Source organism: Pseudophryne corroboree, chromosome 5, assembly GCF_028390025.1.
Source record: "Pseudophryne corroboree isolate aPseCor3 chromosome 5, aPseCor3.hap2, whole genome shotgun sequence".
In the NCBI taxonomy this organism is placed as follows: domain Eukaryota; kingdom Metazoa; phylum Chordata; class Amphibia; order Anura; family Myobatrachidae; genus Pseudophryne; species Pseudophryne corroboree.
The window spans coordinates 273,947,171-274,019,259 of record NC_086448.1 but is presented as its reverse complement, the minus strand read 5'-3'; the positions used below and the strand labels follow the sequence as shown (position 1 = coordinate 274,019,259).

General features: G+C 43.3%; 1 protein-coding gene across 4 annotated transcripts; it reads left to right on the top strand.

Annotated features, from left to right (window-relative positions):
• Positions 1-20,400: 20,400 nt before the first annotated feature.
• On the top strand, positions 20,401-57,640 carry LOC134927617 (collagen alpha-1(VI) chain-like). Of its 4 annotated transcripts, none has more exons than XM_063922352.1 (6): positions 20,401-20,417; positions 29,362-29,413; positions 37,104-37,287; positions 50,028-50,199; positions 50,286-50,315; positions 56,841-57,640. In XM_063922352.1, the coding sequence occupies exons 3-6, from the start codon at positions 37,117-37,119 to the stop codon at positions 57,443-57,445; spliced, it is 978 nt and encodes a 325-aa protein (XP_063778422.1). In that variant the 5' UTR covers positions 20,401-20,417; positions 29,362-29,413; positions 37,104-37,116; the 3' UTR covers positions 57,446-57,640. The 4 variants fall into 4 exon arrangements, with proteins under 4 accessions (XP_063778422.1, XP_063778421.1, XP_063778420.1 ...); XM_063922351.1 differs by having other exon boundaries at positions 20,412-20,428; XM_063922350.1 differs by lacking the exon at positions 20,401-20,417 and adding an exon at positions 28,823-28,915.
• The last annotated feature ends 14,449 nt before the right edge of the window (positions 57,641-72,089 follow it).

Below are 72,089 nucleotides of genomic sequence, written 5' to 3'. Positions count from 1 at the left end.
AGTGCCTCAAAATAATCCCTAGCTATTAGCTAGTTAGGTATACAGATATAAAACATATATGTATATGAAAAACACTCCAGAATATTCAGTGGCAGCTGCCAGATTTCAAAGATGAAAAGAAATCTCTTATAAGCACAGAATCACATGCATCTGGTACGCATATTTGATAATTATTTGAGGATACTGTGTTGAGTCACCTTTGAAAACACTGAAGGCGCGGCTGATTTACCCTTGAACAATATATATATCTTTTGCTGTTTACTATATATATATATATGTATATATATAGTGTGTGTGTGTGTGTGTGTGTATATATATGTGTATATATATATATATATATATATATATATATATATATATATATATATATATATATATATATATATATATATATATATATATATATAATATATATACACATACACACAGGTTGAGTATCCCTTATCCAAAATGTTTGGGACCAGAAGTATTTTGGATATTGGATTTTTACATATTTTGGAATAATTGCATACCATAATGAGATATCATGGCGATGGGACCTAAGTCTAAGCACAGAATGCATTTATGTTTCTTATACACCTAATACACACAGCCTGAAGCTAATTTTAGCCAATATTTTTAATAACTTTGTGCATTAAACAAACTGTGTGTACATTCACAGAAATCATTTATCAATGACTTCATTAATTGCAAGACTGTAGGGGTTATATATTGCCTAACTTGTGGATGCGGAAAGAAGAAATATGTAGGATTGACAAGCCAACAGCTGAGAATGAGACTGATGGTGCACATAAGAAATTGGAAGAATGCTGAACAAGACCAATTAAGATTCAAAAATTTGACAAGTGTGGTCAGACACTTTCTTAAAAAACACGATGGGAATCCAGAAAAGTTTAAGAATAAAAGGAGTGGAAAAAGTACAATTAGGAATTCAAGGAGGAGATATCATGAGGGAGCTCCTAAAAAAAAAGAAACCAAGTGGATATTCCTAATGAATAGTTTGGACCCAGAAGGGCTAAATGAATATAATAAATTTTCCTCTTTTTTAGAGTAATTGGAGATCTGGTCAAATTTAATTGGTTATCTTGAATTACTTGAGATGTATTGGTACCCTGTAATATTTTGTTTATTTTATATATGTTTCCAAAAGTTCTTCAAACAGCTTACTTTTTTGAGGTCAGAGGATAGACCAACATGATATCCATTATGTGGAATATGAAGAGGTAGAATAAAGGAGAAATAATTGAAACATGTTTTTCCTATTGGTTCCTCCTGTTTATATCCAGGGTCATAAGGAATAGAATAGTCACCTTATGCTCACCTTGAAATACAGTATAGACACATGAGGATTGAGACTGGTAGAACCTCATTGACTCATGAGGATAGAGATTGGTAGAACATCAGGAAGGAAAGTCAAAGTAAAAAATGTAGTAGGACCTTCTAATATTTATGTTTTTTTTTCTACTAGGTCCTCCTGTTTATATCCAGGTCCATGATTGATTGCTTAGTTACCTTGAAATATAGACATATGAGAATAGAGATTGGTTTAATATCAGTAAGGATTATTAAAGTAATAATTTAAGTAGGATCCTCTAATATTCATGCTAACATCATACCTGATACTTTACAAGGACATTGAACCTTATACTTACCTTAAAACATAGACACATGAGGATAGAGACTGTTGGAACCTCATGGATACAATAATTTAAGCAGGACTCTCTAATAATTATGTTATCATACCTGATATTCTATAAGGCTATTCAAGCTGGTGCTCATTATAAATGATTGCACAATTAAAATAATGTAATACCTGTAGAAATTAAGTACACAAAAGGAGGTGAATATCCAGATGGGACTATAATATCACTGTTACCAATATGAATATAGTTCAAAATGAAATACATTTATAGATATATATCCCTTATATTTATAAATAGGGATTATGTTCAGGTATGACATGTTTTGAGGAATTAATACTAATGGACATAAATAAGATAAGTAAGGGGAATTTTCTTATTTAGAAGGACTATTCTAGAGGGCCTAATAGATAACTGAATTTTGAGTTCAAGACTACAGAAAGAAGAAATCTCTACCAAAAAGGTGGTCTAATTGTTAATTTCTTCTATCTTCTTAAAATCTTCCTTGTGTAAAAATTATAGAACATAATGCATGATCATATTTGAAATAATAAATGAATAATGAGAGATCCAAGTATAATTAAATGGGAGTGAGACACTGTCAAAGTGTGTTAGTGGGATGTTTCATATAAGTTCAGCACATATGGTCACTTATATATTTTAATAGGATTAAATATCATGATTTAGGTAATATGGGCATTAATAATATAAACACAATTATATTATCATTACAATTAAAATTACATTTATAATATAAACACGATTATATTATCATAATTACACTTTTTTATATAGAATATGTCTCATAAAGGACATATAATATTATCAATCACACATGTATCATAGTAATTAGGGTATTATTATATCATATTATACTGTATGTAACACACATTAATCATATTATATTTAACAATAAAATATAGATAGATTTATTTTTCTGTACACAAAATTTTGATAAACATTTAGTTGTACAATTTATAATATAATTGGAAGCATTGGATAGAATTAAAATGGACATGTCCTTATTGACGTTTATTTGTTTCAATAATGGAAAAATGTACTCAGGTCTCAGATAGTGTCAGATAAAATGTAATGTATTCAAGTGAAGAATATGAAATAAATAAAAAAACTAAAAATACCCCCCCCCCCCCCAATGTGATGGGGGATAATTTTACAAGGGAAGAGAAGGCAACCAATGAAATCGGAGGGAGGGGTATATAAACCCGTCAATGATGACATTTGGGTTGACGCCCTGATGAAGCAGCCTCTTGTGAAACGTACATAGGCGTTTCAGAGACTGCAATGTTCTAATAACCACTGCTAGGTCACATTTAAAGTGGTCATGCTATATCGGGCATGGACACTGCTCCAGTCACTATGGCCCTCATTCCGAGTTGTTCGCTCGGTATTTTTCATCGCATCGCAGTGAAAATCCGCTTAGTACGCATGCGCAATGTTCGCACTGCGACTGCGCCAAGTAACTTTACTATGAAGAAAGTATTTTTACTCACGGCTTTTTCTTCGCTCCGGCGATCGTAATGTGATTGACAGGAAATGGGTGTTAGTGGGCGGAAACACGGCGTTTCAGGGGCGTGTGGCTGAAAACGCTACCGTTTCCGGAAAAAACGCAGGAGTGGCCGGAGAAACGGTGGGAGTGCCTGGGCGAACGCTGGGTGTGTTTGTGACGTCAACCAGGAACGACAAGCACTGAACTGATCGCACAGGCAGAGTAAGTCTGGAGCTACTCTGAAACTGCTAAGTAGTTAGTAATCGCAATATTGCGAATACATCGTTCGCAATTTTAAGAAGCTAAGATTCACTCCCAGTAGGCGGTGGCTTAGCGTGTGTAACTCTGCTAAATTCGCCTTGCGACCGATCAACTCGGAATGAGGGCCTATATTGTGACTGTATTGCTACATGAAGGCCACAGTGGTGCGAGTGCCAGAGAAACGGCTAGCCGCACTTAGCAATCTGTCTTGGAGTGGCTGCATGTGGTCCGGCTTACATCAGAGGGCTGTGAGCAGCTGGAGCGCTGGCAGACAAGAAGCCGGTGCCTGTAACAAGGCTCTGCATGCTGTACATATGGAATGTTGAAAAGTGCAAGATAACATCACCTACAATGTATAATAAAATATAAGATCATTATGAGATAACCATCAGAGGGGCAATAAGCATCATACTTACCGATAAGTCGGTTATAATAAAATTGAATGATTACATTGCTTATATAATAAAGTGATTGGATACACAGGTTATTGTGAGCAAGTGTGATCTGCAAATAAATTCACTAGGTGCAGTGTCACAGATGGACCCGCAGGATACCATCATGGTGAATTAAGTATGAAAAAATATTTACATACCATTACACAAATTTAAGTGTATCCTTAGTAGTATAAGGGGTAAATGTACCCATTCCATTTATATACTATGAGACCACTATAAATACAGTAAGAAGAAATATCTGAAGCACTTAGAAATACTGTTTATTGTAACAGATAAAGAGCAACATTGTATTTAAGTGTGATATCTATAGCTCTTTATAATGAGCACTGTGATTTCCTGAAGAGATAAAACAGAATTTGACTAAGAAATTAGCAGGATCACACATATATTAATTTATACTAATTAGCGGGGCTATAATGCCTTGATTGGAAGATAACTCTTCATAATAAAATTGAGCTGTCTCTGTTAATAAGATATGATTTTAATCTAATCACACTTTTTCATCTCTTTATTCACTCTGTTAATTTTAATATATTTCATTATGGCTGAAGGAAAATAACTATATTTTAAATTATATTAATAAAGGATATATTTTAGAAATTAATTGTTAGGTTCTCTGTACACCCATACAATTGCTTCTGTTTTCTGTGTGTATATGCTATAGTCTTTAAGCAATGGGTAGCACTCTCGACTAATAATAAATGAAGGTATAATTACATACCATACTATATAACTAATAAAACGGAGAGAGGACATTTGTGTTAATTTATCTTTTACCGGTGCGGGAGTATTTTTGTTTGAATAAAAGATCTCTCTTGCCATGTCTGTCTCTCTCATGATGTCTGTCTCGTCATCTGTCTCTTGCTCTCGCCATGTCTCTTCCACGCCATGTCTCTCCCTCTTCCCATGCCTCTCTCTGTCTCGCTATGTCTCTCTCATCATGTCTTTCTCTCTTGTCATGTCCCTTTCTCTCTCTTGCCATGTCTCTCTGCCTCTCTCCCACCCTTCATAGTTGCACATACTGTATCTGGGACCCCCTCACCCTAAAATTCCTGCGTTTGCCCCTGACAGGGGGGCATGTAAGGGAAATGTAAGTAAGCGACTGCTAAATTGTGCTAATGCCACAGGTGGTGTGTTATTTAGATAGGTGCTTCCTGATGGCTTCTGTGATCTGCAGCTGCGCACGAAGATGCAGCATCTGCTTGCTTGTGACAATATTGACCATCCAAGTAACCCTCAGGCTACTCAGATGGCCATCTCAGATGCTTAGCCGAGGCCAGTAAATCTGCATTGTGCGATGCAGACACTGGCCTCTGCACTCTCAAGAAACGGGGTCCATACATTCGGGGATGCTGCCTGGCATCACCCACTCTAGCAAAGAGCAGATGATTGTTTTTATTTGCAAATATCCAATTTATAAGTGCAAAGTGTAATTATTCAGAGAATATGGAGGGGGAGGAGGCACCAGTCCCTTACTTTGCCAGGGACATTCAGACCCCTATATACACCCCTGCCACTTGGCCCATCTAGTCTGCCCTTTATTCATTTATCCATTTGGCAACTTCAACCCTGTGTGGCATGATAGGAAAGCACCGTGTGGCATAATAGGAGGTACTTTGTGGCAAAATAGAAGGCGCACACAAATGAGTTGCCCTGGGGTACTCACAATCCTCAATCTGGCCATGCCCATAATTGAATATGCTTGTGCCTGAAGCATGGGCAGTGGGAGAGATGCACTCCCCATACAAGCGTACATTCAGCTCTACATTGGCCGCAGGGCTTGCTAAATTCATATAAATTCCATGTTTCTATGTTCATTTGGTTGCAGATGGGAAAATAGTTACAGGGTGTCAGACTGAGCAAGAGTTCCTTCTGAAATATATAAACAATTTATAAATTGGTTTACTTAAGTTCTAAACAACTGATGATGTTAATCTTCTGTGTAAATTGTTAATATACACTCTGTATTACAGGGTCCCGCCGGTATGCCTGGACTCCCAGGACCAAATGTATGTGCTTAACTGTAAATCATTTAGTCATCAAAATATTTCTTAAATGTGCATGCTTGTGGTTAGAAACTGCCTATGTACTTATGGCCCATCAGTATATTAACTTTAACAGTCTTTTCAACAGCTGCTAATCATTTATATGCATTAATAGAGCTACAGTGTAGTACACCAAACCATCTTACAGTCATATCTAATAATAAATTGACACAGCCACACAGCTGGGTAGCCCAATATGGTACACGAGAAATGTTCTGCCTGTGCCAATGTGTTTTGGGGTCATTTGTATAGATATGAGTGAGCTGAAATATACACTTGAATTAATGTACAGTAAGTGTTAATGTTTAGCTAACTCTAGGGCTACACATGGGATTCTCAATCTCTGGGAATAAATCTCATCAGATTATTTGTTTGCAATTAATCTCTTAAAGAAAAACAAAATATTTACTTTGTTCCTTAGTGCACAGAATGACCTAATTTATCATGACTGACAGATTAATTGTAGTGATTGCATCATTCAAATACAGTACATTGTATGGTGGAATTCAATCATTTTACGTCATGTGAGACAATTAAACCATTGAAAATCATTATACTACAAACTGGTTAAACATTGCTTGTGTAATCTTGAGACTATGGCCAGGATGTAATGGGAGCAGATAACGGAAAAATGTCCAATGTTTCCGGCTGTTTCCGGATGCACTGTATACTGTATATCAATCCATTTAATCCTGATGATGGGGTCACGTGCCCTGAAACATTGAGCACTTTAAAGCTCTTTATGCTGTAATATTGGGCCTAATTCAGACTTGATCAGTGCTGTGCGATTTAGCACAGCAGCCGATCAGGTTTGAACTGGGCATGCGCTGGCACCGCAGTGCGCCGGCGCATGCCAGACAGCTGACGACTGTCTCAGCCCTGCGATCGCCTCTGCCTGATTGACAGGCAGAGGCGGTCGCTGGGTGGGATGGGGGCGGGCCGGTGGAATTTGGCCGCTGTTTAGGGCGCATGTTCTGGGCAACGCAGGCGTGCCCAGACCATTGGGGTGGCGAGCCGCTGTGGCTGCATCACCCCAATGCGGCCGCGGTGGCTGCGTCACCCCAATCACACACAGCCGCTGCGACCCTCACAGCAACGAGTAGCTCTCTACCAGTGCGCAGAAGCTGTGCTGGTGGGGAGCTACTCTTCAAGTACAAAATGCTTTTGTACTTGTGCGACGGGGCAGGGACTAGCCCTGTGCTGGGCGTCCCCCCACATGTCAGGGAAGCTGATAGTAGAAATTTAAATTTAAGCTTAGCACATCAACGATCAGGTCTGAATTAGGCCCATTAAGTCTTGGAGTGCCGCCTTCTTCTATATATATATATATATATATATATATATATATATATATATATATATATATATATATATATATATATATATATATTTAGAGAGAGAGCACTGCAAAGTTATTCGTACTGTTTTGAATCTGTATTAAAATCTGATGCATGCATATCTGGTACCTAGTCCTATCTGGGTCTTGACTGAAGAGGTTTAGAACCCTGGGGCAGATTTATTAAGCCTGGTGAAGTGATAAAGTGGAAGGTGATAACGCACCAGCCAATCAGCTCCTAACTTCCATGTTACAGGAGCTGACTGGCTGGTGCGTTATCACCTTCAACTTTATCACTTCACCAGGCTTAATAAATCTGCCCCCCTGTTCCCAGGAGCAGGGCTTGCTAAGAAGGTATCCCTAATCCCAAACAAAAAGTATTTACAGAGCAAATATTGACTATAAAATTCAAGTTTGAAAAGTTACATGTTTATAAATAATTTTCTGCAGGCGATGAATGTGGTTTCATAATCTATTCTCTGTTTTTGGTGGGAATTTTACTTAGCTTAAAATTCTGTATTGATGAATGGATTGTTTTTCAGGAGTGTGAAATTCTTGACATCATCCAAAAACTGAGCTGTAAGTGGATTCAGCTTTTATCATTTTGAGAAAGAAAACTAAAAATTGGGTATACTGTTTGAAGTTAAGTTCATAGTTGTTCTTTTACATCAAAGTATCTACATCAATGTGATAGGATCCTCACATCAATACTCTGAGCTCTTGGGGACCTCGCTAGTCACATGCAACCTTGTCATGACTAGTATAATCACTGTATACCAATAGGGAACCAGGGAAATTGTTTGTGTTGCTGGTAGTGGGTCATAGAGGAAAATGTAATGAAGAGCAATATGTCATTAGCTATCATTTTTGCTGGAGGATTTAAAGCAGTGATTGTTTTTTAAAAGGCAAATTACAGTGTTTGGGATTGGAAGAATATATTTTTAAAACATTGCCACTTTAATTTCCACTACAAGAAATGTCGAAAATCACTGACCTTCAGAAGTTGATCATGTTACATTTCCCCCATAATACAAGTTAATTACCAGGTGCACAGCTCAATTAGAAAATAACAATCTTGATCACACCCTCAAGCGCCAAACCAGTAGCCTGGATGACGTGGTATAAAGTGTCACCAACACTTAAAAATACAAAGCAAACAAGAAAAGTTACCACACCAATTCACAGGCGCTTCTTGGAAACTTGTCAAGATTTCTGACTCACGTCATAAATACAGTGATGGCTTAACCTTAAATAATAAGAAACACATATATAGTGTAACACTGTATAAACGTATGTACGAAGAACCTTAATAAAACAGCAATAAGGTCCATGAGAATGGTAAAATTCACTGTCTAAGGCGCGAGTGCCCATCAGCGCTGGAGCGCAGCGGTGCTGAAGTCTTCATGGCCAGTCACTTTGACAGGCATTACTGTGGAAAGTGCTGTCTGATATACTGCTTCAACAAGCCTGAGGACAAGTAACTGTACATGTGTTAATAAAAAGTCCACCCAGAAAAAAAAAGGTGAATGGTATCCTGGGGACACGTGGAGGACTTACCTGCCGTTAATGATTACTCCTGGGGACGCCTGGTTGTTATTTATTAACATGTGCATTTGTCTACTTTTATTTGTAGACCATCGCAATTGGTGAGAGTCCACCTGTCCTATTCTTTTTATTGCTGTTTTATTAAAACATTTTTAATGGTATTGCACTATTGAGATCTGCTTCATTTACATATTCCTCGTGCACAAGCTGATCAGGAGAGGGACTGTACTCTATAAGGATTGGAGTTAAACATCGTGTGAGTCGGTGATCCGCCCCTCATATAGCGATTATTGTCTACCTTGTGTAGACCACCATATTTGGTATGAGTCCATATTTGGGAAATTAATTGGTTCTTCGTACATATGTTTATACAGTGTTACACTATATATATGTGTTTCTTATTATTTAAGGTTAAGACATCACTGTATTTATGACGTGAGTCAGAAATCTTGACAAGTTTCTAAGAAGCGCCCATGAATTGGTGTGGTAACTTTTCTTGTTTGCACAGCTCAATTAATTGGAACAATTAAAAAGGCAGCCTTCAGCAAATATAGAGATTGCAATCTCCCAAGGTTAGACAGACAAGAGAAAAGACTTTGCTATTGCACTTGATTAATAAACTATACAATTAATCAAAAATAAATATGACACCAATAGTAATATTAAAAGTAAAAATTATTTTACTAGTAAAACATCAAACATACATTAATAAGACATTTTGCATAACAGTAACTATAACAAATGAAACGCATTAGCTAAACAATCCATAGCCTGTTCATATCAGGAAACTGCTCAAGGACATTATCAAATTGACTCGACAGCTATTCAATTCAGCAGCAAATTTGTTAGCTAATGGGCAAAACCATGTGCACTGAAGGGGGGGGGGGTGCAGATATAAAATGTTCAGAGAGAGTTAGATTTGGGTGGGTTATATTGTTTTTGTGCAAGGTAAATACTGGCTGCTTTATTTTTACACTGCAATTTAGATTTCGGTTTGAACGTACCCCACCCAAATCTAACTCTCTCAGCACATGTTATATCTGCCCCCCCCCCTCCCCCCTGCAGTGCACATGGTTTTGCCCATTAGCTAACAGATTTGCTGCTGCAATCAGGTCTGAATTAGACCCCAAGTCTCTTCTTTGAACTGGAGATACAACTTCATTTGCTGTACTGGAGGACAAGAAGCTGCTATCATCACTATGGAGCTTCCTCAATAGGCTCGATGGAGTCGCAGGACAAGTCATTGTCGGTCTCTGGACAGTCCACAAGTTGTGCTGTCTCCTTTCGCTGAAGTGCTTGTAATCCTTCATGAGCCTGTTAAGAGCGTGTCATTGCTGTGCCTCAGACAGTACACAGGATGAACTTACATCTTGCGCTGGAGTGCTGGCACTCTAAACATGGGTACACCCTGGAGCGATCTTGACCCAAAATATTGTTTCCGAACAAATCTGAGTGACATATCGGCCGGATCGTTCGGTGTGTATGGCCAGTCGTTAACGATATCTTCCGGTCAATATTGTTTGCGGTGTAATGTAGGATGGAACAAGGGATCATTCCATCATTTATTTCATCATTCTGATATGTGCGCATGGTATATCATGTCGACTGGCATATTGCCATGGTACAAATCGCTCCAGTGTGTATCCAGCATTATTACAGGAGCCAGCTAAGAGCGGGTCACCGAGCCTGGTGAGGAGCACCTTACTGACCCGTTTGATCACAACAGTGTGATCTCCCATTATATTGGTGGACATACTGATTACCCCATTTAGGGCCTGATTCTCATGCAGCTGCTTCCATGTCTACATCTTTTGCCAGTCACATGTATGCAACTTTATGTAAATGTCAGACAAAGCCCTTCCTTGGTGTAAAGCCATATATCCGAATGTGCAAGAACTCAAGAAGCCCACTTTCAGCATTCATATATGTTGAAATACTGCTTGGTGGGCAAATACTTTTTAGAGGTGTACACAGAAGCATCCAGAGGAGCGTCTGTTGGTAGTCGCCCATCTGCGACTTTAAGCAAATTCTGATACAAACTCCTTCCCTTGTATACATCAGTGTGGCCGAATATACAAGGATTGTACCGCCATACCATTTGGCACATCCTTAGACGCACCATCAAAACATCCACCAGCCCTATGGCAAGTGCAGCTTCTCCATCTGTGTATGGCCTCCCACATATGTGGCTGTGCGTCTGTGTAAGTAGCCACTTTCACTGACAAATTTGCAACGCTCCAATAACACACCCATTGAATGAAGCATTGCGTGCATTTCTAGCCACCTCCCATTTACAGCCCTCATACACCCACTACATCTTCAGTACATTTCTCCCTGCATGCTCCTGACATAATAACTGCGGCTCTGCTTGGACACAGGGATGCACCATCGATTGCCCCATGGAAACTTCACAAGCCCTCTATGGTAAGTGCAGATTATCTGTATAAATATGTCCACCTACGTGAGTCAGTCTGTGTCTCCATAAACAACCATCACAAACACGCCCATGACACTCTCATGAAATGCCCATAAGATGGGGCATCTCCCTGCATCCACTTTGCCACCTTCTTGTTACCACCTAGGAACACCCAATACATTTTCAAAACATTTCTGAGACAGCGCATCTCCTGGACGCCTCAATCGCAACTGCAACTCAGGATACATGCGCAGTGCGACTTAGACACATGCACAGAGGAGAAAAAAATTGGTCCACTGAGTCTGATATCGCAGCTCCCGCTCCGTCCGGCTCAGAACCAGGCCCTAGTCTGATTTACTGTACATGAGATATATATACCATTAATAAAGGATTCCAGGAACTAACGTATTCAGCTAATTGAGGATTTATGTGGTAATTAGTCACTGGGCAAATAACTGAGTTTTAGTTTATATACTTGCTGTTTTGTAAAATGTCTTATTAATGCATGCTTGATGTTTTACTATTAAAATAATTGTTACTTTTAATATTACTATTGATCTCATTTTAATTTTTAATTAAATTTATATTTTATATTTTATTAATCAAGCGCCATAGCAAAATTATTTCCCCCATAGTCCAACTTGACCATTAGTACCACTAAAGGATCTTGCAGAGGGGTCCACACCAAAGTTGGCAAGTAAGCTAGAAATGTGCTTTTCTACCAAACTGCAATAGTAAGGTGTGAAATGAAAACCTAAGGCGGGAGTTCTACAATGGCTGCCATCTCCAAGGGTAAACATTTGCGCCCACAAGAGCAGCTATTTACATGGAGAATTGGGCTAATGGAATTGGAGAAAGGAATCTGTAAATATGTAGCTATTTAACAATAGAAAAATTGTGAATGATAGTGTAACTATGTTAATGATCACAAATAAATTGTTAACCTACTATGTAATGTTCCAAAAATATACACAGTACATGCATACATACAGTTCTGTATTAATTGTGCATAACTATGATTAAAATACTGTATGATTTTATTCTTTTTCAGCTTGCTGTGGTGAGTAAAACCAAACATGAATGATATAAACTGATAATTAAATGTTAAATAAATGCTATATTCATTAACAATCAGCAAGATAACCGTAGATCCATTTATATTTTGAATTTAACTACATTTGTTTTATCCGAGAGATTATCTGATGTAAGCCCTCATAATTAGTTGTATACCTCCAGGGCTGTTTCTAGACAATTTGGCTACCAGTGTGAGCATTAAAAAAAATTCCCCCCTTCCGGACATAAAAAAATTATTTTGCGTGTACGCTCCTGTTGAGAGAGCGCGGCATCACTAAAATAGGTGTGGCCTCACAGGAAAAGACCACCTTACACCCCAGTTTTTGACCCTGCAACAACAGACCTCAGCCACCACTGGAAAAAATAAACATTCCACCATATTAAGCTCCACACAGTCATGCCCCTTCCACCATATTATGCCATACACCGCAATGCCCGTGATACATTATACCCTACAGTAAAGCTTCTAATTACTGTAAAATGACCCGCTCATTGCCAGGGGTTTCATGCGATCGATGTAATGCTCGTTTCCAGAGGTTTCATGTGCTGAGTGTCACGCTCATTGCCAGGGGTTTCATGCGTTGGGTGTCATGCTCGTTGCAGGGGTTTCATGCATTGGGTGTCATGGTCGTTGCCAGGGGTTTCATGCGTTGGGTGTCATGCTCGTTGCAGGGGTTTCATGCATTGGGTGTCACACTCATTGCCAGGGGTTTCATGCGTTGGGTGTCATGCTCGTTGCATGGGTTTCATGCGTTGGGTGTCACACTCATTGCCAGGGGTTTCATGCGTTGGGTGTCATGCTCATTGCCAGGGCTCTCATGCATTGGGTGTCATGCTCATTGCCAGGGGTTTCATGCATTAGTTGTCATGCTCATTGCAAGGGGCTTCATGCGTTCAGTGTCATGCTCATTGCAGGGGTTTCATTCGCTGGGTGTCAAGATCATTGCCAGGGGTTTCATGCGTTGGGTGTCAAGCTTGTTGCAGGGGTTTCATGAACTGGGTGTCATGCTCATTGCCATGGGTTTCATGCTCATTGCTAGGGGTTTCATGCACTGGGTGCCATGCTCATTGCCAGGGGTTTCATGCTCTGGGATCCATGCTCGTTGCCAAGGGTAATGCTCATTGCCAAGGAGGTGTATATTTGCTGGTGGGTGCCACAGCACAGATATCCTGCTACCCTTCCTCCCTCTTCCCTAGTACTCAGCTCGGGGGGGGACACAGTTTCATGGAATGACGTGGTTGCAACCGCATTATTCTGCAAATCCCTTTGCTCCCAATCGGAGTACTAGGGAAGAGGGAGGAGCACAATGGAGCCACAAAGTGCCGCTGCGAGTGCCCCGTGCAATCAAACGGCGCGCCTGCCGCAAGAAACAGCACTGACCTCCATGATATATGATAGTCATCTATAGTGAGTGCTAAAAATACACACAGATCATCCGATAACACATACTGTACAGAAATGAACATTATCATGTATTATATTATTGAACATATGTTTACTGGAGTCCATTTACAAAGTGCAATGTGTAAAGTGAAAAATCTTCATCTTACCCCAGTGCCACAAGATGTTGTGGCCAGAGCACTTCAAGGGGCAAAATAGATATGTTCCATTCTGTATAGCAAAAGTTAACTTTTTTCTTTTCAGATGAGCAATGGTGGTCATTCCGAGTTGTTCGCTCGCTGCTATTTTTAGCAGAATTGCTAATAGGCTAAAATCCGGCAGTTCTGCGCATGCGTATGCACCGCAGGGCGCACGCGCTAAGCAATTTTACACCAATCTATGCTATTTTACTCACGGGCGAACAAAGCTTTTCAGTCGCTCTGTTGATCGGAGAATGATTGACAGGAAGTGGGTGTTTCTGGGTGGTAACTGAGTGTTTTCCGGGAGTGTGCTAAAAAACGCAGGCGTGCCAGCAGAAAACGCAGGAGTGGCTGGAGAAACGGGGGAGTGGCTGGCCGGACGCTGGGCGTGTTTGTGATTTCAAACCAGGAACTAAACGGACTGAGGTGATCGCAATCTAGGAATAGGTCTGGAGCTACTCAGAAACTGCAAGGAAATACTTAATAGCAGAATTTCTAATCTTTCGTTAGCAATTCTGCTATGCTAAGATACACTCCCAGAGGGAGACAGCTTTGCGTTTGCTCGCTGCTAAAAGTAGCTAACGAGCGAACAACTCGGAATGACCACCAATGTGCAGAGGTGATATCCAGTGCAAGATTTTACCTAGGGGCTACCCCCCCTTTCTACCAACACCACTACCATTGCCACCACACAAGTGCCACCACTACCATTGCTACCACACCCCTGCCTTATGCCTTGAACATCTCTGCTTTGCTTACATACTGCCATCAGGCTAGCTCCCGCTTGCATGCACCTCATGTCATCTGTCTGTCACCCCTTCCCACTAGATTGTTAGCTCTTCAGAGCAAGGCCCTCTTTCCTCTTGTTGTCAAAGCCCTCTTCTCGACACATTTCACTCACAGCTCTCTCCTACTCAGCGACCATCTTTACCCTCTTTTTCTCCTGCTGGTAAAGGCTCATCTCTATCTATGGCCGCCAATCTCAAGTAGTACAATGATTACTCCCTCAGCACTTACATTTGAGAATTGTGGTGCTCTTTGTTACCTGTACTCTATTTTTGTTATTATTTTACTGTAATGCTAACTTTAGTCTCACTGTACTGTCCTTTGTACGGCGCTGCGAAACACTTGTGGTGCCTTATAAATAAAAATTAATAATAATAAGTAAATTCTACCCCTCCCACCCCTCCCCCCGTTAAGCCCCCAGTCCATGCACATCATTGGACGCACTTTCTGTCAGTCACACCCTGGGACTTCCAGTCTGGCCTGCACATAGAAAGTGCTTCCAATGTGAAACCACTACTTCTTCTCTTATGTCAGTGTCACCTGCTTTCAGTGCAGCCAGTGTAGGCCCTATAAGCTTATGTTTTGTTTTTGTTTATGCATAATGTATACAAAATCTGGATAGCCGACGTGAACTGAAGCCCAGGCAGCCCCCTCCACTAAAACAAGTAGGAGCCGCCACTAGTTACATCAAGGTCCAACCCACTATCGCTTTAGTATCAATCCTTTCAACAAAATTATCTTTTGGGGTTTTAGGTTTTGTTTTTTTTTAAACACTGCTTGATTTAGCCCTTAACATGAGAGGACATGTGGACTGTCTTCAGTACTGTACATGCTGCAGTTCTGTGCACAACGGTGTGTAGTGGTATGTATATGTGAACCACTAGGAATAATTGACTCTATTAAGATGGTTTGACTTACATTTCAAAGATATTTTGTAAAATCATGATACAGGTTTGGATTTAGTAATCATCACAATCAAAACAATCACCAAGACATTTCAGGATACTGTAAAGAGTGTAAGCGTATGACAGGGAAATACAGGATTATTAATAACAATATTGTCAACAGTTGGAAATAATGAGATTTATGGTAAGAACTTACCGTTGTTAAAACTCTTTCTGCGAGGTCCACTGGGCTCCACAAGGATTAACATCAGGGTGTAGAATAGGATCTTGATCCGAGGCACCAACAGGCTCAAAGCTTTGACTGTTTACAAGATGCACAGCGCCTTCTCTATAACCCCGCCTCCGTGCACAGGAGCTCAGTTTAGTTAACCAGCCCAATGCAGTAGCAGGTACCAGAAACGACAATCGCTCGTAGCCAATTACACCACACACTCACAACAGGAGAGGGTGTCAGCGGCTATGCCATACCAACCCAAAGAAGCTAAGTGCGTCAGAGTGGGCGCCTTTTGGAGCCCAGTGTACCTCGCAGAAAGAGATTTAACAACGGTAACTTCTTACCATAAATCTCGTTTTCTGCTGCGGTGCACACTAGGCTCCACAAGGATTAACATCGGGGATGTCCTAAAGCAGTTCCTTATGGGAGGGGACGCACTGTAGTGGGCACAAGAACCCGGCGTCCAAAGGAAGCATCCTGGGAGGCGGATGTATCGAAGCATAGAACCTTATGAACATGTTCACTGAGGCCACGTACCCACGTTGCACAATAGTTCAAGGGTCGCACCACGGTTTGCCGCCCAAGAAGGTCCAACCGACTGAGTAGAACGGGCATTGATGGTAGCAGGAACCGGACGACCAGCCTGTACATAAGCATGTGCAATCACCATTCTAATCCATCTGGCCAGAGTCTGCTTGGAAGCAGGCCAGCCACGTTTGTGAAAACCAAACAACACGAAAAGAGAATCCGATTTCCTAATAGAGGATGTTCTCTTTACATAGATATGGAGAGCCCATACTACATCCAAAGACCGCTCTTTGGTAGACAACTCAGGAGAATTAAAGGCCCGGAACCACAATCTCCTGGTTAAGGTGAAAGGAAGACACCACCTTGGGTAAATAACCTGGCTGTGTTCTAAGAACCACCCGGTCCCGGTGAAAAATCAAATAGGGAGACTTACAGGATAAGGCACCCAAGTCCGAGACCCTTCTAGCTGAAGCAATAGCCAGCAAGAATAGCACCTTAAGGGAAAGCCACTTAAGGTCAGCAGAGGCAAGAGGCTCAAACGGAAACTCTTGCAAGGCCTCCAAAACTACCGACAGATCCCAAGGGGCCACAGGTGGCACATAAGGAGGCTGAATCCGCAACACACCCTGAGTGAATGTATGGACATCAGGCAGGGTAGCAATCTTTCTCTGAAACCAAACCGACAAGGCAGAGATGTGAACCTTGAGGGAGGCCAGACGCAGGCCTAAGTCCAGGCCCTGTTGTAGAAAGGCCAATAGTTTGGCCGTACTAAACTTGAAAACGTCATGATTGTGAGACGCACACCAAGTAAAGTAAGCATACCAGACCCTATGGTAGATCCGAGCAGAAGCCGGCTTACGGGCCTTCAATATAGTTTGAACAACTGCCTCAGAAAAACCCTTGGCCCTCAGGACGGAAGCTTCAAGAGCCATGCCGTCAAAGCCAGGCGGGCCATATCCTGGTAAACACAAGGGCCCTGAACGAGGAGGTCTGGTCGTTGTGGAAGTAGAAGGGGACGATCCAACGAGAGGCCCTGTAGATCAGAGAACCAGTGCTGCCTGGGCCACACTGGAGCAACCAGAAGTAGGTTTCTGCCTTCTTGCTTGAACTTTCGTATTAGGAAGTGACACCGGAGGGAACACATATGGCAGCTGAAAGTTTCATGGAATTGCCAGAGCGTTCATGAACGCAGCTTGAGGATCCCTTGTCCTTGCTCCGAAGACCGGAACCTTGTGATTGTGTCGAGACGCCATCAGATCCACGTCTGGAAGGCCCCACGTGTCCACGAGAAGTTGAACCACCTCCGGATGGAGGCTCCACTCTTCGGCGTGTACGTCCTGACGACTGAGATAGTCCGATTCCAAGTTCAGAACGCCCGGAATGAACACTGCGGATATGGCCGGCAGATGGCGTTCTGCCCACTGAAGAATCCGTGATACTTCCCTCATCGCCATGCGGGTTTGAGTGCCGCCTTGATGATTGATGTATGCCACTGTGGTGGCGTTGTCCGATTGTACTTGAACAGGTCTGTTCTCTATCAGATGCTGCGCCATTGTCAACGCATTGAACACTGCCTGCAATTTCAGAATGTTTATCGGGAGTAGTGACTCCTCCTCGGTCCACCGACCCTGGAGAGAGTGTTGTTCCAACACCGCTCCCCAACCTCTCAGACTGGCATCCTTCGTCAGCAGGACCCAGTTGGATATCCAGAAGGGACGGCCCCTGCTCAATCCACCAGCTCAGTGACAGCCTCAGTGAAGCCACCAGCTCAGTGACAGGCGGACCTCCGGAGACAAGGAGATCATGTGAGATCTGATCTGGTGAGGCAGGCGTCCCACTTGGACAGAATCAACTTATGTAGAGGGCGAGAATGGAATTGAGCATACTCCATCATGTCGAAAGCTGACACCATGAGACCTAGCACTTGCATTGCCGAATGAATCGACACTTGCGGATGAGATAGGAACCATTGAATCATGTCCTGAAGTTTCAGGACTTTCTCCTGAGACAGGAACAACCGTTGGTTGTGAGTGTCTAATAATGCTCCCAGGTGTACCATGCTCCGAGCGGGTACCAGGGAGTATTTCTTCCAGTTGATCAGCCACCCGTGGGCTTTCATGCACTGGACCGTCAGATCGAGATGACACAGGAGAAGTTCTGGGGAATTTGCCAGGATCAACAAATCGTCCAAATATGGTAGGATCCTGACCCCTTGACGGTGGAGTGTAGCCGTCATGACAGCCATAACTTTGGTGAAAACTCGGGGAGCAGTTGTCAAATCATAGGGTAACGTCCGAAATTGGTAATGGAGGTTGCCCACCGCAAACCTCAGGTACTGCTGATGAGACACCGCAAATAGGAATATGCAGGTAGGCATCCTGTATGTCCAGGGAGACCATAAAGTCCCCAAGCTCCAAGGCCAGAACAATAGAGCGCAGAGTTTCCATACGAAACTTGGAGACCCGCACATGCTTGTTCAAGGACTTCAGATTGAGAATGGGCCGTGAGGACCCGTTCGGTTTTGGGACTAGGAACAGCAGTGAATAGTACCCCTAGCTCTCTGAGCTAGAGGCACCTGTACCACCACTCCTGTGGTCAGGAGGGAATGTACCACCGAGTGCAAAGTGTTTGCTTTTGCCGAATCCAGAGGCACATCTCTCAGGCAAAATCGATGAGGGGGACGATTCTTGAAGGGTATTGTAACCTCGAGTGACGACTTCCCTTACCCAGGTATCTGAAGTGGTCTTCAACCGTTCCTGGGCAAAACCTAGACGTCGGCCCCCCACCCTGGGATCCCCCAGAGGGAGGTCCGCCCCATCATATGGCAGGCTTGTCAGTTTTGGAAGCAGGCTGACGGGCAGGCCCAGGCACGCTTCGGTCTGGGCTTTGCAGGTCTGAAAGCACAAGCTTGCTTTGGGTACGCCTGACCTTTTGCTTTATCTGGAGGACGAAAGGGCCGAGGGAAAGTACTTTTAGCCTTCTGCGTGGAAGGAGCCGTACTAGGTAGGCAAGCTGTTTTAGCAGTAGCCAGATCAGCCACAATCCTATTGAGGTCTTCGCCAAAGAGAATGTCTCCCTTGAAAGGAAGCACCTCCAGGATTTTCTTGGAATCCATATCCACCGACCAGGATCTTAACCAAAGGATACGTCTGGCCAAGACGGACGTAGTAGCAGCTTTGGCCGCCAGCACCCCGGCATCGGAGGCCGCCTCCTTAAAGTACAGAGAAGCCATGGTAATATTTGAGAAACATTGTCGAGCATGCTCAGATGCGTTAGAAGGCAATTCCGCCTCAACCTCCTGAGCCCACGCCTCAACAGCTTCAGCAGCCCATGTCGCTGCAATGGTTGGCCTATGCACAGCCCCCGTTAGGGTGTAAATCGCTTTCAAACAAGCTATCAATAGGCTGCAAAAGGCAGCCCACCTGTTACGTGCCTGCTTACAGCATGGCACCAACTTACAAACTGAGCTCCTGTGCACAGAGGAGGGATTATAGAGGAGGCGGTGCTGTGCATCTTGGGAACAGTCAAAGCTTTGAGCCTGTTGGTGCCTCAGATCAAGATTCTACTCTACACCCCGATGTTAATTGTTGTGGAGCCCAGTGTCCCCCGCATCAGAAAAATCATTATAGAACAGCATAAGGTATACTTGTACCTGAGTCTGAATCAAGTGTGTATAGTTTTTTTTTGATGACCTCATGTACAGAATGATAAAGGTAGCTGGGTTACAAATAATTATATTAACCCCCATAGTTAAACCATTCTGGAAAGTAAGAATTATGAAATAAATAAAACCGATAAATACATTTTGTTTTAATGAAATGTTTGTTTTTTTAATTAGAAAAAAATATTTTTATAAGAGCAACTTATTTTCAAATACAAATTTATATGTATATATATATATTATTTTTTTACCGCATTTGCGTATTTTTATAGCAGTTTAAAGAACTGGATATTCTGTGTTTTGGTAAATGAATATTAAATATATTACTGTCTCTCAACAGAATGCCCATGTGGGCCAGTCATGTTGTTATTTGTTCTGGATAGTTCTGAAAGTGTGGGACTCAATAACTTCATTCTGCAGAAGGAATTTGTCCTCCGTGTGACCTCTAAAATTACCAAACAAGGTGGAAAAATGGTATACTTTACATTAATAAATATATAATAAATATATGTATGCATTAAGGAAATCAAAGCTAGCGATGAGAACTACAGTATGTCACATAAAATGGAGTTATTTTCTGTGTAATGGCATTTATAGCAACAAGATATATGGGCCCAGATTTATCATGCCTTGGAGAGTGACAAATAGCACTGTGATAAAGGTGGGTGGTATGGAGGGTCGACAAGAGTTAGGTCGACAGTGTCTAGGTTGACCACTATTGGTCGACAGTAAGTAGGTCGACATGGGTTATAGGTCGAAAGGGATACTAGGTCGACATGTACTAGGTCGACATGACGTAAGGTTGACATGAGTGTTTTCACTTTTTTTGGTGTCATTTTTATCGTAAAGTGACGGGGAACCCCAATTAGTGCACCATGTCCCCTCGCATGGCTCGCTTTGCTCACCATGCTTCGGGCAAGGTGCCTCACTCCGCTACCGCTGTGCTCGGCACAGGTTCCCAATTATAGTCGACGTGGATCGTAAAGTATGAAAAAGTTCAAACAATGAATTTTTTTTTAAAAACTACTGTCGACTTTTTGTCATGTCTACCTAGAACATGTCGACCTAGAGTCCCTGTCGACCTAGAAACCATGTCAAACTACTTGCTGTCGACCAAAGTCTCGTCGACCTAGAGACCGGATACCGTGATAAAGTACCAGCCAACTAGATCCTAACGGTCATTTTTCAAACACAGCCTGTGACGTGGAAGTTAGGAGCTGATTGATTGGTACTTTATCACCGTGCAATGTATTACTCTCCAAGGCTTGATAAATGGGGGCCATGATTTCTGTATTTCATAAATCTGATTTTCACTACAAACTACTCATTGGTTAGCTGTGTTTAAGATGGTTATTGTACAGCCTGGAATACAAGCATTATACATATAAAATTACTACAGATTCGTTTTGTACCACATCCAGGGGCGTAGCGAAGGTGGAACAAGCGAAGCTCGAGCTCCAGGCGCCGCTGGGGACAGAAGGCGCCGGCTCTCTGTAACAGTGCTGAGATCTCGGGGTATGAGATGACTGGAAGAGAGGGAAGGGGTGGCCACCACACTGCCTGCATGTTCCATGTCACTGATTGCAGCGCAGTGCAGTGCGGTGTGATGTTAGGGAAGAGGGGAGGTTTGGAGACTTGTCAGAAGAACCTTCATTCGGTGATATGAAACATACAGGCAGTGCAGTGGCCACCCCTTCCCTTTCCTCAGTGCTTTCCTTCTCCCCACAGAGTAGAGATGGCTATCGGTGGGTTATCCATTGATGGTACCATCGGTGGATAACCTCAATGGTGAAACAATCTGTAAGGGATCCGTCAATGGTTTTGCACATCGATGGTCACCATTACTTTAGTATTGAGCTAGCCACGGGCCAATCAGGGCCCAGGGGTGTGGCTTCATGGGTGTCAGGGGGCGGAGCTATGCTCCGAGTCCCTGACACCCTGGAGAAAAAAAAATGTAATAGCTCTTTATCATCGATGGTGGGAAACCATCTGGTTCTCCCCTATCGATGGTAAAAGTAGTTACCATCGGTCATAGACCATCGATTTTGAATCCTCAATGGTCAATGGCCATCTCTATCATGGAGGTCAATCACATAGAAGCTCCGCCCCTCCAGGCTAGAATGAGGAGCTGCTCTGCTGCTGCCCTCTTCTTGGTGAGAATTAATGTGTGTATACTGTGTGTGTATATGTGTGTTTATGTCTGTGTATACTGTATGTTTATGTATATATGTCTGTGTGTGTATATGTATGTATGTATATATGTGTTTGTGTGTGTAAATGTGAGTGTTTATGTGTAAATATGTGTATATGTTTGTGTGCATATTTGTGTGTTTATGTGTATACATGTATATGTCTGTGTGTATATATGTGTGTGTGTGTGTGCTTATGTATGTCTGTGTGTAGATATCTTTGTATACAGTATGTTTGAGTATATGTGTGTGTTTATGTATGTCTGTGTGTATATGTCTGTGTATCTGTATTTTTTTGTGTTTATGTGTGTATGTATATGTGCACATATCTGTGTATATGTGTGTTTATGTATGTCTGTGTGTATATGTGTGTGTTTTTGTATGTATGTATGTATGTATGTCTGTGTGTATGTGTATATCTGTGTGTGTATATGTGTGTGTTTATGTGTGTATGTTTATGTGCATATATCTGTGTATATGTGTGTTTATGTATGTATGTATGTATGTATGTATGTATGTGCCTAAATGTGTGTGAATCTATATATGTATTTATGTATGTGTGGTGGTTGTGGGTGGGGGCACCGTGACATGACCCTGCTCCAGGTGTCATGTCTCCACTCTATGCCTCTGACCACATCAAGGTGCCATCAATCTTGGAGCAGAAAAGAGCAATTATATTTATAATATTTCTTATCAAGAAATGATCATTACTATGTTTATAATTATATCAGTTTTAATTGTGCAAAATCAGGGTATTAAAACAGAAATATTTTGTGCCATGAGCCAAGTGGCAATATAATTTAAAACTATAATGAAAGAAACCCAGTTAGTTATCCTGCACAAGAAAGGGAATGATTTTCCAAATGATCAAAGGAAAAAAATGTTCTACAAAAATATCTTTAAAAAAATACATAAATAATGAATTTGTTAATTTAGATTTTATCTCTAACATACCTGTTTGATTTTTAGGTCTGCTACAGAAAAATCATGTTGTTTTAGTTACATACAGATTATATTCAGATAATTGGCTAAATGTAATAGGGTGCAATTTCAGAAAAATTTTTACAGCAAATTTGCACATTTTCCGAAAATCGAAAATGTAATAGCTTGCGATTTTGTTAAAAATTGCAAGCTCTGAACATATACCAAAAATCACAAGTGAAAGATCGCATCCAGATGTTTTCCCATTGAAAACAATGAAAATCGCAAAAGTAATAGGATGCGATTTTTTCACTTGCACGCAAAACCTTACCAAAAATCGCCAGAATAATAGACCAGGTTTAGACTGGCGATTTTTGGAGAAGCATGCACAGATCAGTGAGATCCGTGCATGCTTCTGTCTATAAAAGTAAAGAAAGTGTTAAAATATAAAAAAAATACAACGTGCAGGTCATACCCCCCATCCCCAACCAAAAGCATAACCAGCCCCGTTCCTGGATGCAAAAATACAGGGGGAAAATTGATTGGGGGTTCCCCGTATTTAAACAAACAGCACCGGGCTCTTGGACTGTTCCTGGTTCTAAAAATACGGGGGACAAAAGAAGTAGGGGACCCCGTATTTTTTAAACCAGCACCGGGCTCCACTAGCCAGGGAGGTGATGCTGCAGCCAGGGGACACTTTCATATAAGTCCCTGCGGCCAAAGCTTCACTCCCCTCAACTAGTCACCCCTGGCCGGTATTCCCTGGGGGAGTGTGGACCCCTTAAATCAAGGTGTGTCTCCCCTCTAAGCACCCAAGGGCCAGGGGTGAAGCCCGAGGGTGTCGCGCCCCCCCCCCCCCCCCCATCTCTGGGCAGTGGATGGGGGGCAGATAGCCAAAATTGTGTAAAACTAAAGAATATTGTCCTTTGTTGTGGAACTCCCTCGCTTGCTGGTACTTGGAGTAGTTTAAATACAGGGAGCCCCCAATCAATTTTTTCCCTGTATTTTTGCAACCAGGACCGGCTCAAAGAGCCCGAGGCTGGTTATGCTTTGGGGGGACCGGCCTTTCATTTTTTTTTAAATATTTTTAACACTTTCTTTACTTTTACAGACAGAAGCATGCACGGATCTCACTGATCTGTGCATGCTTCTGACTAAGTAATAAAAGCACGACCTAAAATCAGAATGTTTTTATTACTAAAAATCGTATGTTTCCTTTACTTAAAATCCGCAAATAATCGCGTGCGAATTCTGTTTTAACATTAAAATTTGTACCCTATTACATATGCGATGTTTAGTAAAAAATCGCAAATTACAAACATGCGATTTGAACATAATTATTGCAATGTACTCTCCATACTTGGATTTATTGTATAGGTTGTAACATCTAAACATAATAGGCTAGATGTAATAGGGTTTAGACACCTAAAAAATCGCACCCTATTACATCTAGCCTATTATGTTTAGATGTTACAACCTATACAATAAATCCAAGTGCGGAGAGTACATTGCAATAATTATGTTCATCACTGATTATAGAAGGACATCTAGTGGTGTTTGCTGATACTACTGCAGATCTATTTAAGACTCTACTCTTTGTAGAATATATATATATATATATATATATATATATATATATATATATATATATATATATATATATAATATTATTTGCATTAATTACGTTGTTCAAAATAATGGGGGTAATTCCAAGTTGATCGCAGCAGGAATTTAGTTGGAATTGGGCAAAACCATGTGCACTGCAGGGGAGGCAGATTTAACATGTGCAGAGAGAGTTAGATTTGTGTGGGTTATTTTATTTCTGTGCAGGGTAAATACTGGCTGCTTTATTTTTACACTGCAAATTAGATTGCAGATTGAACACACCCCACCCAAATCTAACTCTCTCTGCACATGTTAAATCTGCCTTCCCTGCAGTGCACATGGTTTTGCTCAATTGCTAACTAAATTCCTGCTGCGATCAACTTGGAATTACCCCCAATGTTCTGTCTTTGTCTAGTTTTTGTAATGCATTATAATCTAACCTACCTTACTATTGTATGCATTTAATAATGTATTGTAATTGGAAATGTGCGGTGGACACTTTTCGGATTTTGTGTTTTGGTTTTGGATCTGGATTGGTTTTGCCAAAACCACCCTTTCGGGTTTTGGTTTTGAATGATTTTTGGAAAAAAAACTTTGATCCTACGGTATTATTAACCTCAATAACATTCATTTACACTCATTTCCAGTCTATTCTGAACACCTCACACCTCACGACATTGTTTTTAGGTCAAAAGGATGCACCGAGGTAGCTGGATGACTAAGCTAAGTGACACAAGTGTGCAGCACAAGCACCTGGCCCATCTAGGGGTGGCACTGCAGTGGCAGTCAGGATGGCAGTTTTAAAAAATTGGCCCCAAAGAGCACACAATGCAAAGAAAAAAAAAGTGGTGCAACGAGGTAGCTGGATGAATAAGCTAAGTGACACAAGTGGGCGGCACAAACACTTGGCCCATCTAGGAGTGGCACGGCAGTGGCAGACAGGATGGCAGTTTTAAAAACTAGGCCCCAAAGAGCACATAATGCAAAGGGAAAAAAAGAGGTGCAAGATGGAATTGTCTTGGACCCTCCCAACCTTATGTTGTTTAAACAGGACATGCACAGTTTAATAAACCCATCATTTCAGCAACAGGTGGTCCCGCTAGAAAAAGCTTGCCAAGTTCTCCAAATCATAGCTAGCTACAAACATACCACCTCCATATTTGATGACTTTTCACATTATGAGAAGAGGCTAGAGGAAGAGGACAATGTCAAGAATGTGATTAAAAATTAGAGAGGCACATGCAATCAGGAACAACACACAGACTTTTACCTCCAGTCCTATATTGGTGTGGAACAGAGGGGACTTCAACCAAGCAAATATATAAATATTAATTACCACATTACTGGACAAACTGAAAAACTAGGGGCCGAAGCCTCTAAAATTGTACCCCCTTCTCCATTTTCAGGGATTAAGATGATCTCGGATTTAATGCTGGGATGCAAATAAACTAGTGTATACCACAGGATCAAGATTGGATATTTTCCCCTCCACGGAGTTTGGAGACTTATTTTGTGAAAATCTCGTGGGTTTCTTTTTTTTTCCATTGTTTTATTACATTTTTATTTACATATTTTGTGGCAGTTGCCTTATTTTTGTTTTTCACAGCTCCGAGTTACACGCATGTGAGCATATCTGTGTGTCCCAGTTACACGCATGTGAGCATACCTGTGTGTCTTCTTTATTTTATTCATATTTTATTTTTAAATAAAGCAGCCCCTTAGATGTTTTAGCAGCCCCTCCTGAGCCCCCACAGCAGCCCCGGATGGGGCAAGATGAGTTCAGGTGGGTTCGGTAAAGTACTAAGCACGACTGTGCAGTAAATTTTATTTATTATCGAGCCTCTGCCCTAGTGGAGTATACCACTCTACAGTCCAAACTCATTTCATACTATAAGTAGGACTGTGGGAGGAAGCAATACTAACCTCTGTGTCCACAGCATGCCTTAGCTTGGCAAGCCAGACATCTTCCTGGCTGTAAGCCACCATGAGACTCCATACTGGGCCTTATTCAGTTTGTGCCTCACAGGAGCTCCTGGCTCATCAAGTACTGCAGTGCAATGGAAAGCTGATGCAATGCAAGATCACTGAAACTCTGTTCTTCTAACACCGCAAGGTCTTGCGATAACCCTACACAGCCCTTAGGAAAAGATGAACCCTGTACAACAAATGCACATCTTCTAAATAAATAATCCCAAAATATGGAACATCAATAATAAATTAAAATTAAGGTTGACTAATTGGAGCCATTCATTTGAGTGAGTCCCTAACATGAAATAATTGAGAAGAACCTCTCTCTAATGCTCCGGCAGAAAATATTACTTTTACCTCTCTGGCAGTTGCGCTGGATTATGATTCAGTCTATTCTGAGACACACTGACTTTGGCCACAAATGTGGTCTCTCCCTACTTTATTTAAAAACACTTCAGCAATTTCCATTTGCACCTTTGCGGCTAGTTTTCACAAATCTGTTTGTGATGTTAAAGCTTGTTTCATATCTGCTCTAGGCTTTCATTTAAACCTAGGATCAAGTACAGCAGCACCCCTGGAATTATACGGCTGAACCCCTGGACTTATAGAGCATAGGCAGCACCCCTGGAGAATTACACAGCCAACAGGCAACAGCACCCCTGGACTTAAACGGCAGTGGGGCACCACCCCTGGACTGATAGGGCAGAGGGACAGCACCCCATATAGGGCAGAACCCCTGGAATGATGTGGCAAAGAAAAGACGTGCCACCCTTATGTTGTATAAACAGGACATGCACACTTTAACAAACCAATCATTTCATCGATAGGGTCTGCCACACAGCTGTGGCTGAAATGATTGGTTTGTTTGGGCCCCCACCAAAAAAGAAGCAATTAATCCCTCCTTGCACAAACTGGCTCTACAGTGGCAAGATGTTATCCTCATCCTCAGATTCCCCCCTCCCCCTTCAGTGTTTACATCCTCATCCTCACAGAGAAATACTATTCAAACAAACCACATCATTTAGGTGTCAGTGGACTGCTTATGCTTTTACCCAAAGTTTCTGAACTTGACAATGATTTATGATGAATGCACTGCAGATGACGTATAAGGGAGGATGTTCCTAGGTGGTTAATGTCCTTACCCCTACTTATTATGGATTGACAAAGGCAGCAGATGGCTTGACACCTGTTGTCCGGATTTGTGGAGAAATTATTCCACACCGAAGAGGTGGCTTTTATGGTATTTTGCCCAGGCATGACCATGGGCTTTTTCATCCCATGGGCAACAGCTGTCTCCACTGGTGCCTTATTCAAACAAACCACATCACCATCAGAATCCTCATCGTCAACTTCCTCCACAGCACCAGCTACACCCATATCCTCCCCATCCTGGTGTACTTGTACAGTGACATCCTCAATCTCGATATCAGCAACGGGACTGGCGGTGCTCCTCCCAGAACTTTTCCGGGGAGTGTGCAAATCGTGGTAGGAGCCTCCCCTTCCCATACAGTGTTGTGAAGGTCAGTCCTAGACATCGCAACTGCGGACAATGCCAGCACCCCTGTATTTTCACAACACCCCTGTAATTTTACAGCATACAAGACAAGGCCAGTGTACATTGATTTTCACTGTACCCCTGTATTTTTACATCATACAGGACCAGTGTATTTTTATTTTAACAGCACCCCTGAATTTTTACAGCATACAAGACAGGGCCAGTGTAATTAATTTTGCTGCACCCCTGAAGTTTTACAGCATACAGGGCCAGTGTAATTTTATTTTAACAGCAGCACCCCTATATTTTTACAGAATACATGGCCAATGTAATGTTATTTTAACAGCAGCACCCCTATATTTTTACAGCATACAGGAGCAGTGTGCTTTTAATTTTTAACAACTGCACCCCTGAATTTTTCCAGCATACAGGGCCAGTGTAATATTATTTTAACAGCAGCACCCCTATATTTTTACAGCATACAGGAGCAGTGTGCTTTTAATTTTTAACAACTGCACCCCTGAATTTTTACAGCATACATGGTCAGTGTAATGTTATTTTAACAGCAGCAACCCTATATGTTTACAGCATACAGGCGCAGTGTGCTTTTAATTTTTAACAAATGCACCCCTGAATTTTTACAGCAGTAATGTTGTTTTAACAGAAGCACCCCTATATTTTACAGCATTCAGGAGGACAGCTACACCCATGTACAGCTGTAGCACCCGTAACAGCACATGAAACACCAGTGACAGCCAGGACAGCAACCCTAACACAGCACAGGTACACCACAGTGACTGCAGCAGCATCCATACAGAGCACACACTAATCATAGTAACATAGTAACATAGTAATTTAGGTTGAAAAGAGGCAAAATGCCCATCGTGTTCAACCTGTATTATGTATTAAATTGAATTCTGTATTAATCCTACCTGATGCCACCACCCACAGAGAGACAGAGGTCTGTCTCCCTCACTCTCCAAGTCCGGGGTGAAAATGGCGGAGACACGCGGCTGTTTATATGGAATCCAACAGCGGGATGATGGTGTTTTGCCTTGTTCTGGTTTCTGAGTCTGGTGGGAAGTGTCGAGCTGGACTCGGTTCCAGACTGGGAATGGGATGTTCAGGTGGGTTCGGTTCTTTGTGAACCGAACCCGCTCATCTCTAATTGTAACAATGTACTTTTAATGTGCTATAATGTCTTTTTTTTGTGTTGTTTTTATTACTAGACTAATGAACTAGCTGGTACTCGTGTAGGAATCATTCAGTACAGCCATGAAGGTAAACAAGAGCTTCTTTCTACAGATGATCCCAACATTAAAACTCTGTCCCAGTTTAAGAGGTAATGTCTGTCATACGTGGTGTCTCCATAATATTGTAACAGTGGGGCAATATGAAACAGTATATATGGCTTTAAAATAGCAATTTTTGGCTCTAGCTTATATAAATGTCTATTCAGTATGGACAGTGTCAAACATAATTTAAAGACAATACAAATCAGAACTGTGGGCATAAATCAGACCTGATCGTAGATGTGCTAAATTTAGCACATCTACGATCGGTCACACAGATATGCGGGGGGACACCTAGCTAGTCCGCCCCGCATGTCAGGCCCTGCCCCACCGCACAAGTACAAAAGCATCACACAGCGGCGATGCTTTTGTACTTGAAGAGTAGCTCCCTACCACCGCAGCTCCTGCACGCTGGTAGGTAGATACTCGACGCTGTGAGGGTCGCAGTGGCTGCATGTGACATCACGCAGCCGCCACGGCCCACCCCCCGCATGATCTGGGCACGCCTGCGTTGCCCGAATCACACCCCTAAAATGGCAGCCACACGCCGCTGGCCCGCCCCCTCCCGCCCAGTGACCACCTCTGTCAATCAGGCAGAGGCGATTGCAGGGCTAAAACTGCATGCGCAGTTCAGACCTGATCGCCTGCTGTGCGAAAACGCACAGCACCGATCATGTCTGAATTAGGCCCTGTATGCAGCCCCCATCACCGCATCTCTCAAATTTTCAACTGTTGCTCTAAAACACCCATTGCAGGTTGCATCCTGGTATTATAACCCATCTCTAAGCACCTTCATCGTTAGTACCAAGTCAATGCAACTTTGTTTTCTTTCACCAGCAATACGACATTCGCCTTTTGCTAAATTATGGGTAGGCAATGTGTGGTACTCCAGCTGTTCTGGAACTACACATCCCAGCATTGCTGCATTAGTTTTATTGTTAATGTATGCTAAAACTGTGGCAGGGCATGCTGGGAAATGCAGTTCCACAGCAGCTGGAGTGCCACACGTTGCCTACCCCTGTGTTAGGGCATGCTAAAACTGTGGCAGGGAATGATGTGAAGGAGGTGTGCCACATATTTCTTATCCCTATGATAAATCATCTCTGCTTAAGCTGTTTTGCTCTATACACCTGATACTAATGTAAATGTATCATGTAATTCTGCTCCTTGCCTATGGATTTCACGCTTAAAGGGTCATTCGCCAGAGCCGCTGGTCTCACAGCCACGTCCAAAATCCAGAGCTGTTTGTTACAGTGGAGCGGGTGGTGACTTCCCATATTCAATATATCACAAATTTTCTATAATCTTTTAAATTACTCTGCATGTTAATGTTTTAGACCAGGGCAATATTTGTACCAGCTCTTTTTCCATCTTCTCAACTTTTCTACCTTAATCTTGTTTTGTGCTGTTTTGTCTCATCTTTATTAATGTGTTATTGTACAATTACAAAGCTATATTATAAAAAAAAAACCTCAAAACTTGAGAAATTGTTAAAATAATTTTTTTTAGAAATTGTTAAACATAACATTGCTTAGTATATTAATTGCTTATTTTGACTTAGAACTTGCCTGCATTTCCAAGTCATATCTATTTAATAATAATTTTATTTATATAGTGCTCTTTCTCCAAACAGAACTCAAGGCGCTTTACAGACATCAAAACAATAAACATAATACAGAAACTTAATACAGCAATACACAGGCCACACGGCATACTTGGCTACTTTTGAAAAAGTATTTCAGGGAGATTGTAAAAGTAACACCTATCAGCGCGGGCGCGTATTGCTACATCGGAGAGGCGTGTCATAAAAATTACTTACATCCAAATGTAAATGAGCCCCAAAGTTAGTAAGATCTACTTGTTGAAGAAAAGACTTTTATATTTTGCAGGATTTGTTTGTGTATTGTGTTTTACAAGAGATTCCATATACTGTAAGTGGCCACAAGAAACCTTTAAAACGCATGTAGCCATAAGGATCATTGTGCCTTATAACCAATATAGGGAAATGGCACTGATAACACCATTTTAATGTATATGTATCTATGAGATGTTTTTTTTTTCAGGAAGATTGAGGGACCATTCAGGGAGTGAGGGAGATTCCTACTATTTCAGGGAGTCTCCTGCAGAATGAGGGAGGGTAGGCAACTATGCCACACAGACATAAAAATGAAAACCTAGAATGCATTATGAGTAATCATAATGCAGGACTGGTGTAGGCATTTTGGGTAATAACTTCCAGGGGCTGTGTATTCCACCCTCACAGGGTACCAGGTGCGGCAGCCATCTTGGGTATACTGTGTGTATAGTCCACCCCTAGAAGAGATGACACAAAATGGGGGTGATTGCCGCATCTTAACGCTCAGAGTAGGGTACCAACAAAATTATCAGGTCCATGTATTTTCATCCCATCCACAAGCGTACCAGATGAGGCAGCCATGTTGGACGCACTACGGAGGTTACACTGGGAGGTAAGCCATACATGGGCCCAATGCATACATGGGAGAACGGGCACTAGTCTAGTTGTATGATATAACCTGTATGAACGATCCACGTGAGGGACATCCTGCCTGCAAAGGAATTTATTTATCTGTCTATTTATTTATAAACAGTTTCTTATATAGTGCAGCATATACCGTTGCACTTTACAATTAGAACAACAGTAATAGAACAAAACTGGGTAAAAACAGACAGACATAGAGGTAGGAAGGCCCTGCTCGCAAACTTACAATCTATAGGGAAATAGGCATAGATGCACAAGGATATCTATCTATCTATCTATCTATCTATCTATCTATCTATCTATGCATCTATTGATCTATTTATCTTTATAAAATGTAGGTTAAAATTAGCTTAGTCATATTAGCAGGTACAGCTTATAACTGGTAGTTCTATAACAAGCACTGACTTGTTTTTACCAAAACTGAGTGATATAACAAAGGGGGACATTTACTAAGCAGTGATAAGAACGGAGAAGTGAGCCAGTGGAGAAGTTGCCCCATCAACCAATCAGCAGCTCTGTATAATTTTATAGTATGCAAATTATAGATGTTACTTCAGTGCTGATTGGTTGCCATGGGCAGCTTCTCCACTGACTCACTTCTCCACTTTTATCACTGCTTAGTACAGAGGTTCTCAAACTCGGTCCTCAGGACCCCACACAGTGCATGTTTTGCAGGTAACCCAGCAGGTGCACAGGTGTATTAATTACTTACTGACACATTTTAAAAGGTCCACAGGTGGAGCTAATTATTTCACTTGCGATTCTGTGAGGAGACCTGCAAAACATGCACTGTGTGTGCTCCCGAGGACCGAGTTTGAGAACCTCTGGCTTAGTACATGTCCCCCAAAGGCTTTTATGATGTTACTCAGCAAATAAATAATCAGCCTACTGACATACTATAATAAAGTTCAACTTGCAAGCTTTTCACCTCTGATACCTATCTATCTATATATTTATCGATCCCTGTCCATCTAACATTATTTTCACTAGTGATGAGCGGGTTCGGTTTTACTCGGATCTCAAAACGGCATCTTATTGGCTCACGGATGTTACGTGTTTTGGATAGCCCAAAAAGTTCGGATTTGAGAACCGAGTAAAACCGAGTAAAACCGAACCCGCTCATCACTAATTTTCACATAACATTTAAGTAAAACAAAAAAAAAGCTTACCTTATGCTGTCAGATGTCATATCTCCAGACACAGATGATAACGGTCAGTACTATAATAATCAAAGACTTTTATTCCAAAGCTAAGCAACATCACAAAGGGTGTTTATGATGTCAGCCAGTCACATGATCAGCCTACTGAGGTGAAAACACAACCTGCCTGCATTTTACAAGTGCTATTTATCTACTATATGTGTCTGTCGATCTAACTTTCTAAAATTAGTCTAAAAAAAGGTTACAGCCTCTTACCATGTGAGAAATCGTATCAGCAGGAACTGTTCAGCTGACAACTGACAAATTTATGCCAGTGACTTTTTTATTTTTTTACCAAAGCTGAGTGACATCACAAAGGCTATTTATGATATTTAAAGAACATAAATGACTCGAAGCAATGTTATTTAAACTCAGTCCTGAGAGATATTAATAAGTAATTGCTGTTCCACAAGGTAATACCTGTACTGGATTACCAACAAATGAACTAAATAGAAAGGAGAAGCATACAGCAGTGCCGTAACTAGGCATTTTAGTGCTGTGTGCAAGAAACGACAGTGGCGCCCCCCATGTAAGATAGGGGCAGTGCGCGGCGCAGGCGCGTGAAAAATGTATAGGGGCGTGGCTTCGTGGGAAGGGGCGTGGCCACAAAATAATAGCAATTCATACTACGGTGCACAGTAGTCTACATTATTCAAATTACGCTGCACAATAGCGCCACTACACCAGGTAGAGCCCCTTTTATACATTACAGCAGACCGCGTCCCCCTTTTTACACATTACAGCAGACAGTCTCCCTTTTAACACATTGCGGCAGCCAGTCCCCATTTTTTACACATTGCGGCAGACAGCGTCCCCTTTTTTACACATTACAGCAGACAGTGTCCCCTTTTTTAACATTACGGCAGACAGCGTCCCCTTTTTACACATTACAGCAGACAGCGTCCCTGTTTTTACACATTACGGCAGACGGTGTCCCCCTTTTTACACATTGCGGCAGCCAGTCCCCCTTTTTACACATTACGGCAGCCAGTCCCCCTTTTTACACATTGCGGCAGCCAGTCCCCCTTTTTACACATTGTGGCAGCCAGTCCCCATTTTACACATTGCGGCAGCCAGTCCCCCTTTTTACACATTGCGGCAGCCAGGCCCCCTTTTTACACATTGCGGCAGCCAGGCCCCCTTTTTACACATTGCGGCAGCCAGTCCCCCTTTTTACACATTGCGGCAGCCAGTCCTCATTTTACACATTGCGGCAGCCAGTCCCCCTTTTTAGACATTGTGGCACAAGGCCCCCTTTTTACACATTGCGGCAGCCAGGCCCCCTTTTTACACATTATGGCAGATGGTGTCCCCCTGAGAGAGAAAGAGAGAGAGAGAGAGAAAGAGAGATACATACTTACCATCTCCCCGCTGGCAGTCAGGCTCCTTGTGCAGCTCCCTCGGTGCAGGCAGATGAGAAGGAGGAGGAGGGAGCCTGGGGACTGGAGCCGCAGCAGTGCTATGTCATTGGTAGTAAGCGCCGCTGCAGCATCCCCCTCTCCTTCCGTATTGGCTGCCTGGCGCTGCAGTGGATGCTGGGATGGAGGAACCGCATCCCAGCATCCACAGCAGCGCCGGGCAGCCAATACGGAAGGAGAGGGGGATGCTGCAGCGGCGCTTACTACCAATGAAATAGCGCTGCTGCGGCTCCCTGCTCCCCCTCCCTCCTCCTCCTCACCTGCCCGGCGCTGCAGACTTCTCCCTCCACAGTGCGGCGCACGGCACACAGCAGAGGCGGTATGTAATGAGTCAATTTGATTAATTACATGTCGCTGGCCGTGCGCCCTCAGGGCAACTGCGCTGTGTGCCAAGCCCACTTGGCACACACGTAGTTACGGCCCTGGCATACAGTATATAATACTTCACCACTAGGAGTGCAATTCATCATAAAAACATATATATATATATATATATATATATATATATATATATATATATATATATATATATATATATATATATATATATATATCAACCATGACATGCATAAAAGGTCACAATTCAAATGAATTCACAAATACTGTTCGTTAAAATACAATCATAATAAAATTGACCATATATAAGCATATATCAATTAATGGCCCTTTTTGAATACCACAGTGTAATCCGTTTTAGAAACACCCCAGAGCCATGATCCAGCCCAGTGATTTTAGCCATAGTTGCTGACATCCTGGTTGCTCTCTCAGGGAGAGAGCAGCCAGGTCGGCTCAGCAGGGGGGGTGGGACAGAGGTATGATGCGATGAGGGGGCATTACCGGCATTATACTGCAGGGGGCATGGCTATGATTGCGCAATTCATCGAAAATTGCGTGATCGACTGCCCGGACCGCCCAATTTACTCACTAAGTGGGTGGTCGCACAGGAGGGTACCTATAATATTAGGAAACTGTTCTTCTGGGGAGCCAGGAGGGCCACCTGATTTTCGGGAGCGTCCCGGCCATTCCGGGAGAGTAGGCAAGTTTAATTTAATTGCAGTCCGGCACATACACATATAGCTGGCTTAAGTTTTGTAGTGTATTAATCTCACCGCTTCCATAGTATTGCTGTTATCCACTGAGTATCAGAAACAATCTTTGTTAGTGGTCTTTCCATATATGGAACTGGATCAAAGCAACTGCTTATCACACTGGAAGAAAGAGCAAACACCCAGTTAGATGCTTAACAAGTGCTCCATTCCAGTCATATACTCATATCCCCAGCTGCAGTCTGCTTGCAAAAGATGTTTCTCTGTGTCCAGTCTCTCCTCTATCAGTGCCTCAAATCTGGTATCGTTGGTCACAATAGTAGTTGCCTATGCAGGACCTCCATTACCAATATTTTCTCTTGCAGTAATGGGGAGGTATAAAGGATGGCAGGTGGTAGTCAGGGTCATCAACAGGACACCCTAACAGTTTCCTGATGGAGAAACCAGTTAGGGTGTACTGTTGATGACCCTGACTACCACCTAACCTCCGGTTACTGTACTAATAACCAACTAATTAATTAATATACCTATGTGATAAAGCACAACCTGCAAATATTCCCACAAATATTAATTATCCCCAGAAATTAACATGGAGCGACCGTGGCACATATCTGTTGCAGTCTCTTTGTTTCTGACCACAAAGCAGCCCCTATAGGTCTCCATGGGGGCTGCTATTCTGTTCGATTTATTAAACTTCACATTCCTGACCTTTGCCCTGTCAACTAATGCCATCTGAAACAGGCATCAGCCTATAGTAGCCTATGGGCTACTGTAGCACACATTTTATGGAGAGGACTCCTCTGGATTCCTCTTTGTTTGCCCCTGGGTATGCAGTTGACATACCAACCATCGGGACACCACGATCGCAATACCAACGCAGTTATCCCGACAGGGGCACAATCCTGCCGCAGGAACACCAGTGAGGTAGGTGATTCTCCCTTCTGAGGGAGAATATAACCTGTGGTGAGCAAAGCGAGCCATGCCCGCAGTGTGGTGGGCACAGCAAGCCTGTAAGGGGCCTCTATACAATCGCCCCGCTGCCAGCATTCTGGCAGGCGGAATGCCGATGTCAGTATACTGACATCCGGCATTCCGTACGCCGGCGTTTAATACTGATCCCGGCCACCGATGACTCTGTGCATGCACAGTACGCGTGGAGGCCCAGAACCTGAAGGCAGAGAGATTGTGTAAGCTGTTACGCAACTAATCGCTGGCAACGATCTGTCTCCTGAAAGAGAAACATAGTAAACATGACAATTTACATGTTAACCTTGCAAATTTAGGCAAAAATTATTTAACACTTCCATATTAAAAATTTAGATTGTGATAAATAGGGCCCTAAATTATTATGGGGAATTTTAATCTGCTTGTAGAGACAGATACTTTTCCTTCTGTATGTCTTATTTCTCAACACAGATGTTTATTAAATAAAATGAATGTATGTTTTATGCTTGTTATGTAAAATGTTTTGTATTTAATTGCCCTTTACCAGTTTTAATTCTCTCTTTAATTTCAGTGCTGTGAAGAACATGCACTGGATGGCAGGGGGAACTTACACCGGTGAGGCACTAGAATTTGCCAAACAAGCTTTTGAGGAATCAATACTTACGCACAAAGTAGCAGTGGTACTGACCGATGGTAGATTTGACACTCGTGATCGCAAATCCTTGGCTTCGCTTTGTACAATACCAAATATGAACGTAAGTAATGACCCTGTTACCAGAAAAATCTCTGTATCATCATCGTCATAACAATTGTAAGAGTGCAGTTGAGTTTGCTGATGGTCCTTCAGCATTCTGTACATGAGATCAAAGGAAGCTGTGGCTTTGTCCACTAATGTGCCACCTGCCTAGTCTTCACATTGCCTACATTCATATCTTCTGCAGAGGCAGAACTCTGGGAGGCAATGGAGTCATCTGCCGCCGGGCTTCTGCTCTGAGGGGGGGCACCTCTCCGCCCATTCTGTGACACCATTGAATTAAGTTAATTGATGGCTGCCGCTGTATTTTCAGTGGCTGACTTCCTCACTGGTTCCTGCACCTTACAAGTCACACCCTCTTTATTATACCGAATATACACATTTTACAAGTGTCACACCCAGGATTAGAAACCACAACCTATTACACTGGAAGCAGACACCTTACTGATGAAGCTGTTTGCTCCTGTATAGGAAATATGAGAATTTTAACTATATGAAGATACTTCTCTGACAATTACACATAACTTCATATAGTTAGAATTCTCATGCTTCCTCTACAGGAGCAAATAACTCCATCAGTAAAGTGTCTGCTGTTAGTGTAACAGGTCATGGGTTCTAATCCTGGGTATGACTGCTAAGAAATATGTGATTTAAAATAAAAGACAAATGTATAAATACAGTATATACATTTTTTTCAGAACACCACACACACACACACACACACACACACACACACACACACACACACACACACACACACACACACACACACACACACACACACATACATACATATATTTATCTTATTATAGGAAATAGGGGGGCACCAATATTTATCTTGCCTCCGGGCAACTGGGACGAATTTACGCCACTGATCTTCTGCAATCTGATCACTGTTAAATACAGTGGATGCGCTTTATGGCAGAATAATAGAGAACCCCATTTATAAAGAAAGGCTAAAAATATAACTTTACATAGTTCCAACCTTTGAGGGCAAAGCTGGGTGCACAATAGATGATATATTGTATGATGTATTGTTTTGAGCCGAATCGAAACAACAAATCATCCACATTGTCGAGTATGTACATTCTATCGCACACTCCCGTGTGTCATTTGTCGCCTCTTCAGATCTGCTAAATGATGCCAGATATAGTGTTAGGTTGTTTGAAATCTTTCACGGTCTGTATGCATTATGTTATTTGGTCTGGAGCTCAATGAAAACGGGATGACTATCGTGTCTCTTGAATATTGTCTAGTGTGTACACAGCTTTAGTTTTAGGTACATTTTGTTATCTGGCTTATGAATATATGTGCATTGCATTTGAGTTGTACTGCATGCGTGAGCATATATTACATTGGTTACTAAAAGTGATTAAAACACTATTTTACAGATTTTTTATATGAACTTGTGAATACACATTTGTTCACCCAATGTTTATGAGACTGCAGACTAGGAACATGGGGCCTCCTGCCATAATGGCAGCCAGCCCTTGATTGGTCAGCTCAGGGCTGGAATCCCTATGGAAGTGGGGACTAGTGGCATCATGACAGGGGCGTGGGTCGCACCCGGGTATCACCCGCCGAGGGGTACTTTATCTCTGTCCACTTTATCTAAATTCAAGGCTTAGTAAATAGACCCCTTAGACTCTAAATCACGATGGATATAGCAGTCGTATTTCAATAGACTCAAAAAAAGATGCTGCAAATCCCCTCGCTGCGCTCGCCACAGGTTGTATTCCCACTCGGTTGGTGGGAATACCAGGCGGGTGACGGAATTCCTTTTGTCGGCAAAATGCTGGCATCGGTCTCCTGAAAGCCAGGATCCCGACAGCCAGTATATTGACTGCATCCCGTAAATATAACCCCTGGGGGCATATTAATCATAATAAAATTGTGAAATGAGAAACTTTCTTTTTCAATTCTCCTACTTTCATTTCACATTTTTTTCACAATTCACTATGCCTCCCTGCTATAGTGATCACTTCCAAAAAGCTGCTTCTTTTGCGGAGACAGCTTTTCAGACATGGGGCACTTTTCTCCTGCTGCTGCAGTCTTCTACGACTTGCAGCATGCACAGCTTGGAGACAGACTTTGAAAAGACCGAAGCCCCCCCCCCCCCCCCTTCACCACCACCAATTATGCCGGTATCTGTCCAGCCGAACCACCCTTCCACCCACCGCCGCAGAGTTGGAGCATCTTCCGGAACCTGTGCCCCCTTCCCCACCATCACCTGCTAAAATATGCAGCCCACCTCCACAGACACTGGTGTCTGTCTCCTGCCGCCTCTGTTGTCACGTCTCCCTTGCCTCCCCTCCCCTCCTCACAGGAGGACTGCTTGGAAGCCGGGGGAGAGCTACTACAGGTAAGAGGACACAGCCGGAAGGGGTCTTTTCAGATTCCATCTCAGCATGATGAATAGTTTCACTTTTAAACTCCAAAAAAAATTGTAAAAGCAAAAAAAAGGAAGTTTAGTCACAGGTTCTCAAGGCATCCCAATGGTCCAGGTTTTAGGTATATCTATGGTTCAGCAAAGATGGATAAATCAAATTGACTGCGATACTAATTAAGTTACCTGTGGCCAAGCATGGATATACTTAAAATCTGGATCATTGGGGTGCCTTAAGGACTGGGTTTGAGAAGGTGATCATGAATATGCCCCTTGGTGTCTAAAACATAATAACTGTAAAGTGTTGAAGAAAATGTTTGAGCATTAGAATTCTAAATAATCATTGAGAATGACATATTATAAGAGGGACATGAGTCTGGGGTGCACCTCTGGCCCCCCCCCCCCCCCCCCCAAAGTGAGAAGGATGTTGCAGCCCAGGTAAGTGTAGTTGTGGCGGTCCAAGGTCCATTTTACTAGTAAATCAGAAAAGTATTAAAGCATATTAATCATTAATAGTAAGATAGAAAATGGACACTACTGATCTTGGAAATTATTAATATAAAAGTTCCTAATTGCAGCATATATGCTATCAACCTATAGGGCTACCACATATGCACATTGGTGACAGTGGATTCTGGACCCCTGGAGCCCGGCCAAAAGGGGGCAAGGCCTTGCCAAAAGGGGGTCATCATTGTGGAAGGGGGGGGGCTGCCCCACTGTGGGGGGAGGGGCTACCCCAAGGCTCTCCCTGCACTGTGTAAAGATGCTGTGTACATCGATCAGCAGTAACCCCCCCCCCCCCCCCCCCAAAAAAAAAAAAAAAAGCCCGTAGGACACTGTGGCCCAGTGGAACAGTTTGGAGGTATGCATAGAGAGAGAGAAAGAAAGGATAACTTAGGTTGTACAAAGTGTGATGCAGTAGAAAATAGGTGCCCAAGATGACTTTTGGTAGCCCTGCCTAGAATAAATCTTCCTCTCTTGTACATAGTTGGAGCAAATGTTCATCTCTTGTGCCCACAAAGTGCACAGCTTCTTCCTTCCTGTTGTGTGCACTTAGCATAAATATAGTTTTCTTATTCCTGTTGTACAGAACTTATGTCACTCCAGGTAGTTCCCTTTTTGTGTCACTCCAGATCTCCCTCCAATATTACTCCAGCTTTTCTTTTGCATTACTCCAGCTCTTCCCTGGTGTCTCTCCAGCTCTTCCTTGGCATCACTCCAGCCTTGCCCTGTGTCACTCCAGCTCTCAACTTGTATCCCTCCAGAGAGCTCCCGCTTGTGTCACTCCAGGAAGCTCTCCCCGTTGTCACTCCAGCTTGCTCCTTGAGTCACTCCAGGCAGCTCCCCTTTGTATCGCTCCAGTCCCCCAACTGTGTCACTTCAGTCCCAGCACAAACTTACCATCGTGGGCTTCTGATTGCAGCACTGCTCCTCTGTCAATTTTAGGGGGGGGGGGGGGACGGATGACTTTATTGCACAGCTGCAGGGTGATGAGGCAAAAATGTCTCCTCTTGATCTTCATGCCTGCACCTTGTTGATAACATGAATATGTACAACAGTACAGCTGTATGCCAATCAAACAATTATTATTAGTAGAGTCTAAAATGAAAGCAGTTAAGAGAAATGTCTAAAAACAATTAACCCTCAAACAGTCAGTACTGTGTGGAGGTGCATGGTCCTAAGCCCTCAAAATACAAAACACAATGGGCAAAATACAAAACATAATGCTGCTCGAGTTCGGCAGCCGCACGGTATGCCGTCAGAACTCTGACATTTTATTAAAGAGGCAATCACTTACAAGGCAAAACCATGCCTTGTAAGTGATTGTCCCTTTACAAAAAAAAAGTCTGTGTTCAGCCGGCATTCCGCACAGCCGCCAAACTCAGGCGTCATTATATCCATCCCAATATTTTGATAGAGACAGCGGTGGACTGGGCATGAAGTGCCCACCAGGTAAATACAATAGTAGGGGTCCATTAAATAATGTAGTGGTGGGGTACTAAAGGGGCTTGGTTGGCCAAAAAGTACATAGTTACAAGCCAAGAGTACAACTGAAGAAGGAAAAACAAAACGCATGTACTGGTCTTTTCTTGCTTTTCTACAGTGCCCAAAAAACAGGACAGTCCTGCCAAAATTGGGACGGTTGGGAGGTATGACATCCAGCGATGGTATTATGTTTTTTTGAGAAAAGCATGGCATTGTTCTCTACCTCCACAGATCTTTCTGCATGTTCAACAACCCGCGGGTGCGCGCTATAGCATCGTTATCGGCCATACACATGGCACTTTTCAAACAATGTGCCATTCTGATTGATCGGAAAAGTCCACATTTTTTTCTTTGTACATGAGGGAGAGGAGTTTGACTGTAATTCTGAGTGGTATAGTAAGCCAGTGCAGTGACTGGCAGAGGGGAACAGCAGAAGTAGAGTGAAGAGGAACAGCAGAAGTAGACCGAAGAGTGGAGAAAATTTGGTGGGCAGCAGAGTTAAGGACAGACCAGAGAGGGACAAGGCGAGTGTTAGGAAGACCAGAGAGGAGCAGATAACAGTAATTAAGGCAGGAAATGATGAAGTGTGAATGAGAGTTTTAGTAGTATCCAGGGTGAGGAAGGGGCTGATTCTAGAAATATTCCAAATGTGGAAATGGCAGATTGTGAAAGGAACTGTATCTGTGGGACAAGGAGGAAACAAAGTCAAGGGTGACATCTAGATATTGAACTTGGGGAATGGAGGAGAGTAAAATGTTGTCAACAGAGAGGGAAGGGTGGGAGTGGGGAGGCTTTGGCTGGGAGAAAGATGATGAGTTCAGTTTTAGAAATAGTAAACATTGTGCCATCCAGGATGAGATGTCTGACAGGCAGGAGGTTACATGGGAGAGGACAGAGGATGAGTGGTCCAGGGAAAAGAGGTGACTAGTAGTAAAGTCCAAAGGAACTGATAAACTTGTCAAAGAAATATGTCTAGAGAAGAAGGGGCCAAGAGAGAGCCTTGGGGAACTCCAACTGAAGGGAAAGTGAAGGTGAGGAGGTGGTGTTGGGTGTTTATTCAGAGGAAGAGCATTTGGACAATGAGGATTTAAACTAGGAGAGAGATAAGTCTCAAAACCCAATAGAGTGGAGGGTTTGGAGGTGAAGGTTACGGTTAACAAATGCCACTCTGAAGTTAAGGAGTATAAAAATAGTGAATCGATCTTTGTATTTGGCCAATTCTAAAACATATTAAAATAATAAGAATTTACTTACCGATAATTCTATTTCTCGGAGTCCGTAGTGGATGCTGGGGTTCCTGAAAGGACCATGGGGAATAGCGGCTCCGCAGGAGACAGGGCACAAAAAGTAAAGCTTTAGGATCAGGTGGTGTGCACTGGCTCCTCCCCCTATGACCCTCCTCCAAGCCTCAGTTAGGATACTGTGCCCGGACGAGCGTACACAATAAGGAAGGATTTATGAATCCCGGGTAAGACTCATACCAGCCACACCAATCACACTGTACAACCTGTGATCTGAACCCAGTTAACAGTATGATAACAGCGGAGCCTCTGAAAGATGGCTCACAACAATAATAACCCGATTTTTGTAACTATGTACAAGTATTGCAGATAATCCGCACTTGGGATGGGCGCCCAGCATCCACTACGGACTCCGAGAAATAGAATTATCGGTAAGTAAATTCTTATTTTCTCTATCGTCCTAGTGGATGCTGGGGTTCCTGAAAGGACCATGGGGATTATACCAAAGCTCCCAAACGGGCGGGAGAGTGCGGATGACTCTGCAGCACCGAATGAGAGAACTCCAGGTCCTCCTTAGCCAGGTTATCAAATTTGTAGGATTTTACAAACGTGTTTGCCCCTGACTAAATAGCCGCTCGGCAAAGTTGTAAAGCCGAGACCCCTCGGGCAGCCGCCCAAGATGAGCCCACCTTCCTTGTGGAATGGGCATTTACATATTTTGGCTGTGGCAGGCCTGCCACAGAATGTGCAAGCTGAATTGTATTACACATCCAACTAGCAAAAGTCTGCTTAGAAGCAAGAGCACCCAGTTTGTTGGGTGCATACAGGATAACAGCAAGTCAGTTTTCCTGACTCCAGCCGTCCTGGAACCTATATTTTCAGGGCCCTGACCACACCTAGCAACTTGGAGTCCTCCAAGTCCCTAGTAGGCGCAAGACACCACAATAAGCTGGTTCAGGTGAAACACTGACACCACCTTAGGGAGAGAACTGGGGACGAGTCCGCAGCTCTGCCCTGTCCGAATGGACAAACAGATATGGGCTTTTTTGAGAAAAAAACCACCAATTTGACACTCGCCTGGTCCAGGCCAGGTCCAAGAGCATGTTCACTTTTCATGTGAGATGCTTCAAATCCACAGATTTGACTGGTTTTAAACCAATGTGTTTTGAGGAATCCCAGAACTACGTTGAGATCCCACAGTGCCACTGGAGGCACAAAAGGGGGTTGTATATGCAATACTCCCTTGACAAACTTCTGGACTTCAGGAACTGAAGCCAATTCTTTCTGGAAGAAAAATCGACAGGGCCGAAATTTGAACCTTAATGGACCCCAATTTGAGGCCCATAGACACTCCTGTTTGCAGGAAATGCAGGAATCGACCGAGTTGAAATTTCTTCGTGGGGCCTTCCTGGCCTCACACCACGCAACATATTTTCGCCACATGTGGTGATAATGTTGTGCGGTCACCTCCTTTCTGGCTTTGACCAGGGTAGGAATGACCTCTTCCTGAATGCCTTTTCCCTTAGGATCCGGCGTTCCACCGCCATGCCGTCAAACGCAGCTGCGGTAAGTCTTGGAACAGACATGGTACTTGCTGAAACAAGTCCCTTCTTAGCGGCAGAGGCCATAAGTCCTCTGTGAGCATCTCTTGAAGTTCCGGGTACCAAGTCCTTCTTGGCCAATCCGGAGCCATGAGTATAGTTCTTACTCCTCTCGTCTTATAATTCTCAGTACCTTAGGTATGAAAAGCAGAGGATGGAACACATACACCGACTGGTACACCCACGGTGTTACCAGAACGTCCACAGCTATTGCCTGAGGGTCTCTTAACCTGGCGCAATACCTGTCCCGTTTTTTGTTCAGACGGGACGTCATCATGTCCACCTTTGGTAATTCCCAACGGTTTACAATCATGTGGAAAACTTCCCCATGAAGTTCCCACTCTGCCGGGTGGAGGTCGTGCCTACTGAGGAAGTCTGCTTCCCAGTTTCCATTCCCGGAATGAAACACTGCTGACAGTGCTATCACATGATTTTCCGCCCAGCGAAAAGTCCTTGCAGTTTTTGCCACTGCCCTCCTGCTTCTTGTGCCGCCCTGTCTATTTACGTGGGCGACTGCCGTGATGTTTTATCCCACTGGATCAATACCGGCTGACCTTGAAGCAGAGGTCTTGCTAAGCTTAGAGCATTATAAATTTACCCTTAGCTATATTTATGTGGAGAAAAGTCTCCAGACTTGATCACACTCCCTGGAAATTTTTTCCTTGTGTGACTGCTCCCCAGCCTCTCGGGCTGGCCTCCGTGGTCACCAACATCCAAAACTGAATGCCGAATCTGCGGCCCTCTAGAAGATGAGCACTCTGTAACCACCACAGGAGAGACACCCTTGTCCTTGGATATAGGGTTATCCGCTGATGCATCTGAAGATGCGATCCGGACCATTTGTCCAGCAGATCCCACTGAAAAGTTCTTGCATGAAATCTGCCGACTGGAATTGCTTCGAAGGAAGTCACCATTTTTTTACCATGGCCCTTGTGCAATGATGCACTGATTTTAGGAGGTTCCTGACTAGCTCGGATAACTCCCTGGCTTTCTCTTCCGGGAGAAACACCTTTTTCTGGACTGTGTCCAGAATCATCCCTAAGCACAGGAGACTTGTTGTCGGGATCAGCTGCGATTTTGGAATATTTAGAATCCACCCCTGCTGTTGTAACAGTATCCGAGATAGTGCTACTCCGACCTCCAACTGTTCCCTGGACTTTGCCCTTATCAGGAGATCGTCCAAGTAAGGGATAATTAGGACGCCTTTTCTTCGAAGAAGAACCATCATTTCGGCCATTACCTTGGTAAAGACCCGGGGTGCCGTGGACAATCCAAACGGCAGCGTCTGAAACTGATAGTGACAGTTCTGTACCACGAACCTGAGGTACCCTTAGTGATAAGGGCAAATTTGGGACATGGAGGTAAGCATCCCTGATGTCTCGGGACACCATATAGTCCCCTTCTTCCCGGTTCGTTATCACTGCTCTGAGTGACTCCATCTTGATTTGAACCTTTGTAAGTGTTCAAATTTTTTTAGATTTAGAATAGGTCTCACCTAGCCTTCTGGCTTCAGTACCACAATATAGTGTGGAATAATACCCCTTTTCTTGTTGTAGGAGGGGTAATTTAATTATCACCTGCTGGGAATACAGCTCGTGAATTGTTTCCCATACTGCCTCCTTGTCGGAGGGAGACCTTGGTAAAGCAGACTTCAGGAGCCTGCGCAGGGGAAACGTCTCGACATTCCAATCTGTACCCCTGGGATACTACTTGCAGGATCCAGGGGTCCTGTACGGTCTCAGCGTCATGCTGAGAGCTTGTCAGAAGCGGTGGAACGCTTCTGTTCCTGGGAATGGGCTGCCTGCTGCAGTCTTCTTCCCTTTCCTCTATCCCTGGGCAGATATGACTCTTGTAGGGACGAAAGGACTGAAGCTGAAAAGACGGTGTCTTTTTCTGCAGAGATGTGACTTAGGGTAAAAAACGGTGGATTTTCCAGCAGTTGCCGTGGCCACCAGGTCCGATGGACCGACCCCAAATAACTCCTCTTCCTTTATACGGCAATACACCTTTGTGCCGTTTGGAATCTGCATCACCTGACCACTGTCGTGTCCATAAACATCTTCTGGCAGATATGGACATCGCACTTACTCTTGATGCCAGAGTGCAAATATCGCTCTGTGCATCTCGCATATATAGAAATGCATCCTTTAAATGCTCTATAGTCAATAAAATACTGTCCCTGTCAAGGGTATCAATATTTTTAGTCAGGGAATCCGACCAAGCCACCCCAGCTCTGCACATCCAGGCTGAGGCGATCGCTGGTCGCAGTATAACACCAGTATGTGTGTATATACTTTTTATGATATTTTCCAGCCTCCTGTCAGCTGGCTCCTTGAGGACGGCCCTATCTATAGACGGTACCGCCACTTGTTCTGATAAGCGTGTGAGCGCCTTATCCACCCTAAGGGGTGTTTCCCAACGCGCCCTAACTTCTGGCGGGAAAGGGTATACCGCCCATATTTTCTATCGGGGGGAACCCACGCATCATCACACACTTCATTTAATTTATCTGATTCAGGAAAAACTACGGTAGTTTTTTCACATCCCACATAATACCCTCTTTTGTGGTACTTGTAGTATCAGAATATGTAACACCTCCTTCATTGCCCTTAACGTGTGGCCCTAATAAGGAATACGTTTGTTTATTCACCGTCGACACTGGATTCAGTGTCCCTGTCTGTGTCTGTGTCGACCGACTAAAGTAAACGGGCGTTTTAAAACCCCTGACGGTGTTTTTGAGACGTCTGGACCGGTACTAATTGTTTGTCGGCCGTCTCATGTCGTCAACCGACCTTGCCGCGTGTTGACATTATCACGTAATTCCCTAAATAAGCCATCCATTCCGGTGTCGACTCCCTAGAGAGTGACATCACCATTACAGGCAATTGCTCCGCCTCCTCACCAACATCGTCCTCATACATGTCGACACACACGTACCGACACACAGCACACACACAGGGAATGCTCTGATAGAGGACAGGACCTACTAGCCCTTTGGAGAGACAGAGGAAGAGTTTGCCAGCACACACCAAAAACGCTATAATTATATAGGGACAACCTTATATAAGTGTTTTCCCTTATAGCATCTTTTTTATCTATTTCTAACGCCAAATTAGTGCCCCCCCTCTCTGTTTTAACCCTGTTTCTGTAGTGCAGTGCAGGGGAGAGCCTGGGAGCCTTCCCTCCAGCCTTTCTGTGAGGGAAAATGGCGCTGTGTGCTGAGGAGATAGGCCCCGCCCCTTTTTCGGCGGCCTCGTCTCCCGCTCTTAACGGATTCTGGCAGGGGTTAAATATCTCCATATAGCCCCCGGAGGCTATATGTGAGGTATTTTTAGCCAAAAATAGGTTTTCATTGCCTCCCAGGGCGCCCCCCTTCCAGCGCCCTGCACCCTCAGTGACTGCCGTGTGAAGTGTGCTGAGAGGAAATGGCGCACAGCTGCAGTGCTGTACGCTACCTTAAGAAGACTGAGGAGTCTTCATGCCGCCGATTCTGGACCTTCTTCTTGTTTCAGCATCTGCAAGGGGGCCGGCGGCGAGGCTCCGGTGACCATCCAGGCTGTACCTGTGATCGTCCCTCTGGAGCTAATGTCCAGTAGCCAAAGAAGCCAATCCATCCTGCACGCAGGTGAGTTCACTTCTTCTCCCCTAAGTCCCTCGTTGCAGTGATCCTGTTGCCAGCAGGACTCACTGTAAAATAAAAAACCTAAGCTAAACTTTTCTAAGCAGCTCTTTAGGAGAGCCACCTAGATTGCACCCTTCTCGGCCGGGCACAAAAATCTAACTGAGGCTTGGAGGAGGGTCATAGGGGGAGGAGCCAGTGCACACCACCTGATCCTAAAGCTTTACTTTTTGTGCCCTGTCTCCTGCGGAGCCGCTATTCCCCATGGTCCTTTCAGGAACCCCAGCATCCACTAGGATGATAGAGAAATATAGATAAGCACCAAGTTCCTACAGTTACAATACACATGCACTTAAAGCAGAGTCAGGCCTAACCAATATGATGCCTTAGGCAAGATTTTGGCTGGTGCCCTCTAGCACCACCGCTTGTTCTGTCTCTGACCCAGTACCATCATCCCTCACCCATAGCAGTCCTCATTTTGGTGCTACTACCCCCTACATTTTAAATAGAAACAGTGTGCACAGTCGGCGAACAGCCCAAAAAGTGGTGTGTTCTTGGGAAGGGGCATGGCCACACAATAGTACCTCCAATTCAAATTACACCACACAGTTGTGCAACTTTATTCACATTATACATATCATGCGATAGTGATATTCACGTTACATCACACAGTAGTACCACTATACCTTATATACATTACTCCTCACAGTAGAGCCCCTTATTCACATTACATCACACTGAATTGCTCCTTATTCACATTATTCACATAAGACCACACAGTAGTGTCCTTTCTATGTGTTACACCACACAGTAGAGCACCTTATACACATAATGCCACACATTAGTAATGCATTTATAGACATAATACCACACAGTAATGCCCCTTACACATTATTAATGTACTTATAAACATAATGCACCTTACACATTATGCCTCACATTAATACACATAATGACACATACAGTATAATGTCCCTTTCACATATGCCACACATTATTAGTGCACTTATACACATAATGACACACATAGTGCACCTTACACATATGCCACACATTAGTAATGCATTTATACACATGACACACATAATGTCCCTAACACATACTGTATGCCAAACACTACTGCACAACCAACCCACCTGCACACAGCACTCACATGACCGCTAACACTGTGACCTCTGCCTTTGCTTGGATACAGATATGTCCTCATACATCTTGCCTCAATACACCATGCAGCAGGAGATGCCTGGCGTGAGTCCGCTGGCAGCTCTGTTAATGTTAGGCGCCTTTTTTTGACAAAAATGTGTCTTATTTGCATTACTATGTGAATAGGATGCACAAGCAGCTTCTGCTGATTAAAATTATATGTGGCATGCATGTATTCTGTGTGCGACTGTGTCTGTATCTGCATACAAAATGCTACGTTACAGTGATTTCAAAGAATACACTGTAACATAGCATTTCAGCATTTCATATGCAGATACAGCCACAGTCAGACACAGAATATAGGTGTGCCGCATATCATTTTAATCAGCAGAACCTGCTGTGCCCCATGGCATCCCAAATGCCCTAGGCATTTGCCCAGTTCGCCTATGCCTAGGGCCGGCTCTGACTGAAAGTACCAGTGTCACATTGGCTTTAACCAAAGAAAACATTCATGTCTGAAATTACCATATTTTTTAATCAGATTCTTTGAAACTTTCCCACTTATATTTCCCTTTTATAAAATGAGCTTTATTTTTGCATTCAGCATTCCACAGTATTCATTCTATACCAGAATTCAGTTAGAAAATATTCGCAAATCTACTATATCACAATATGCATGGTCATATAATACTATATATTATACAGCAAAATTGCCAAAGTAGTACATGTATGAAGTAATGGATAACTGTTTTCACTTATACACAGGTGATTGGCATTGGTGTTGGCGATCTACTTAACAGAGCCCCTCACATCAAAGCATTGCAGGAAATCACCTGCCAGGGGACCAGAGCCTGGGGAATTCCGCTGCTGGTTACAGAATACCAAGATCTGCTAGAGGAGGACATGTTATCCAATATCACTAGATACATTTGTAAAGGTTGGCTTTTTGCATTTTTTCTGAGTTTGGCTCCTCTGTAGTATACTGTGTACCATATCTTTGTTATATCTTTTCTCTGTTTCCAGATGCAGTATGTCCAGATTTCACATGTCATGGTAAGGATTCATTTTATCTTTTAGGCACAAGAACAACTACTGTATATGTATGCAAGAGTTGTATTCACTGGTAGAGATGTGCGGCGGACACTTTTCGTGGTTTTGTGTTTTGGTTTTGGTTCCATGCTTGTGTTTTGGATCTGGATTGGTTTTGCCAAAACCACCCTTTCATGTTTTGGTTTTGAGTCTGGATGATTTTTGACAAAAAAACATAAAAACATCTAAAAATCACATAATTTGAGGGTAATTTTGATCCTATGGTATTATTAACCTCAATAACATTAATTTCCAATCATTTTCAGTCTATTCTGAACACCTCACAATATTGTTTTTAGGCCAAAAGGTTACACTGAGGTGGCTGGATGACTAAGCTAAGCGACACAAGTGTGCGGCACAAACACCTGGCCCATCTAGGAGTGGCACTGCAGTGGCAGACAGAATGGCAGATTTAAAAAAATAATCCCCAAACAGCTCATGATGCAAAGCAGAAAAAGAGGTGCAATTAGGTAGTTGGATAGCTAAGCTAAGCAACACAAGTGTGAGGCACAAACACCTGGCCCATCTAGGAGTGGCACTGCAATGGCAGACAGGATGGCACTTAAAAAAACTAGGCCCCAAACAGCACATCATGCAAAGAAGAAAAAGAGGTGCAATGAGGTAGCTGTATAATTAAGTTAAGCGACACAAGTGTGCGGAACAAACAACATGGGACATGCTGGAATTTGCCCAGATCTAATACTCGCACAATATTGGTGGCACAGGAAAGCGTACCCCTAAGCCACACACACACGGCAAAGCCTGTAAAATTAATTTGGATAATAATAACAACCCTTTTATTTGGAGCAATTATAATAATATGCAGCATAGGAGAATGTACCCCTACACCATACAGGGCAAACCCTGTAAAAATGATTTGGATAATAAAATAAGTAATGTATATAACCCTTTTATTTGGAGTAAATAATATACAGCACAGGACACCACCACTGGACTTATGGCATCAGAAGATACCACCATTGGACTGATGCAGCACAAGAGATCACCACTGGGCTGGACTAATATGGCAGTACCCCTGAACTTATACGGCAGTACTCCTGGAGTTGTACGGCAGTCTCAGACAGCATAGCACTTTAAAAAACTAGTCCGGAATTGTCCCACCCACCCACCCTTATGTTGTATAAACAGGACATGCACTTTAACAAACCAATCATTTCAGCGACAGGGTCTGCAACACGACTGTGGCTGAAATGATTGGTTTGGGCCCCCACCAAAAAAGAAGCAATCAATTTCTCCTTGCACAAACTGGCTCTACAGAGGCAAGATGTCGATCTCATCCTCCAATTCCTCACCCCTTTCAGTGTGTACATCCTCCTCCTCACAGAGTATTAATTAATCCCCACTAATCCACCATCACAGGTCCCTGTGTACTTTCTGGAGGCAATTGCTGGTAAAGGTCTTCCCGGAGGGATTTATAATTCATTTTGATGAACATCATCTTTTCCATATTTTGTGGAAGTAACCTCCTACGCCGATCGCTGACAAGGTTACCGGCTGCACTAAACACTCTTTCGGAGTACACACTGGAGGGGGGCAACTTAGGTAAAATAAAGCCAGTTTGTGCAAGGGCATCCAAATTGCCTCTTTTTCCTGACAGTATACATATGGGATGTCTGACATTCCTACTTGGATGCTGTCACTCATATAATCCTCCACCATTCTTTCAATGGTGACAGAATCATATGCAGTGACAGTAAACATGTCAGTAATCGTTGGCAGGTCCTTCAGTCCGGACCAGATGTCAGCACTCGCTCCTGACTGCCCTGCATCACCGCCAGCGGGTGGGCTAGGAAATTTTATCCTTTTCCACGCAGTCCTAGTTGCGGGAGAAAATGAAGGATGAGCTGTTGACGGGTCACGTTCCACTTGAGTTGACAATTTTCTAACCAGCAGGTCTTTGAAACTCTGCAGACTTGTGTCTTCAGGAAAGAGAGATACAGCATAGGCTTTAAACCTAGGATCGAGCACGGTGGCCAAAATGTAGTGCTCTGATTTCAACAGATTGACCACCCTTGAATCCTGGCAAAGCGAATGAAGGGCTCCATTCACAAGTCCCACATACTTTGCGGAATCGCTCCACCTTAGCTCCTCCTTCAATTTCTTCAGCTGCTACTGCAAAAGCCTGTTGAGGGGAATGACCTGTCTCAAGTTGGCAGTGTCTGAACTGACTTCACGTGTGGCAAGTTCAAAGGGTTGGAGAACCTTGCACAAGATGGAAATCATTCTCCACTGCACTTGAGTCAGGTGCATTCCCCCTCCTTTGCCTATATCGTAGGTGGCTCCATCCAATGAAGCATATAGGGTTGAGATTGCCTAAAGGAAAAAAAAAAGGGGCAGACTAGATGGGCCAAGTGGTTCTTATCTGCCGTCAAATTCTATGTTTCTATGAGTGTTGAATTCCACCTCGTTACCATCTCTTGCTTCAGGTGATGGCAGGGCAGGTTCAAGTGTGTTTGATGGCACTCCAGTCTTCGACACGCGGTGGCTGAATGTCGAAAGTGGCCCACAATTTTTCGGGCCACCGACAGCATCTACTGCACGCCCCTCATTTTTCTAAAAATTCTGCACCACCAAATTAATTGTATGTGCAAAACATGAGATGTGCTGGAATTTGCCCAGATGTAATGCACACACAATATTGGTGGCGTCCGATATCACAAATCCACAGGAGAGTCTATTTGGGGTAAGCTATTTAGCGATGATGTCCCTCAGTTTCCGTAAGAGGTTGTCAGTGGTGTGACTCTTACGGAAAGCGGTGATACATAGCATAGCCTGCCAAGGAACGAGTTGGCATTTGCGAGATGCTGCTACTGGTGCCACTACTGTTGTTCCTGCAGGAGGCAATACATCTACCCAGTGGGCTGTCACAGTCATATAGTCCTTAGTCTGCCCTGTTCCAATTGTCCACATGTCCATGGTTAAGTGGACAGTGGGTACAACTGCATTTTTTAGGACACTGAGGACACTTTTTCTGACGTCTCTGTACATTCGCGGTATCGCCTGCCTAGTGAAGTGGAACCTAGATAGGATTTGGTACTGGGGACACACTACCTCAAACAATTCTCTAAGTCCCACTGAACTAATGGCGGATACCGGACGCACGTCTAACACCAACATAGCTGTCAAGGCCTCAGTTATCCACTTTGCAACAGGATGACTGCTGTGATATTTCATCTTCCTCACAAAGGACTGTTGGACAGTCAATTGCTTAGTTGAAGTAGTACAAGTGATCTTCCGACTTCCCCCCTGGGATGACGATTGACTCCCAGCAGCAACAACAGCAGCGGCAGCAACAGCAGCAGTAGGCGTACCGCTCAAGGATCCTCCAGAGGAATCCCGGTTAGGAGAGGACTCCTCAGTCTTGCCAGTGACATGGCCTGCAGGATTACTGACGTTCCTGACTGAGGAGGAAGTTGACGTTGAGGGAGTTGGTGGTGTGGCTTGCAGGAGCTTGGGTACAAGAGGAAGAAGGAATTTAGGTGTCAGTGGACTGCTTATGCTCTTACCCAAAGTTTCACAACTTGACACTAACTTCTAAAGAATACGCAGCAAGTGACATGTAAGGGAGGATGTTCCTAGGTGGTTAACGTCCTTACCCCTACGTATTACAGATTAGCAGAGGCAACACACAGCTTGACACCTGTTGTCTGGATTTGTGGAGAAATAATTCCACACCGAAGAGGTGACTTTTTTGGTATTTTTCCCAGGCATCACAATGGGCTTATTCATCCCACGGACAACAGGTGTTTCCCCCAGTGCCAGCAACACCCATATCCTCATCCTGGTGTACTTCAACAGTGACATCTTCAATTTGAATATCAGAAACTGGACTGTGGGTGTTCCTTCCAGCGCTTGCAGAGGGCGTGGCAAATAGTGGAAGGAGCCACCTCTTCCTGTCCAGTGTTGGGAAGGTCAGGCATCGCATCCGCCAGACCACTTGGACTCTCATTGACTCTTTGCTGTGCTTTAGCCAGCTTAACTCTTTTCATTATTCTAGTAGGAGTATGAGTGTTTCCTTCGTCATGTGAAGCTGAACCACTATTCAAGAACATAGGCCAGGGCTGTAGCCATTCCTTGCCATTGGCATATTGGCAAGTTTACGTTTCTCCTCAGACCATTTAAATTAATTTTTTGGGGTCATTTTACTGAACTTTTGCTTTTTGGATTTGACATGCCCTCTACTATATTGGGCATCGGCCTTGGCAGACGACGTTGATGGGATTTCATTGTCTATGTCATGACTAGTGGCAGCAGCTTCAGCACTAGGAGGAAGTCGTTCTTGATCTTTCCCTATTTTATCCTCCAAATTTTTGTTCTCCATTATTTTTCTGGAGTTATATAACACAATGGGGGTCATTCGGACCCATTCGCACACAGCGGTTCTTTGCTGCGGTGCGAATGGGTCGGAAATGCGCATGCGCGGCGGATGCATTGCACACACGCATCGTTGCCTGGAGATGATTGTTGCCGGGCAATGACGCCGCCAGCGACAAATGTGATTGCAGCGGCGAACGCAAGAAGATGGACAGGCGGGATAGTGGTAAGAAAAACGCATGCGTGTCTAAGCGAATGGAGGGTGGACCGGGACCTTCATCGCTGGAGCCATCGCACAGGGTAAGTAACTCATACCCTGGCCTTGCTTTGTGTGAAACTTTTTTAGCATAGCAGGGCTGCATAAGCGTTCGCAGCCCTGCTATGCTAAAATACACTCCCCCATAGGCGGAGATTAGTTGATCGCACCAGCAGCAAAAAGTTGCTTGGTGTGATCAACTCGGAATGAGGGACAATATGCGGCACAGGAGAGCGTACCCCTACACCACACAGGGCAAACCCTGTAAAAATTACATTTGGATTAAATGTTAATAACCCCTTTATTTGGAGTAAATAATATACAGCACAGGACACTACCACTGGTCTGATGCAGGACAACACAGTGACACTGTAAGGGTCTTATTATACAGCAGCACTGGACATATGGCAACAGAGGACACCACCACTGTGACTGATCACTGGACTGACTGATGCACAGGACACTACCACTGGTCTGATGCAGGACAACACAGTGACACTGTAAGGGACTTATTATACAGCAGCACTGGACATATGGCAACAGAGGACACCACCACTGTGACTGATCACTGGACTGACTGATGCACAGGACACTACCACTAGTCTGATGCAAGACAACACTGCAACACTGTAAGGGACTTATTATACAGCAGCACTGGACATATGGCAGCAGAGGACACCACCACTGTGACTGGTCACTGGACTGACTGATGCAGCATAAGAACCTATGCTGGACTGAGCAGCACAAGACAGCACTATAATCGCCACCCCACTTTCCCGCCCGCACAGACACTGAGGACGGAGACACGTCCTCTCACTACACTCTCCAGGACTGGAGTGAAAATGGCGGCGATGCGCGGCTCCTTATATGGTATCCAAACCCCGCGAGAATCCGACAGCGGGATGATGACGTTTTGGCTCGTTCTGGTTTCCGAGTCAGGTGGGAAAACCCAAGCCGGGTTCGGATCCGGGCTCGGGACGTGAAGTTCGCTCATCTCTAGTATTCAGTAACACAATAGCACTAGCTATGGCTATGTATAGATGTTTATCTAATTAGATAGTAGGATCCCCGACAGTTGTGTTGTTCATTATCCAGTTTGGTGGGTGGAAGAGGTGTTTAATGTGTGTGGAGATAAGTAGACATGTTTTTGGCTACTAAGGTTAGTAAGGAAATTATTGTAAAAATTTGACATTATGAAAACGTTTTCATTTTCCAAAACGGTACCCAGTATGGATGATACTTGGGTAGTCTATTAATTAATATACCCATATGGACTGTATGTAAAGCTAAACTGGCTTCAACATTCTCCATAATAGCTGTTGCTATATATTGTAGCTATGATGGTTTAAGTTTGCAAATGAAATTCAAGTGGGGCGATGCATGAACATACTCACCTACTTTGCAGGATTCTTCTCCGGAGAGAAGCCTGGAGAGGAGATGGAGAAAACAACTTTGCGGGGTGTTGAGCTGGGCTAACACATCATTAGGCCCCAGGTTAGCGGAATTAAGCCCCATCCCTCAAATGGAGCCATACTTTCTTGTGATTTCTCCACATCCTTACCTATTGGGGGTGGGGGGTGGACTACCCAAAAAATCATGAGTCTCCGGCAACTTCTGGGAGAGTAGGTAAGTATGTGTATAAAGCAGTGAAGAAAGTGGAGAAGTGAGCCAGTGGAGAAGTTACCCATGGCAACCAATCAGCTGCTACTTATAATTTTATACAAAGACTTGATAAATGTTACCACAATGCTGATTGGTTGCCATGGGCAAATTTTCTACTGGCTCACCTTCAATCTTTTCACTGCCTCAAACATCTCCCCCAAAGTGTATTATCATGATCACTGCACATATTATATAATGGTTTACTGAGTATTGTACTGTATTCTATTTTGTTACAGTTGAGTTTGAAAAGCCCACAGACCTCGTGTTCCTGATGGATGGGTCTAGCAGTGTTGGTCTTGACAACTTTGAAAAAGTGAAAGAGTTTGTTAAAGTGGCAACTTCAAAGATCCTGTCTAAAGAATTGAACTTCAACAATATGCTGAGGCTGGCTGTAATTCAATACAGCAATGCTGGCACACCAAGGCTTGAGGTGCCCTTGACCGACAGTATAGAGGATGCTTTGTACCGCCTGTCAGAAATCACATACATAGATGAGTCCACAGACTTACCAAATGCATTAAGGAATCTTATAAATTTTTTGAGACGCAGTGGGAGATCCAATGTTAAGACAAAGGTCATCATTTTCTCTGATGGTAGGTCTTCAGGGATATCTCAAAATCAAATCGCAGCACAGGCAGCAGCAACTTTAAATCTCAAAACTGAGCTGTTTGCAGTTACTGTTGGCAAATTCCATGAACTTGGCATTTGTCAGTTAGTGAGCGGGAAGGAAAAGAACTTTAATTTTAAACATATAGAAGATAAAGTTTTCCGTGTCTCTGAATACAGCGATCTATTAAAGAGGGTCACCTTGCAAAGCTTCCTAATGAAAATCACAAGCTGATTGATTGCATTGTTTTCCAACTATGTGATAAACTTACAAGAACACAGTTTGTAAATCCACAATTTATTATTTGTCAATGTCATTATATTGTTGTAGATATAGTTACCATTCCTTAAACCTTAAATCTATATAACTTTGCAGGGCTCACACTTGAAGACCTTTAGTTTAAAAATAAAAAGTGACTTCAACTATAAATACAGACGTTTCGGCTTGTTTGTTTTAAATAAATATTTGAACGGTCATATTACATGTGTGTTACTAAGGCTGAGATTCTTAACAATATATTTGTTGTGGACACATTTGCAGAAACTGTACAGGAACGAGCCATGTAAGGGTTTCTCTAAGAACAAGGTACAGAAAAAGAGGGTCCCTGTGCAGGGTCCAGCCATGTAAGGATCTCTCTGTAAGAACAAGGCACAGTTAGAGAGGGTCCCTGTGCAGGCAGGTATGTTGCTGCCACCTCCAGGCTCCTACCAGGTGGCACCTGGTGGTAGGAACTCCGGCTCCTACCACCAAGACCTGTACTGCTTACTGCTGTGTATGCGTAGACAGTGACACCTCCTGTTGGCGTCAGCTGGTTTCCCACTGGATACTGACCATTGACCAGGATCCTGAATTTGTAGCTGGTAGAGGCAGAGCTTGAAGATGCTGTGCTCACTCCAGGACAGCAGGAAAATGGAATAGCATTTTGTGCAATTCTGTTGGCCGCAGGATATGGATGCAGTCATCTTATAGCAAGATGTTTATTTGCTCAAAAGAGTCTTAAGGGGGGTACACACGGAGAGATCCGTGCTTAAAATCTAAGCAATCTTGCTAGATTGCTTAGATTTTAAGCACGGATCTGCCGTGTGTATGCCCTCCAGCGATAGCGATGCGCGGCCCCGCGCATCGCTATCGCCGGTGCTAGATTGAGCCTGCATGCAGGCTCAATCTAGCGGGTCGCTCATTTCACCATTGTGTGAAGTGAGCGGCCCCCCGTCGGCTTTCCCCCTCGCTCAGCACATCGCGCTGTGCTGAGCGGGGTGAGAGATGTGTGCTGAGCGGTCTGTGTTAAGATCGCTCAGCACACATCTCTCCCGTGAGTACCCCCCTTTAAAAGATGTTTACAGCAGTCCAACAAGATGTCACAAAAGATGTACATTCTGAGGCATTCAGACCTCCTTTTTATCTCAATCCAACACAAAACACCGCAGGGGGTAGTTCCACCCTGGGCCTTTTTAACCAATCAGGTTATCTCACAAATTATAAATCAATACAGATTACATTTCCAAAGTGTTAAATAACTGGCTAAAGCAATTTCCTGCTTTCTTTCATATAGAAACCAAACCAGTTTGCTTTCCCAAACACAATCTGATTAACATGTTCCTGTCTCTTTCACAAATGTAAATAGAACTCGAATTTCAATTGTATCTTTCCTTTCACATATCTAGACTTAAAACAGTTTGGATTAATCTGAATCTTAATGCCTTCTTAGGAACAACATGAAATTCTGAAACCCAACAATACTGTCTTTATACCTGTGTGTCTGTTTTACCTAGACACACAAGAATACTCCACTGAACAGCATCTCAAACAAATTGTTAGTCCAGAGACCACCTTGGTGGTGCCGGGGTCATTAACATATCAATTCCTAGGTGAGAATGTCCCAAGACAATTTGTTCCCAAATATCAAAGCCTTTTGGGAACAAAATACCTTTTACAGTGCATGGTCTATACATTTTAAACGTGCAATTCTACAACTGTGCATAAAGCTCTACATATAACATGTTAAAACACAGTAACTCCTGTACATTTACAGTACATGGCACTTAGCGCTGATTCGTCCATTTAGATAATGACAAACGTGCCACGAGTTTAGTATGTAGGATGGGTTTCTGGCCACACTACCTGTACACCCATGTATGGGTCTCTCTGTAAGAACAAGGTACAGTAAGAGAGGGTCCCTGTGCAGGAACCAGCCGTGTAAGGTATTCTCTTTAAAAACAAGATATAGTAAAAGAGGCATGTAAAGGTACCTCGATAAAGACCATTTGAGTTGAAGTGCCTCGGCACGCTGGAGAGTTACTTTATTGCAAAGTAAATCTCCAGAGAGATGGCTGGAAAAAAGCAGCAGTGGTGAACTGGGCGGGTGTGGATCATAGGGTCGACAGTCATTAGGTCGACCACTATTGGTCGAGAGTGACTAGGTCGACATGGAAAATGGTCAACATGAGTTTTTTATATTTTTTGGGTGTTGTTTTCTTCGTAAAGTGACCGGGAAATAAAATGAGTGCAGCGTGTCCCCTCGCATGGCTTGCTTTGCTCACCATGCTTTGGGCAAGGTGCCTCGCTCTGCTACTGCTGTACTTCGCACAGGTTACTATTCCCAATCGTAGTCCATGTGGATCGTAAGGTATGAAAAAGTTTAAAAAATATTAAAAACTCATGTAGACCGATAGTGGTTGACCTAATGAGTGTTGCCCTAAGTGCTGTCAACCTAAAGAACCAGATACTGAACTGGGCATATGAATAAGACCTGAGGAGTTACATATAATACGCTCTCTAATCAGCTTACTGATAGTGCAAATTTGCAAGAGTTCTTTCCATTGATGGTTTTTGGAGAAGAAAATATTATTTTGTTTTCTATTGTTTTATTGTGTTTTTTTTTTATTTCCATTTTTTAGTACATAAGTTTTATTAAATAAATAAGATGCATTTTTATCTCTTTTTCTAATATTTTGTCTTGAGGAAACTCATAAATAAGCAGCTTTAAAAGGAAGAAAATAGATGATAGAAAGGTCACATCTAATTTTGTAGAATACTTGCCATCTCTCCCAGAAGATCCTGAAGAATGCTGAACTTGGGTGCCTCTTTTGGACTCCCATATCCTAATACCCCAAATCTTATTGACTTTTTTGACTGTGTGACTAAAGTGATGGATAAAGGCGGAGTCGTAGATATAGTTTATCTAGACTTTAGTAAGGCTTTTGACACTGTTCCACATTGCAGATTGCTAAATAAACTTGGAATTGGATACTAGGATTTGAATTGATAAGATCTTGGTTGCAGGATAGAAAACAGGGAGTTGTGGTAAATGGAGTGCAGTCACAGGAGGGAAATGTTACCAGTGGTGTACCCTGGGGATCTGTTCTTGGACCAGTGCTTTTTAGTATCTTTATTGGTGACATTGCATATGGCATTAAAGGGAAAGTATGCCTTTTGGCAGATGACACAAAGGTATGCAAAAGGGTAGACACACCAGGTGGGGTAAAACAAATGACTGAGGATCTAGGTAGACTAGAGGAATGGTCAAGAGTGTGGCAATTACAGTTTAATGCCAAAAAATGCAAAATCATGCACTTGGCTCTCAAAAATCCAAAGGCTAAATATAGTATTAATGGCACTATACTGGAAATTACTGAGGAGGAAAGAGATCTAGGAGTCACTGTTTCAGGTGACGTAAAGGCAGGTAAGCAATGTAACAAAACAACGAGGAAGGCTACTCAGATGCTTTGCTGCATTGGGAGAGGAATCAGCAGCAGAAAGAAAGAAGTAATAATGTGTCACACCTGAAGGCTGAGGCTGACCTGGGGAAGCCTCAGGCGTAGGGGCTGATGTGTACTTAAACCTGGGAGGTAGAATAGGGTACTTGGACAAGCAGGGAACCTTAGCACCGATGCCCGAAGGCGTGACCAAGACAATTTGAAAAAGAGCTCAGTTTGTTTATTAAGCACACAGTTCATATACACCTCGGCAGTTCAGATAAATGATATGCTCAACGACAAGGATGTGCAGATTACAGGAGGCAGTACATTTTCAAAGGTGCAGTGGTAGGAGGTTACTGTGGCAATGCTGAGAACACAATATGGAATAGTCCTTGCAAGACCCGGAGATGGAAAGTCCGTTTAGGCCAACAGCTAACCACTGTATAGGTGAACATACAAGTGCAAACCAGCAGCTGGCACACTGGAAGCTGGAGAAGGTAATGTTGCACAAAGGTAGAGATGAGCTCTGATGAACTGCCGAGGTACTCACAGATGTAGATAGAGTTCAATGGTGAGGGCACTGATGGTGAACTGTGGTTCGATGTTGGAACACTGATGGTGGATGGAAGCGATGCTAGAACACCGCTGAGAGCTGGAAGCAATACTGGAGCACTGTTGAGAGCTGGAAGTGATACAGGAACACCGCTGAGAGCTGGAAGCAATACTGGAACACTGCTGAAAGCTGGAAGACGGTGAGGACTCACTACAGACCATAGAGAGCGTTGTAGGTATACCGATGAGAGCTGGAAGTGATACTGGAACACCGCTGTAAGCTGGAAGCAATTCTGGGAGCTGAAAGCCGGTGACAATCACTGCAGATCACAGAGAGCAATGTAGGAACACTGCTGGAGTCAGGCAGCACCACAAAGTGAAAGCTGGTGCGGGTCTCTTTAAGTGAAGCAAGGTCACAGGAGCTGGAATACCTGAAGACAGCATGCAGGAACATCCACAGACAGGAGGGACATCTAACACTGGGATAGACAACCAAAGCACTGACAATTAGGCAGCCTTGAAGCAGGATATTTATACCAGCTGGGAAGCAGATATTGGCTGAGCAATCAGGGAGAGTCCAGAGTGCAGCGAATAGGCTATGGAGAATCATGTGATGAGACCAAACATGTTTGGTTCTGGAGGGAAAGTCTGTTTGTATCAGCATGTGGAAACATGCAGTAATGGCGGAGGAGGACAGGAGACGCCATCCATTGGAACAGTAGGAACATGCTGAATAGTCGCTGCCGGAATCACTGAGGGGAGACTGGGGAGATGCCGTGCAGCGTGCTGCAAGCAGACAGCACAGGTGATTGCTGGGCTTGGAGCACAGGGACAGTCTCAGGAGGCACTTAGAAGGTAAATAAGTGTGTCTAATTACCCGGATCGTGACATAATGCCACCATATAGGTCATTGGTACGGCCTCATCTAGAATACTGTGTTCAATTCTGGAGGCCATATCTTTAAAATATTATGAATACATTAGAGACTGTACAAGGAAGGGCAGTTAAAATGGTGCATGGCCTACATCACAAAACATACACAGAAAGACTAAGAAATCTCAATATGTATAGTTTGGAGCAGAGAAGGGAAAGGGGGGACATGATAGAAACTTTCAAATATATCAAGGGTTTTAACAAAGTCCAGGAGGGAAACATTCTTCAAATGAAGAGAAGTAATAGGACACGAGGACATGCACTGAGACTGGAGGGGAAGGGGGAGGTTCAGGGGAAATTTGAGGAAAAATTACTTCACAGAAAGGGTAGTGGACAAGTGGAATAGCCTCCCATCAGAGGTGGTAGAGGCTAAGACAGTAGAGCAATTTAAACATGCATGGGATAGACATAAGGATATCCTTACAAAGAAATAAGAATCAAATGAGGTTTGAGATCAAAATATGGTAAAAAAAACAAGGGGCAGACTAGATGGGCCAAGTGGTTCTTATCTGTTCAAAGAAACATAATTCTATGTTTCTTTGTTTCTAATGCCGTCCACTTCCCAACTTCAGTCGGTGGCTGGGACGTGATTTGCATTGAATCCTGTCATCCTGGGCTCATGGTTTTAAACAGTGGGGTATTACAATGACCAGAATGCAGCCCATTGGAGCGGGCTGACCCCTCTGAGCATCTCCCATAGGTGGTTCAAGAAAAGTCGGCAAGTATGACTATAGAGTGTTGTACTTTTTATGTTCTCTTAACAAATTATCTAAAAATGTTAATGCTCCTACATTTTATATATATATATATATATATATTGCAAAAGGGTGATACAGCGCCACTTGTGGGGTATAGTCTCAGTACTAACTTGATTTATATGTTGTAAAAAGATATATGATGTAATAAAAAGGTATAATATACACAACCACCTTGTTAGAGGTGTCAGCCACCCCTTAAGGGTGCAGCACTAGTACGGTGCTGCCAGAGAAAAGATATAGTGGAGGGATAAGGGTACCGGCGACCAATGTTGTGTAAATATGCAAATAATTAATATTAAAAGCTTAAGATTTATGAGCCAAAAAATATAAAATCGAACAAACAGTTTTAATATATAGATAAAATACATAAAAGGTCATATAATATCCGAATCAGGTAAAAAGGTAACAAGGTAAAAGACTTAGCTTTAAAATAGGCAAGGGGGTCACTGCAGGGAACCCAACGCGTTTCGTCACATCAGACTTCTCCAAAGGGTAAGGACAGAGTGAGCTGGCAAGCCTATTTATAGCTCTAACAGGTAATGTTGTGGGTGTGTGATAACATCATAGATCATGTGACCAATGAAAAATCATTAAAAGGTATTATGACAAGGGGACAGACAGGATGCTTCAGTGTGGCCTGGCCCCAGGTAGTATGGGTCAGAGTGGTCATTGCAAAGTGAAAAACGAATGTTTGTAGTAAATAATAGTGTTCAGAGAAGCTTTAGAAAGGTAAATTGCGGCACTTCCGCCACACTTCCGGTGACGGAGGTAGCGCGTCATGTGATCTCGGACATTTCCGCCCCACTTCCGGTTGGTTCGTGCGCATGCGCCGGCGGCGAATCCTGTGCACTGCGCATGTGTCCCACATCCAGGGCGGCGGCAGACATGCTGTCTGGTCTCAGAAGGGATGTATGTCCTTTGTTTCAAATAGCAGAGCGTCCATTTTGTAGGGGCTGAATTCCATAGGAAATATAGTGATTGCGGCGGCAACCAAGGGGTCTGAACGAGGGATATGAAATTGCCCCCTTCCTATGAGGTGCCGTACCCATCCTCTCTTCCTCACAACTCCCTCCTTTTAGTCTTGTATGTGCCTTTCTGTATTCACGAATAAAGCTGTATCTCAAGTATCATGCGGTCATGCACTGGTGTTACGACGTCTAATTGTACATACGGTCAAACCACACTGGCACGCCCAATCTCGTCCGACCTTGGAAGCTAAGCAGTGTTTTGGGGCCCGACCAGTACCAGAGAGGGTGACTATCCGGGAAGATCGGGTGCTGTAAGGACAGGCTAATGACGCCAAGCCAACCAGTAACCGTTCTGCTGATCACCCGAAACACATGTGACTCACGTGTTGCACCTGCCACCTTGCCATATATATATGCTCTGGATATTATATATATATATGTGTATCTTTTTACCCTTGTCTTTCTTTCCTTTGTTATATTTTGTTATATCGTATATGGAGGACACACTCCTATAACCACCTGCAACAAAAGCAGCAATCTTAGTATCTTATTTTGCACCTCGTTCACTTTCCACACCGACCTGTCTCTCCTCACTATAGCCTGCACTTGTTAACCTTCCTTACCACATTCAATAATCCATGGTACTATGAACTCACCTCTTATTTATTTATTAATATACTTATTAATATACTACAACCAGCTTCACCTTTATTGTTATGTTGTATTTTATTATATTTTATTATTCATCATAATTTAATTTAACTCTTCCAATTGGTAGAGTCTTGCACAAATGTGGCCGCTCTGATGTTTAAAATGTTTAAAATGACTAAGATATCGCATGTATGGAAGGCCACTACGTAGATTTCACCTGTTTCTCCTGTCTGCTTTATTTACATGTAACGGTTTCCATGGACACCAAAAAATCACAACGATTGAGTCTCCTTAGACTCCGGAAATATGGCCGCCGCAATCACTATATTTCCTATGGAATTCAGCCCCTACAAAATGGACGCTCTGCTATTTGAAACAAAGGACATACATCCCTTCTGAGACCAGACAGCACGTCTGCCGCCGCCCTGGATGTGGGACACATGCGCAGTGCACAGGATTCGCCGCCGGCGCATGCGCACGAACCAACCGGAAGTGGGGCGGAAATGTCCGAGATCACATGACGCGCTACCTCCGTCACCGGAAGTGTGGCGGAAGTGCCACAATTTACCTTTCTAAAGCTTCTCTGAACACTATTATTTACTACAAACATTCGTTTTTCACTTTGCAATGACCACTCTGACCCATACTACCTGGGGCCAGGCCACACTGAAGCATCCTGTCTGTCCCCTTGTCATAATACCTTTTAATGATTTTTCATTGGTCACATGATCTATGATGTTATCACACACCCACAACATTACCTGTTAGAGCTATAAATAGGCTTGCCAGCTCACTCTGTCCTTACCCTTTGAAGAAGTCTGATGTGACGAAACGCGTTGGGTTCCCTGCAGTGACCCCCTTGCCTATTTTAAAGCGAAGTCTTTTACCTTGTTACCTGATTCGGATATTATATGACCTTTTATGTATTTTATCTATATATTAAAACTGTTTGTTCGATTTTATATTTTTTGGCTCATAAATCTTAAGCTTTTAATATTAATTATTTGCATATTTACACAACATTGGTCGCCGGTACCCTTATCCCTCCACTATATATATATATATATATATATATATATATATATATATATATATATATATATATATATAGATGCAGAAATGAACCGTCACTCGTTGCTATAAGGGATTTTGCACGGTGCCTTCAGTAGGATAATGGTAGCAGACGTGGAGACTGCGGCACTCGTGATAAGTTTTGAAAGAAAATGCTGTTTAATAGATCAAATCCATAATAAAAATGTCACACAAGGCCAACGTTTCGGTGCGGAGCACCGTTTTCAAGGCAGGCATAAACATGAAGTAGACAAACATGACAAGTGAATAACACTCGCCTAAATAGGGAACAAACCACCCCACCGCAGGAGAGCCGGGACCGGCGTGTGCTTCCGCCAGCCGCAGCCACGGGTGCGTCACGTCCGGTAACGTCAGTTGACATCCGCTGTGGTTACCATGGCGACGCGTCCCGTTTCCCTGGCGACGCGTCTGCTTGACGGGCCACCCGCAGGATACCGCTGACTGATCTCCCCAGCCCTCCCAGCGGTGAACTGTAAACAAACACAGGCACAGAAGCATCATGTAAAAGGATTACGTTCAAATAGATGTAGTATAATTATACACATAAATGTACTAAATTAATATTGTTAATAAAGTTGCTAAGTGAACAGTGACTGCCGAAGCATGTCACAAAGTCATCAACAGGGACCAAGAGCAAAAGTCCTGTATCTGGTGCAGCAACCTAAATATTAAGCAAAGCTAACATATTGCTAACTAATGAATGTCACTGGACACATCATGATGGATAGATGGCCATAATGACCCTTTCTGTTAAATTCAGGTACATCAAGCAAAAGTCAGGTAAAGGGCAGTTGACAGCCAGGAGGGTAATGCGAGCCTCTTGGCAACTCAGTGTCCGCGAAATACGTTCCAATTGAGTCGCTCATTCATCCCGTGGGGAGCTACAGTATTGAGGACGTGGATCCACCTGCTCTCACATCTGAGCAGTTTACCGTCCCGGTCGCCCCCTCTTAAAGATGATGGAACATGATCGATCAGGATGTGTTTCAATTGAGCCAGGGTATGTCCCGCTGAGAGAAAGTGGCGCGCCACCGGTTGGTCTGCCACCTTAGTCTTCAGAGCTTTGTTGATGGATGAACGATGTAATGCCATGCGTTCGCGGACAGTCCGTCTTGTTTTGCCCACGTAGTACATAATGCATGGACAGATGATGATATATACCACATGCGTTGATAGACATGATAATGCAAATTTAATTTTGAAGCTGCGATCTGTATGTGGATGTTTAAACGAGCTGCCCGTGATCATATGGGTGCAAGTTGTACACCTTGGGCACTTATAGCAACCGACTGGTCTGGTCATAAAGTGTGGTTCCACTTGTGACTGCCTAAAGCCCGTGATGTCGGTATGCACCACCATATCTCGTATATTCCTGCCCCGAGTGAAGCAAGCCATAGGTTTTTTTTGTCTGAAGCATTGCAGGTCTTTATCTGTTGCTACAATATGCCACAGAGCCCGACTCGCTCGTTGGACGACTTGACTGGAAGTAGTAAATGCCATTTTCCACGGAATAGCTGCGTTGTTAGTGCGTTCTTTATGAAGTAATAGCTGGTCCCGGCCCATAGATAACACCTCCTGTTTTTGTTGTTTCAAGGAGTTTAAACTATATCCTCTTGCAATAAATTTGTCGATCATGGCATCAATCCCTCTGGCAGCTGCAATGGGGTTATCGGCAATTCTTGCAACCCTCATCATTTGAGATTTCTGCAGGCCCTGTTTGAGGGGTTTAGGATGATGGCTTGATGCCAACAGGGGGGTATTTCTATCAGTGGGCTTAGAATATACCTCTGTATGCAGAACGCCTGATTGAAGTGTGACTAGTACGTCCAAATAATGGATGGAGGAGGAACTGTGTTGGTAGGTGACTTTAATGGTGGAGTCTCGATTATTGATCTCCTCAACCATGTAATGAAATAGTTCCTCACTTCCCGTCCACAGGATGAACAAGTCGTCAATGTAGCGCATGTAGATTTTAATATGACGTCTGTATTCTTCATTGTTAAAGAACATAGAAGCTTCTTCATGGAACATGAAAATGTTCGCGTAGCTGGGTGCCACGTGACTGCCCATGGCACAACCAGACAGTTGCCGGTAGAATTGGCCATTATATATGAAGTAGTTTCTAGTCAGGGTAAGTTCTAGGAGCTGCATGAATAAATCAATGTCCATGTCGTTAATACACTGGGATTCGTAGAACCGCCTGGTTGCCATCAATCCCTGCTGGTGGGGGATAGATGTGTATAAACTGTTAATATCCAGTGTACACAAAATGCTGTCCTGTGGAACTTCACCAATCGCTGACAGACGTTGCAAGAAGTCGGTAGTGTCCTTAATAAGGGTAGGTTGACTGGTTACATGCGGCTGTAGTATGCAGTCTAAGTACATGGAAATGGGATGGTACAAGGAGTTACAGGCTGAAATTATGGGTCGCCCTGGGGGCTGAGTTATGCTCTTATGAATCTTTGGAATGGTGTACAAGACGGGACACACGGGAAACGGCTGTTGTAAAGCTTTTAGAAGTTTGGGATCCACATCTCCCCGCTGGTGTGCTATCTGCAGAATGTCTTGCAGCTCTGTTTGATACTGGATGGTCGGATCTCCAGTCAGTAATTGATACACCTCCCCATCGGCAAGCTGTCTATCAATTTCGGCCATGTAGTCGTTCAAGTTTTGAATCACAATCGCGCCCCCTTGTCGGCGGGGCGCACTATGATGTCACGATATCCTGACAAGTCCCGTAAAGCCTGGGATTCCTGGCGACTCAAGTTGTAATGGGATCTGGGTTGCGCTTGAACAAATTTCTGTACCGAATCGTCCATAAGCCGGGTGAAGGTCTTAATGGAACTGTTGGTAGACACCGGATCAAACGTAGATGTACTTCTTTTAGACAGAAACACCTGTTTAGGTGTATTCTGTGTGAGAGGATCAGAGTTCTGAAAGAATTCTTGTAATCTGAGTGACCTTGAGAATTGATGTAGCTCTATATTCCAGTTGAGGTCGTTATGTGTATTTGTGGGGACGAAGGACAATCCTTTATTTAAAACTTTTTCTTCAAATTCAGTGAGAGATCTGGAAGATAGATTGTAGATTATTTTCTCTTGTTCTTTTGAGAGTTGCCTTCTCTTTTGCCTCTCGTTTTGACCCCCGCGGCGGATGGCTTGGTGCTTAAATTTAACTCTTTCAGAGTTGGAGTGTTTATGGCTAAATGGGCTGAGGGTCCTTCCAAAAGGTCATCAGATTCCCGGGTCAAGAATTCACTATCACTATTTGAGGTAGGGGCCTCACGTCCCCTTTGTTCTCTCCGTCTCCGCCAGCTTTGCTTGGAGAAGGACCCGGAATGTTTTGCTGCTCGGTTCTCCCCTCCCATTAGCCAATGATACACTCGATTGGAATCATAGTCATTCTGCACGGTGTCGAACTTCTTGGTTTTGAATTTCACTAATTCATTTTTATATAAATCAATTTTTACTTTGATTGACGAGTAGAGGTCAGCATTGGAATCACTTGTCAGGGCCTCAATATTGCACTCTTCCAACTTAGAGATTTTTTCACGTGCTGCCTTCAATTCTTGTTCCGATTCTTGTATAATCAAGAGCATAAGGTCTAGGCTGCATTTATTGACTATCCCAATCCATTTCTGACAGAAGTCAGGATTATAGCGGCCAATACTGGGCGCATTAAGGACCCGAAACCCGCACAAGATCATCTGTTGTCTGTAATATTTAGTCAGGGAAATCCCATGCATGAGGTAGTCAGTCTCTCGCTTTTTCAGTTTAATCAACGGTTCACAGATATCCTCCACTGAATGAGATGTATCCTTGTAGGGCCATTCATCTTTAAATAGGATGTCCTCCACTTCCTCATCGGTGAAACAATGTGTGTATCCTTTAGTGACAGGCATGCCTTTGCAACCAGCGGGAAAATGGGTGCTGGCCATGTTGCTTGAATGTGCCGGTATGGCACTGGTGATGTCCATCCTGTGGTTGTGTAACATGTTTGTCTACTTCATGTTTATGCCTGCCTTGAAAACGGTGCTCCGCACAGAAACGTTGGCCTTGCGTGGCATTTTTATTATGGATTTGATCTATTAAACAGCATTTTCTTTCAAAACTTATCACGAGTGCTGCCGTCTCCACGTCTGCTATATATATATATATATATATATAGTTATATATAGTTTTATATATATATATATATATGCTAGAACCCAGAGCACTCCTACATCTGTGGTGCCAGTGGTGTTTGTGGCCACACCATTTAAATAAAAAAAACATACAAATTCAGCACTCACATGATATTAACTCTTCAAACTTGGTCAGCTTAACAAACTATTGCAATGTTTTGGAGCTAACATTCCCTAAATTCAGATGAATTACAGTTTGAAGTGTTAATATTAGGTGAGTTCTGAATTTGTATGTTTTTTTTTAATTTAAATGGTGTGGTCACAAATACCACTGGCACCGCAGATCTATAAGTGCTGTGGGTTCTAGCCTATTGTTTATATAAAATTTTTGTGGTCGCACTTTTCTTGCACCCATATTGTCCATATGTAAATTACATGTTAAGAAATTCCCCAGGTGTTTATTAACTGATATGCTTGGGTGTGGTTCCTATCTCTTTAAAGGAGTGAGACAGGGCCTAAACCCATGATAGAAGCACACTGTGTATTTAAAATCCATAAAATGCCTGAGAGCAATGCTCAGATTTTTGAAAGTCAGTGTAGGGACTGACCAAATGGGAATGGCCGTGAAGTGGCTGGTCAGCTTAACAAGTTATTACAATATATTGGAACTAACATTCCCTGAATTCAGATGAATTACAGTTTGAAGTGTTAATATTAGGTGAGTGCTGAATTTGTATGATTGTTTTTATATATATATATATATATATATATATTTATTTGTATATATTGTTTTTATATATATATATATATATATATATATATAAAACAGGATTTTAATACCTACCGGTAAATCCTTTTTTCCTAGTCCGTAGAGGATGCTGAGATCCACTTCAGTACCATGGGGTATAGACGGTTCCGCAGGAGCCATGGGCACTTTAAGACTTTTCTAGAGTGTGAACTGGCTCCTCCCTCTATGCCCCTCCTCCAGACATCAGTTTAGGAAATTGTGCTCAGGGAGACGGACATTTCGAGGAAAGGATTTACTTTAAAGATAACGGTGAGATTCATACCAGCTCACAATTCAACCATGCCGCACACATGGCATTCAACATAACACATGCCAACGGGCATAACTTATATCAGCAACATGCTGAAAATAATTCTAACACAACACTTGTGTAACTACAACGAAATAACAACTGCAGGTGAAGTACGCACTGGGTTGGGTGCCCAGCATCCTCTACGGACTAGGAGAAAAGGATGTACCCGTAGGTATTAAAATCCTGTTTTCTCATACGTTCTAGAGGATGCTGGGGTCCACTTCAGTACCATGGGGTTATATCAAAGCTCCAGTACGGGCGGGAGAGTCCGGATGACCCTGCAGCACTGATTGACCAAACTTTAGGTCCTCATCGGCCAAGGTGTCAAACTTGCAAAACTTAGCAAACGTGTTTGTCCCTGACCATGTAGCTGCTCGGCAAAGTTGCAATACCGAGACCCCCCGGGCAGCCGCCCAAGATGAGCCCACCTTCCTAGTGGAGTGGACATTCACCGAATTTGGTACCGGCAATCCTGCCGTGGAATGAGGGTACTGAATCGTCCCTCTGATCCAGCGTGCGATAGTCTGCTTAGAAGCAGGACACCCAACTTGTTGGGAGCATACAGGACAAACAGAGCCTCTGTTTTCCTTAGCCGAGTTGCTCTTGCAACATAAATTTTCAAAGCTCTGACAACATCCAGAGACTTTGACACCGCGAAGGTGTCAGTAGCCACTGGCACCACGATAGGTTGGTTTATATGGAAAGAAGAAACCACCTTTGGAAGAAATTGCTGACGAGATATTAGTTCAGCACTATCTTCATGGAAGATCAGGTAAGGGCTTTTGTAAGACAAGGCCCCCAACTCAGACACCCTCCTTGTGGATGCCAAGGCCAATAATATGACCACTTTCCAAGTGAGAAATTTCAACTCTACTTCCTGGAGAGGTTCAAACCAATCCGATTGAAGGAACTGTAACACCACGTTAAGATCCCATGGTGACACCGGAGGCACAAATGGAGGTTGGATGTGCAGAACCCCTTTAACGAACGTCTGAACTTCTGG

Coding starts and splice junctions, on each gene's coding strand:
- LOC134927617 (XM_063922352.1), top strand. CDS start 37,117: ATGCACTGGATGGCAGGGGGAACTTACACCGGTGAGGCACTAGAATTT. Junction 37,288..50,027: donor GTACAATACCAAATATGAAC/GTAAGTAATGAC, acceptor ACTTATACACAG/GTGATTGGCATTGGTGTTGG. Junction 50,316..56,840: donor TCCAGATTTCACATGTCATG/GTAAGGATTCAT, acceptor ATTTTGTTACAG/TTGAGTTTGAAAAGCCCACA.